Here is a 70468-nt window from a genome sequence, read left to right as displayed (position 1 = left end):
GTGTGTAGCATTGTGAGCTTCGAGTCTAAAATCCACTTGAACTTGGCACTTGTTGCCCACCCCACGCGGGAGGCCCTTGGGACCGTCCTTCTCAACAGTGTCTGGTAGATGCGTCAGGACCTTTAGGAGAACGCAGGCCGTTTCCACTCCGCTCACCCCGGTCCCAATGCTCGGATCCATCCAGCCGACAGTGCAGCCCCGATGAGCTCCCGTGAAGTCTGGAGTGATCTCCTCGGAACATCCGGCCCCCGGGGGCCCGCTAGGCCTGCAGGGAGGTCTCGTCAGTGCTGCTGTACACGCCGTGTAAAGTAAAAGGAATTTAAAGCATTTTAACAAATCTTAGCCCAAATGGCTCTCTCTTTCTATCGGGTGTCAGCAGCTCTGGATCCAACTAATGAGACCTATGCTTTCCCACAGACAGTCTAGGCTGCAAAACACACGGTTTGTACTTTTTGGGGGGGGGGTGGGAGGGGAGGGAAGAAGAAATAATAAAAATAAGACACTGTGTGAGCTTTGAAGTGCCCGGGGCACCAGGGCGGGCGCCTTTGTTGAACGGTGGATTTTCCTCCGGCCACTCGGCCAGATCCTTATCAGACACCTCGGAGCGGGGGACAATGCCCATGCCCCAGCGGCCACAGAAGAGCAGATGACGAATGTGCTGTGAGAGGATCGTGGGTCCTCATGGAAAACAAACGGCCGAGGCAGCGAGCGAGCGAGGCCTGCTTTATCTTCTATCTCCGGCCCCCTCCCCGTTCAGAGCCGGACCGGAGCTGTTTTCCCTGGAAAATGAATGGAGTGCCGCGGAGGCCGCCTGGCCCTCGGCTCCCGCCCCTCCCTCACGCCCCGATGCCCTGCCGGGCAGGTCACCATCAATATCCCCGGGTGAGAGGCAGGGCCGGGAGGTGAGGCAGTCCTGGGCCTTGACTCTGGGGAGTCACGTGGCTGCAGATGGGGAGCAGCTGTCCTCAGGGTCTCTCCTGAGTTCAGAGGCAAAGGTGTGAGCAGAACTTGAGCACGGAGGGAGGGGTACTGAGTGGCGGAAAGAAGTTCCGGTCCAGGGGGTGGTGTTTCCCTGGACCCCATGAAGCGTTCTGAGGGCAGGAATCCTGGTTGCATGGCATCTATTAGATAGACGTGTGCCCAGGAAAATCAATGTTCAGTTGCTTGATGGATGAATAGTATAGACAGCTCCCGAGGTAGGCTGGCATCTTCCAACCAAGGCCAGGGACCCGTGGATCTTGGCCGACTTGACCTACCAAGAAGGAGGGACCAAGGGACTCTGTACAGTCATTATTGTTGGGGGGATTCCACAATTGACTCCTGATAGCGGTTCTGTTCAAGTCAATGAACACCCAGTCAAGTCAACCCTTCTGCATCACCTATGACGTGGAAGGCCATGGACAAGGCCTTGGTGGGCTGCAGACATGAGTTAGCCATGGCTTCTGTCCTCACAAGCAAACAATAGGATGGGAGAGAAAGAGATGCACGTGACTTCTTACAGCCCAGGTGTTTGTGAATACGAGAGGGGTCGCCTTAGAAATCCAGTCCAAGACCCGAGGCCACGGACAAGGGAGTGATGGATTCCAGTTTGGGAGTTGGGGGTGGGCTGATGAGAATGTTGATAATAATACAAACTAATGCCACTATGTGCCACGGGAGTGGTAAGTGCTTTACTTGGACTGTGTTAGTCTCGTACTAACTGTATACAATAAGCGCTAATGCTGTTGTCATTTGACTCATGACAAGACAGAAGCGGAGCCGGAATCAGAGCTGGCAGCTGCTGTAACGTGGGCGGAGTCTGGGAGAAAATGCACACGTTCAGTACACGCAGTATAACCCAGTCTCCGGGCAAGGTGTTTCGCACAGATAATTCATTTGCTGCTCACAGTAACTCTGAACAGTGTATCGTCAGCCCCGTTTTACAAATCCGGGACTCAGAGGGTTTAAATGACTGGGCAGAGTGACAGGCTAATCAATGATCAAAAAGGGCATTCAAAACCGGGCAAGTGTGGTCTCCAAACATGTCGTTCCCCCCACTACCCACAATGCTGCCTGGAGAAGCAAGAGGCCAGGGGCTCCTCGGGGCCTCAGAAACCCCAGGAAGGGCAGTCACGCCCAGCTGAAGGCCACCGGGGGGTCTCAGTCACGGACCCTGAAAAATATTCCAGCCCACGGCGGGCCTGCCCCACTGAGCAGCTCTCACCTGCGGTGGGCCTGCATCAGTCGCAGGCTTCAGAGAGAGCTCCTGGCATTTCAGAGCTGGTCAGGCAGTCCACCGGGCAGCGGCCCTACCATCTAACGCCGTGTAACCAACCACACATTCCGTGGCTTGAAACAAGACCCGTTGCCGTCTCACAGTCTCCGCTGTCAGGGGTTCGGGCACGGCCTAGCTGGGTCCCCTGCTCAGGGTCTCCCAGGCTGCCGTCCGAGGCTGGCCTGTTGGGGTCCCACCAGGAGCTCTCAGGCTTCGCTTCCAAGCTCACCCCCGTTGTTGGCAGAATTCGCTCGGTTCCTCGCAGGTGTCAAACCTCTCGACTCCGAGATGCTGCCCCTCTCCAGAGGTGGCTCACGCCACGGATGTTTGCTTCTTTGAGGCCGATAGGAGAGTATCTCTTTCCTGGGCAAGGGCCTAGTCTTCCTTGTGAGGTCTCTTCTACTTGATTAAGTAAGATCCACTCAAGATCACCTCCCTTTGGGTTAACTCAGAATTAACTGATTTGGAACCCTGGCTGGCGTAGCTCAGTGGATTGAGTGCCGGCTGCGAACTAAAGCATCGCAGGTTCGATTCCCAGTCAGGGCACATGCCTGGGTTGCAGGCCACGGCCCCCAGCAACCGCACATTGATGTTTCTCTCTCTCTTTCTCCCTCCTTTCCCTCTCTAAAAATAAATAAATAAAATCTTAAAAAGAAAGAATTAACTGATTTGGGATCTCAGTTACACCGGCCAAACCCCTTCATCTTTGCTGTAGAAGGTCCCCCAGTCACGAGGGATGTCCTGCCCTGTTTACAGGCTCTGTCCGTACTCAGGGGGTGGGGATGGCATAGGGCACGTGCACCCGAGGAGTGGGACTTGGAACTAGGATTCTGCCTGCCACGGGGAACTCATTCCTGATGCCTGTGGAGGTGTTGGCTACCTTCGGGTTCAAACAGGACCCCATCATGTAGGCCAGGCCCCGGGGCAGACGGTGTGTGTGAGCTGCGTGCACTTGGAATTGTACGTCTCCATTTCCTCTTTTGCCAGGCCCGTCCACCACCCACTGGTCACTTCTGGCCATGGGCCAGCATTTCCGAGGAAAGATTTCATGGGAGAAAGATGACAAGCATGTCTAAAGTTGATACGGTGATTATTAGCTTTTAATGATCTCTGCTTCCCCTCTCCCCCATCGTCGTGGGCAGTCAAGACTTAGCTGTTCACATTATTTATTGAAACAGCTACAGAGGAAAAGGCCAAGGTCAACGCCAAATAACGGGAAGGAAGCAACACGCCTGAGGACATCCAAATGTTAGTGGATGGAACGGGCTTCTAGGCCTGAAGATTTTTATCTCCAAACCGCCTTGGGAACCTTCATTTCACTTCAGCCCAGCAACCCTTAGAAGTGCAATTGGATGGCTTTAGGCCTGAAGATTTTTATCTCCAAACCGCCTTGGGAACCTTCATTTCACTTCAGCCCAGCAACCCTTAGAAGTGCAATTGGATGGCTTGTTCGAGGGTTGTCTCTGGGCATTCCACCTTCGCGTTTGTTTGGCTTGGTCTGGTTCACTTTACCGTTGCCACGTGTAGACACTTAGCCCAGTATCTGATTGCACAATGACAGACGGCTGAGCCTGCGACACTCGGCAGGTTTGTAAGAAAGCAATTTAGGGATTTCAGTCTCCTTTAAAAATGTCCAACCTTTCCATACCCTTAGGCAGTTTATGCAGCAGTACTGCCAAAGTAGAGACAACGTTGATGGCGAACCAGCTTTTATTCAAGAAAAACCGGAACAAAAAACAAACAAAACAACCCAGCATTCTGATCAAACGCTGATCTTTACGACGTCCACAAGACTGAAGAGAAGTTTATTCCCATCATCCTCCACTGCCCTGACTGGTGAGGCTCAGTCGGTGGGGAGTCGTCCTGCAAACCAAAAAGTTGCCAGTTCGATTCCCAGTCAGGGCCCGTTCCTAGGTTGTGGGTTCAGTTCCTGGTTGGGGCAACAGATGTTTCTCCCTCCTTCTCTTTCTTCCTAAAAAGAAATTAAAATAAAATCTTTAAAAAAGAGCACAACGCACTCACGACGCCTCGGTTCCCACAGCTGCGCGAGAAGGGATTTAACTAGATCAGCAGGGCAGAGAAATTCTGTATACTTGACATCTGGGCCCAGACCGGGACTGGAGTGAGCCTGGAATGTTCTCTCAGATCCCCTCCTCGACAGCCAGCCAGCCCAAAGAGCCTCGGCCTTGAAGACGGCGGCGATTTTAAATATCTTCTTGTAATGAAGATGCTTATAAATATTACAAGAGATTTATCACTTCAGTGTGAAATTCTCTGATACCAACAGGGAGTTTTCAAACACAACTGGTAATAAGAAGCATATGGTCAGAGATTCAAGTTACTGCTTTTTTTTTTTTCTTTTAATTGTTGTCTGCCAAGGACAATATATTTTTCCCCCTTCTTCAAAATAAACATTGTGGAGGAATGTGCCTCAGCAAATGGCTGGGGTTCTATTATATTTCATGCAGCTTTCTAAACAATTTCCAACCCTGGGCTGGCCCGGTGCCAAACAGAAGGCAACCAACAATAGCAAAATCCCATTAAAGTCGAGAAGGTTCCTTCCTGAGGTGAGCCAGGCCAGAAATAGTCATCTTGGCTTATTCTCCAGTTTGGCACCAGGGACTAATAATGCACAGTCTCTTAATGGAAATTATCTAATTTCATCCAAGAGCTCCTCCAGAGACAGCCGGGCTGACGCACTAACAGTCAATATAACAACATTCTTCTTGAAGTGCCGGACAATGGGCCTTTGGAGAGACTGATGGACCACGTCAGACGCCGGACAAACACGAGAGTAAAAATAGGCAGAGAGGCATTGACCCGACCACCGAATTTCTCAGGAGCCAGGCCCGCGGAGGAGGGCTGGTCCTGAGCGCTTGCTGGGAATCACTTCATCAGACCCGCGGGGAGAAGGGTTGTGGAGAGAACATGGAAGGGGAGTGGGGGAGAGAGAAGGAAAAGGCGGGACGACGAGAGGGAGAATGGCGGGAAGATGGAGAAAGTGGTTAAGGAAAGAGAGAAGAGTCCAGGCTCCCTCTGGGATACACAGAAGCATTCGGCAGCTGTACGTGGCCGCTCAGTGTGAACCCTGAGCTGGGTGCAGTTCCCATGACCACCACGGGGTGTTTTCCAAGTGCTCTTTGCAAGGGACGGTCAGCGGGAAAGAACGCCCCATTTAGAGATACAAAGGCCCCATTTAAAAATAGCAATTCTACTTAAAATATGAAGTGCTAATCCCATCACTTAAATGTTCTTTGTTAAAATAACTTTATGCTTTCCAGGTATCAGTGAATACTGAAATATATATAGGACAAAGGAAATCTGAATAATATACATAAAAATAAGTCCTATGAAATTTATGTGTGTATACATATACACATGTGAGTTCTATAATACTATATAGTATATAGAATATTTCTGTAACTATATTCTATCTATCTAACCTATAAACTATCCCAATAGTACTTTTTTTTTAAAGATTTTATTTATTTATTTTTAGAGAGGGAAGGGAGGGAGAAAGAGAGGGAGAGAGAGAAACATTAATGTGCAGTTGCTGGGGGCCGTGGCCTGCAACCCAGGCATGTGCCCTGACTGGGAATCGAACCTGCGATGCTGTGGTTTGCAGCCTGTGCTCAATCCATTGAGTACACCAGCCAGGGCTCCAATAGTACTTTTCTAAGACCAACAAGATCACCCTGAAATATACACCCGATTTTATGCTTTTCATGTTGTTCCTTGTTTCATAAATATTTTAACTGCATCTAAATTTTAGGCTCCCCAAGGGTAGGAGCTGGCTTGTGTCTATAACGATTATCCACACTAAGATAGTATGAGTGAAAACTGGCAGTTGATTGATTGATGAATTCATTGATTGAGTCCTGGCATCTTGAAATGTTGGAAAGTCTCATGTGTGGACATTGCCAGGACTGGCCCCTGCAAACCTCTCCAGGATGGGTTACGTCAAGGCTCAAACCTATGTCGACACGTGCACACCCACCACTTCCTCCCCTCCTACCAACAGGCCAGAAGACAGTGGTCCTCGGATACAAAGGGGCTTCCCTAGACCATGAAGCCGAGGTGAGCAGATCATAAGAAACCCTCTTCGGGTCAAAGGTGAGGACGTGCATCCCCAGACTGTGTTCACAGTGCAGGAGCCCACAGAGACGGACTCGGATGGCAGTCTGAGCGTGGGAGCCAGCCCCGCTGCCCCTGCCCAGATGCAGGGATGTATTTAATCCTCTGGCAGCACTGGCATCCGGGAGGGCAGCTCCGGGGCTGGGGAGAACCAGATCGAAAGGCAACTCCTCTGATATGCCTGTGACTTTGTTCAAGGTTGAAATATGGGAATAGGGCACTCTTCACCTTTCTAAAATTTAATTTAAATAAGCTAGTATTCATATAAGATACAATGGAATGTAGGGTCAAAAGGCACTAAAAGGAGAAGGGGACAGATTCCTATTGATTAAAAGTCGAGAAAAGTTAGCCTTCGCATCGAATGACAACTTCAAAACGTACAAAATAAAACTAATAGAAATGCAAGGAGAAACTGGTAAAGATAACAGTGGGATTAATTATACAAAACTGAGTAGCAATATAATAGCATAATTATTCATTATAATTATATGACTAAAATAGTATAAGAAGAATATATATAGCTAAAAGGTATGTATAAAACTCGACACTCAACAGATGCAATACATTATTTTTCAAAACATGCAAAAAATTAGACCATATGTTGCTGGATTATTCTGCTGGTATTTTGTGGAGAATTTTTGCATCTATGTTCAAAGGGCTATTGTTCTGTGCTTTCTTGTGATGTCTTTGTCTGAATTTGATGTTAAGGTAATAGTGGCCTCATAAAAAGTGGGGAAGTGTGACCTATTCTTTTATTTTTTGGAAGAATTTTTAAAACACATGCTAATTCTTCTTTGAAGGGTTGATAAGAATTCACCAAAGAGGCCATCTGGGCCTTGGAGATAAGATTTTTTTTGGTGGGACTTCCGGTTTTTTTTTATTACTAATTCAATCTTTTTATTCATCCTGCATCTATTCATGTTTTCTCTTCCTCCCTGAATCAGTGTCGGTGGTTGTGTCTTTCTAGAACCCTGACCATTTCATCTAATTTGTTGGCACACACTTGTTCACAATATTCCCTTATGATTATTTTTATTCTTTACGGTCAGTAGTGATATCACCTCTCTGTTTCCTGATTTTAGTAATTTGAGACTTTCATTTTCTTGGTCAGGCCAGCTAAAGGTTTGTCAGTGTTTCCTGATCTCTCAAATACCCAGCTTTTGGTTTTATTTGATTTTTTTCTATGTTTTAATTTTCTATTTTATTTATTTCTGCTCTAATCTTATTTCCTTTCTTCTGCTAGCTTTGGGTTTAGTTTTGCCGACTTTTGCCAAAGTCTTAGGGTGAAAGGTTAGGTTATTGATTTGAGGTCTTCCTTTTTCAAAAAAACCCCAGAACTTCCACAGCTACGCATTTTCCTATAAGCACCATATTTGCTGTATTTCATAAGTTTCTGTATGTTGTATTTTCATATTCATTTGCCTCAAAATATTCTCTATTTTCCCTTGTGATTTCTTTCTTTTTAAAAAACCCATTGGTTATTTAGGAGTAAACTTTCCTAAATTGCTAGGAAAGTTATTGCTTAACTTTCATATATTAATGTATTTCCCCAGTTTTTTTTTTCCTGTTATTGATTTCTAGCTTCATGTGGTTAGAGAACAGACTTTTTATGACTTAAATCCTTTTAAATTTACGAGACTTGTTTTATGGTCTAACGTGGTGTATCCTGGAGAGTATCCCACGATGCACTTGGGGGGGATGTATATTCTTCTACTGTTGGGCTGAGTGTTTTATGGATATCTGTTAGGTCTGGCTGATTTATAGTGCTCTTCAAGCCTTTGTTTTTCACATTTATTTTCTAATTCTATCCATTGTTAAAATTGGGGGTTTGAAGGCTTCAACTGTTACTGTTGATTTATTTACTTCTTCTTTCAAATTCTGCCACTTTTTGCTACATGTGTTTTGGGACTCTGTTTTTAAGTGCATATGTGATTATAATTTTGAGGCATTGACCCTTTTTTTATCAATACAATTATTTACTTCTTCTTCCAAATTCTGCCACTTTTTGCTACATGTGTTTTGGGACTCTGTTTTTAAGTGCATATGTGATTATAATTTTGAGGCATTGACCCTTTTTTTAATCAATACAAAACATCTTTCTTTAGTATACCAACTCGGAAAAGATACATCTTTTTCACCTTTTTTACTTTCCATCTGTTCATGTCTTTGAACCTCACGTATGCTTTTTATAGATAGTATAATTAGAATATGGTTTTAAACATTTTCTGCTAATTTTTATTTTTATTGGAGGGTCTAATCCATTTCCACTTAATGTAATTACTAATAAGGTAAGATTTACATCTCGCACTTTTTTTGTTTTTATAGTCTCGTGTTCACTTTGTCCCTCTTCGTTGCCTCCTTATTTTGTATTAGACATTTGCTAGCACACTTTTGTTCTCTTGTCATTCATATATACAGTTATATATATACATATATATATATGTGGTTAGTTTTATTTATTTAGAAGTGCCTTGATTTCGACTTCATTTCTGAAGTATAGAAAGAATAAGCACACAGGTAGACTGGAGAAGAGAGGAACAAGGGCCCTAGCTGCCAAAGAAGCAGGTTCGAATCCAGGGTGCATCACTTGCTAGCTATGACCTCAGGCATGTTATTGAATCATTTAAAACTCTGTTTCCCCAAGTAAAATGGAAATGAGTTCCTTCCTGGGCTTCCTTGGAGGGTCACATGGGACATTGACAGTGAGTGCTGAGCTGGATGCTGGGCCCAGGACTCCCCATTTTGTTTATCTGGGCATGAAGCAAGAAGATTGACCCTGGGAGGTGAAAAATTCTAAGAGAAATTTCCAATGATTCTCCGTGACCTCGGTGGCTAAATTGTATCTGCTGTCGGGGAGGGAAAGCAGGGAAAGGGCAGCTAAAACTTTGTTCTTCCCCAGCAGATCGGGGTGACAGGCCGAGTCTGTGTGGAGCTTCCTGCTGTCCAGGACACCTGCCTCAGGGAACCTGCGAAAAAGCCTCTTACAATCCACCCGCGGGCTCCTTGAGCTCCAGAGTCTTGAGAACCTGAGACGCCACCCTTCCTGTGGAATTCTCTGTCACACACAGCTGGGGTGGCAAGGAGGGTGTGGCGGGGAAATAAGGAAACATCTGAAGCTGATAGGCGTTTTCAGAGCTCCAGTGAGTCATGGCGCCTGAGTGGGGCTCTGCCTGCCACCAAAATAGGTGCCCCTCTCAGGTTGCAATGGGAAAAGGTGACCTGGATGCTATGACTCAGGGCAAGAGTGGAAGGTGGGACCGTTTGAATCAGTGCCTCCCTAGGCCCGTTTCCAAACGACACCTGTTGCTGGAATATCATAATTATTCAGACTGATTCACTTTTAATGATGCAGACACCTGAATATCACCTGAGGGATGTCTGGTCATTCGCACATGTGAATTGGTCATAGTCGCATGCCACTGGCTGAAGTCCGGTCATGGCCAGCCTGACAGCCAAGGTGGCCTGTGCACCCCACAGAATGCTGGAGAGAGGTTGCAGGCTGGTGTGGAATTCGGGATTCCTCCTGACTTGAGCATTCGGAAAGGGGGGGGACATTTGAAAAGTTATCTGTGTTTTTACCAGTCAGGGCAGCAAAAATCAGTGACTATGACCATCTGCTGTGTCAGAGAGAAGGCAAGTGGGGTGGCAGAAGTCAGGGAAATGCAAATTGAGATAACATTGGATCTCAAGCTGGTAAAAGTTAAAAGGGCCAGTAACATCTATTGCTGGCGGGGATGTGGCGAAGTAATGTTATAATTGACAGTGGAAATGTGATTTGTTACAGCACTGTTAAAGCTAACCACTCAATGAAACATAAGATAACCCCCTTGAAGATTAAAGGTACCCTAACTGTGTTGTATTTTCTACAAAGTGAGGATGTGGAAGTAGTACTGTTATGTTCCAGACTTTGCCTTCTTCGACAGGCTGATGGGCATTCCAAATCAGCCGTAAATATCCCATTTTGAGCTAACAGCTTATTTTGGGGCTCCGTTGTTAAGAGCATATGTGATTACAATTATGTCTTCTTGATGGATTGGTGCTTTTATCATTATAAAATGTCTTTCTCTGGCTCTACTAATAAGTTTTGTCATAATATCTGCTTTGTCTGATTCCATGTTGCAACTTGAAAAGGATATATCTTTTTCAACTTTTTTACTTTCAATCTGTTTATGTCTTTGCATCATAACAGCTTATTTATGTATGTCCATTTGTAACAGGGTGCAGCCAAGAGGGGAGCCCCAAATAGGGATCTGTAATAGGGCCTAGAAGAGCTTGGAGATGATTGGCTCCACACCACAGGGCACACCTGCCCAGAATGCGGGCAGCTGTGGCCAATTGTGGGAGGAGCCGGAAATGGGGCTGCAGAGGAAGATTGGCACTGGGATTTAAACGGAGGCACGGCAGCCGTTGGATGTCTCTCTTTTTGGGACCACGCGTCTGTTTAGGACCATGCGGCTTGGGTGAGAGTCCGGACCACGAGGCTTTGGAAGTGCTCCCTTTTGCCATGTGGAGGGTGCCGGGAGGACTGTGTGCATTTGTGGGGAACTTTAGTTTGTGTTATTTCAAATGAATAATAATTTCCTTTCCTTTTCACGAATCTCGGGCATTGAGAGATATCTTTCCTCTGGTGGCAGACATAACAAACCTGGGGGGTCCCTTTCAGGTAATAGTATATTGCCCCGGCTGCCCTTGGCGCCCCCTTTTGTACTGTAACACAATTACAAGTAGACACAGTAATTAGCCAGCCCTGAGTTCAAAAGTCTAAACTCACACTCAACTGACCACTTTGAAGGACCATGCACCTTGTGTCGGCCTACCCCGGGGAAGGAAGCAGCTGCACAGGAGAAAAACTAACCAGGAAGATGGGTGTTCACCCATCCCCAGAGACTCCGCCTGCAAATCTGTGACTGAGTACAGTTGGACGCGTGTTCAAAGACGATTTTCTCTGATGGGGACTGTTTAAAGATGGAGTCGCTGAGTGTTCTGTCCATTGTACCACCTGCACAGCCTCCGTTCTTGCCTTTGTCTCCATCTACAACCCCCACCCCCACCCCCCGCTTCAGTCCAGGAAACAGAGTTTCTCTGAGCAGGCTGAATTGGCGGACACTGCTTAGCGGGATCCCAGTCCCTCCGCCCTGAAGTCCCTGGTGACCCCAGACTGGCCTTTCTGCTTCTCCACAATTCCAATGCTTCTTCAAGGCCCACGAAAACCAGTATTATGGGCATTTTTATACCTAAACTCAGACAAAAGAGCCATGGACCATGAAACACCTGCATCTACACGAAATAGCTGCAGTACAGTTATCCTGGTGCATGGCTATGAACTTCAAAAGTGAGCTACTTATCTGTGGTCCACCAGGGCCCTGAAACCCTATGACCGATTTGGCGCTGGTGGGGGGAATGAATGTCAGAGCGCCAGGGTGTGGGGCACCCATCCTTTCTCCTTTCTCGCCATCTACGGCCCTTGCGGACAGACCCTAGAAGAACTCGAAAATGCCCTCCTCCAGTTTCCCTCATTGGCACCCTGGCTGCTCCCTCTGTGACCCCCGGTCACCGGTGTCCTTGGCTGCATCTCCTTCTCAGAACCCCCTCCGTGTCATCCCTGCCCGAATGGCTGCTGAGAGGAAAGGCAGAGAAACCTGGGAAGACCCCATGAGGGTCTTTTTAATACTTGGAGACACGAAGCAATGATGTGGTCCCCAATCTGCCCTTGTTCCCGCGACACTCTCTGGGTTAGAATTCCCTTCTCCAGCCCCTGTGCCCGACACCAGTGCCCTTACTGACCCGGGGCAGAGAGCTCTTCCTCGGAGTAAACCGCCCACCCTACAGAAACCGGCTGAGCGGCAGCGTTCTGGCGGATGAGTCAGAAAACGCAGCCTCTGCTTGCTGGGACACCGTTTCCTAACTGTGTAACCTGGGGCAGACCGCTTAACCTCCCTGAGGATCGACTTCCTCAACTCCATCGGGGGTGATAACCCCACCGCTGCACCCTCAGGCCTGGCTGCGTTACAGCATACGTGAGCCCGTGCATGCGAACTGGCCTCCGGATCTGCCAAGTGGGAGGTGGGATCGCCGAAGGGCGAGAGCTTCCCTCATCCTGTCTGGTGGTTTTCAACGCCTAATACGAGATCTTTCCATATTGTCAGCCGTATGGAAGGAAACAGCTGCTGGTCCAAGCCAATTTTAGAAACCCGCGTTTTCTCCAAAGGAAGAGCTGGCCTTCATCACAACAAGGTTGCAGGCACAGGCCAGGCACGGCCAGACAGCAATGCAGAGGTGGTCCAGCAGGTGTCAGCAGAGAACCAACTTTTGGTGCTAGGCTCCATCCTCAGGGTTATCCAGGAGACACTGGGGCCCGGTGGGCTGAGTGGCTGGCAGGATTCTGCCATTAAATCTGGAGATGTCCCGGTTTGGGGGTGGGGGGGGGACAACCCTCTAGCTCGATCTACAACGTCCCTTTCTTTGGCTTTAGGATCCTCCACCTTCAGAGGGTCCCCTCCATTTCTGCCTCTCAGTCTGGTTCTGAGTCCCTACTCTGTCCTCAACTCTACCTTGGGAAACTTGTCCCAAAGGAAAGAAAGGCTTAGTTTAGGTCAGTATTACTTGGGGAATGACTTTCCTCTCTCCCTCTCAACACCGGACTTGTTTTGAACACTCGATTGCCTACATCTCTGTCTCCTACCTGAACATTCAGCTCACTCACTACAAGCAAACCCTCAGCTCTCCAGATTCAGTAATCATCCAGGCAACAAATGCAGCTTCCACAGGGTCATGAGCTAATGTATTTGGAGTGGGGGAGTGCTGTTTCCAGCTGCCAAATGGAAGCCTGTCCGACGAAGTACTAAATCTCTTCTGCATGAAAGATGGTCTCTCGTAGTTTAGTCTTGTGGGGACATGATTTCACTGCACACATATGTGAGTCATGTTGAAATAGGTCCTACCGTTAAGTTTTATGAGGTCTGAGGTCTTTCTTGGCTGGGCGTGGGGAAGGTGACTCGGGGAGAGAGAGAGGGAAGTAGATGTTTGCAACAGGAGAAACCCTGCCCTTTTCTGGTGAGTGAGTGTGTGTGTGTGAGAGAGAGAGAGAGAGAGACAGAGAGAGAGGTGGCACCCACGTGCGAACTGGTGTACCCCAGTAATGGGGAGAAGGAGAGCAAATGGGACCAGGCCCAAAGGGTATCTGAGGCTCTGAAGCCAGATCCGTGGGCAAGAGGTCAAAGGCAGGGCTGTGGCCACACAAAGAGACGGGCACCTGTGAGTCGGCCACACCTGGGAAATCAGAAAAGGGAAAAGGAATAAATCAAGTGACTCTGGACCTCTCAGTGGTCTCATCACATTGTCATTCGAGTTTCTTACCACACATCAAAGCCTGTCTTCAAAAACCTCAGGAACTCTGTGGAGTGCTGAGAATACTGAAGTCTCCAGCAAAAGGGAGTTGTGGCCCTACTTAGAATAACGCGGGGGGGGGGGGGGAATGTGTGTGGTGGGGTGTGTGGGGGGAGAGACCTCTGGAGCCCTAAACTCTAGTATCCACAGGCAACAGGAGTCCCACACCCACTGCTAAGGTCGAGCACTGGGCCCAGCAATTTGTAGTCCTTCTGCTGGCAGAATGAAGGCAACGTGCATGCAGATTCCAGCGTGGCTGCAAAGCTCTCAGAGCCTCACATGGCAGGGTAAGCTTCCTGTCCTCCTCTCTCTCTCTCTCTCTCTCTCTCTGTGAAGATTTCATTGTTTCCATCTCTTTCTTGGAAATGAGGATGTTCCAGATCTGAAAGAATATTTAAAATGAAGGGGGCATCTACAGAGCACATTATTTTGCCCAGAGTCTATTAAAAAAAAAAAAAAAAAAAGCAGATAGCAGATCTGGACAGCCTCAGCCGTGATTGTGATAAGCAAATCTTCGTGGTCACTCTCATTGAACTTTTATGCTCAGAGGGTGTGTCATCTGTTATCTGTGTCCCCAGGCTTAGGACGAGAATTTGCGCTGGTGATTGAAATATGGAGGCTCTGAGGTCCCCCGGACAATCAAAGTGTGATGGGGTGCATCCACCTCTGGCTTCAATCAATACATAACCCCCTGATTTAGGCCCCGTCTTGCAATCCCAAATCCCTGTAGTCCTCCCTGTGACATCATAAAAGGGACCTTCCACGGCCCTGTGCATTCCCAGGATAGCGAGGTGGTTTGGCTGTGTCTGCCCAGCAATATAGAGGGGGGAGTCATGTGCGTTCAAGACAGTCATCAGAATGGATCAGAGACCCCTGCTGTGGTGGCATCTCCCCCCCCCCAAAAAAATCTTGTTTAACTTTTGAGTATAAAGAACGCCCTCCATTGCTCTAATTGTCCACTGTCATGTGTTCCTGCAGCTCTTCCGTCTCAGGCGAAACCATCTTTACAAACGAGCTTCCTCCAAAGACAGCGCGGCCACATTTAAGCCCAAGGTCATTTGGTTGGCCCCGGCCCTCAGCTCACTCGTGCTGGAGCTTGGAGCTGTGCGGCCACCAGGCCCGGGGAGCCCTCGCCTCTGCCCGGAGCCTCCTCTGCGCCAGGCCCAGTTGCTCTTGGGCCAGCTCATTTCGCCACAGTTCGGGAAGCAAAGATTAAAGGGGAGAGTCGCAGCTGTATATTTACATTTTCATCGCTAGAAGGGAATTGATTTCCGCGCATTTATTTTGGTAGTTGTAATACACAAGGGCGGATTTGCGTCACCCGAGCAACTTGTCGGTGGAGATAAAGTTGCACAAATATTAAAAGGGGAAGTGCTAGGAGTCATTATAGAGTTTTTCTCCGGAAGAAATAAGGATTTCTGCAGTATCCTAAAATACTGAGGCCGCTTCTATTTTGAGACCAATCTCGCAGGCACATCCGCTCATTTGGTCGGAGTTTGAGCCCATCAAAAAAACAGGAGATGACCTGAACTCCGGCGAGCTCCGGGTTTCCTGCTGCTTTCTGGGCTCGGAGGGGTGGGGAGTACGGAGGAGGGGAGTCTGCGGGCTCCGGAGAGGGCTGGGGGCCTGCGGAGACCAGGCCTGGGCCTGGGGAAGGACTGTGTGTGTGTGTGTGTGTGTGTGTGTGTTGAGGGGGCAGTCGGGGGCACAGGGTCGTTTCAAAGGTTCCCCTTTTCGCGGTTCCCCCGCCCCGGGGGAGCTCCGGATAGGCTAGGGTGGCGCTGATGCGATTGCAAGGAAGTCCAGGGCCTGGGAGGGCCGAGGGGCGCGTGGGCCAAGGTGCACTTTACAGTTGAGCCTGGGACCTTGCGCGCAAAGAGGGGAGTCCGTGGGGAAACCCGACTTCCCGGTCTCGCCTGGGCCCAGCCTCCCCTGCGCACCTGGCCTTTAAGTGCTGCGGGTGCGGGTCGTGGGCGCCGCGGGAAACCCGGAGGGCCCACTTTTCTCCCCAGTCTGCCCCGCGCGACCACCCCCGAGGGTAGCGTCTCATTTGGGGGTAGGCGGCCCGGGGTGGGTCCTACGCGCATCTCTTGGAACGGCAGGTTTAGGCTCAGGCCGCGGCTGGAATGTTGGCTGTCACGTCGGAATGGAAACCGAACTGGACGTGACCCCAGAGGAGAGCGACACGCACTGGTTCTAGTGGCTTCCCCGAGGTCTAGGGAGCTGCAGAGGCCGCGCCCTCCTGCGGGACCCCAGTCAGCATCCTCAGCCTTTGCTGGCCACGCCTTTACTGTTGCCTTCCCAGGAGGGTCTAACGGTCTCGAGTGGCCTGTGCTTGTCACTCCTGCTCCCGGAGCTAGAAGCTGACGGGCTGGTCTTCCGGCGTCTCCCGCCCCAGGTGCCCGTGCTCTCGGCCCATCCCGTCCCTCCATCCCATTGCTGGAAACACCAGCTCGTGCTGACTGCCCGAGCCGGGCCAGGGAACCGTTCAGGAGAAGAGAGACCGCGGACGTGGGCGGAGGAGGTGGGGGAGGAGGGACGGTTCTCAGTTGGCTGGTCGGAGATGGTCGATTAGCGATTGATTACATTTCAGGAGAAAGTCAAAGCTTAACATCTGCAAACAAAGGGCTAGAAACCATTAGAAATCAATTCAATCAGGCCAAATCCTAAACTCGAGGTCGGCCTGGCGAATTCAGTTGCCTTCCTGGGTGTTGGGGTAAGAAGCGTTAGTGAGTGCTGAAGTTAAATTAAAAATGCCAGAGTTTATTGCAACTATATGGAGAGACTTTTGGGGGGAGGGAGGGGAATGCCACAGGAGCACAGCTGCTCTGTTCAGAGATGCTTCTTAGGACAATCGAAAACAAAAGATTTTGTGGTTTCATTATTGTTATTATTTTATTTTCTTCCTGAAAATGTGCAAGAAGGGCCCATCTGGGTGGCCTATGGTTGGTTTGGGAGAGGGGTGGGGAAATCCATTCTTACTATAATTTAAAAGAGAACGAATTCTTAAAATAGAGATGTTGATGTTGCAGAAAACCCCCCCACTGCACCCACCCTGCGCCCCCAAAAACCCAAAGTGCGAAAGGGTCGCGCCGGCGGCCCCTGCCGCTTCTGCGGAGACCAGGCCCCAGGGGCTCCTAGGGAAGCAGTCGATGAGTTGAAAGTAATATTTAACCCCAAGGAAATCTGCTCTTGTGGGCACTTGCAAAACAACGGAGCCCACGTGACCCGGGGATGTGGCGGAGGAGGGGGGGTGCGGGTTCCTACAAGGTGCCGCCGCCGCGGAGGCGAGGCGCGCGCGCGTGCGGCCCTCCCGGGTTTCGGTCGGAGGTCTGTTTTGCTGTCCCGGGGCTGGAGGGAAAGTCTGGCTGCGTCCGAGGCAGACGTTTGCAGCCATCCATCTTACTTTGTTTGAAAAGTTACTCGTTCGAGTTGTCACCGTGTGACAGCTCAAAATAAGGCTAATTTGCGACCGCTGCTCCTCTCTTCCCCCGAGGACCTCAGAGGCGGCAAAGAGGACGCGGTGCTAAATCGGGTGGGGGGCCCAGGGCCGCAGCCTTCGCGCGCGCGCACGCGAGCTCGGGGCTGGGCAGCGTGGGGCGCGAAAGATGGAGCCTTGCGGAAGGCACCGATTTGCGGGATAAAGGTCCTATTTGAAGACAAATCGGGCCGAGGGATGTAAACAGAGAGACACTTCGGAGGCCTCCAGCGCGTTCTGGGGGGCGGGCTTTGTACCCGCCAAAATTATGCGGCATCCTCCGTTTCCCCAGGAGAGTGCTCCAGGGCTTCTGTGACCAACTGTCCACTCCCGGTGCCGGCTCGACGCTGCAGAAGTGCCTGGAAGGTCAGAATTCCCTGGCGCCTCCGGGAGGGACGCCCTGGACCCTGCTCGGCCCACGCGGCAGCGGCAAACACTTTGGCGTGGCCGGGGCGTGGCCGAGCGGGGAGCCACGCCCCTCTTTGCCAATTCCCCTCCACTCCGCGCTCCCATTGGCCTCGGGGCTGGCCAATGAGAGCTCAGATCGAGGCCCTACCCTGAGTCTGACTCGAAAGCTCCTGCCAAAACTTTGGGAGTTTTTAGAGAGGAGTTTTTTTTTTTTCTCTTATTCCTTTTTTTTTTTTTTAAACTAACGGATTATTATTGTTGTTGTTTTAAATTTAGCTCTTAGGGCTTAGCTGTTTGGGTTTTTCCTTCGGTGCGCGGCCCCTGTCTCTCCGGCTTCCCGGGCGTGAGCGGAGCCCCAGCGGCCGGCCCGAGAGCCGCTCCAGCGCCCTCGCTCGCCTCCAGCCCGCGGGGAACGCGCCGCCTTCAAAGTGAGGTCAGGGCGAGCTGTGATCGGCGGGGACCCGGCCCTCGCCTCCTTCCTCGCCGGCGCTAGGGCTCCCTGGCCTCTTTTCAGAGCGGACGGAGAAGCGAAAGAGGATCATCCTCGGCTGGGCGGCCGCCTCCTCCCGGACTCGGGGCACCGCTACCCGCGCCCCTACGCACCCATCCACCCGGCCCGGCCGGGCTAGGCCGCGGCGGCCGCTAGGCGCACCCGGCCAGGAGGCCAGGATGTTCGCCGCCGGGCTGGCTCCCTTCTACGCCTCCAACTTCAGCCTCTGGTCGGCCGCTTACTGCTCTTCTGCCGGCCCGGGAGGCTGCTCCTTCCCCCTAGACCCTGCTTCGGTCAAGAAACCCTCTTTCTGCATCGCAGACATCCTGCACGCCGGTGTGGGGGAACCGGGGGCGGCCCCGGAGGGCCTGGCGGGGGCCTCGGCCGCCGCCCTCACCGCGCACTTGGGCTCCGCTCACCCGCACGCCTCTTTCCAAGCTGCTGCCAGGTCCCCGCTTCGACCCACCCCGGTGGTGGCGCCCTCCGAAGTCCCGGCTGGCTTCCCGCAGCGGCTGTCTCCGCTCTCAGCCGCCTACCACCACCATCACCCACAGCAGCCGCAGCAGCAGCAACCACCGCAACAGCAACAGCCTCCGCCGCGGGCCGGCGCCTTGCAGCCCCCGGTGTCCGGAACACGGGTGGTCCCGAACCCCCACCATAGCGGCTCGGCCCCAGCCCCCTCCAGCAAGGACCTCAAATTTGGAATTGACCGTATTTTGTCTGCAGAGTTTGACCCAAAAGTCAAGGAAGGCAACACCCTGAGAGGTAGGTCTTGCGCGAGAGACCGCAGGCCTCTGGTGGGGCCCTGGGGCAGTTCGGGTTACGTTTGAGTGTTTTTACAATTAAGGACAAACTGGTGATAAAAGGAGGGAGAGGAAAATCAATTGTGAGGAGATTATGAAACACTAGGTTTAAAACTGACCTGATCCATGTTTAAACAACAACAACAACAACAACAACCCAGGAATGCTTTAAAAACCGCACTTCACAGAATCCATACTCATGAAAATGGTTGGCGTAAACGTTTGCTAAAATGACTATCACCTGCCTGTCTTTAGTCACATATCTGGAGAGAGAACTGTATTATTTGTCAGGGAAAACCCTTTTGGGGGACACTTTCCGTTCATTGATCTGAACCTAAGGAATGTGGAGACACAAATGAACTCTGAACTCCCAAGAGGAGAGGGCAGCGTGGGGCTCCTTCCGTGGGAGGGTTGAGGTCTGTGGAATTCTTAAAAGGCACCTGAAAGGGACTTGGTTTTAGGCAGAGCCCCTCCCTGCCATCACAGCCTGGCCGTGGCCGTGGGATATGTTGGGTATCACCCCTTGGCGGCAACGGGGGAGAGGGGTTTTGGGTGGAGACAGGGGTCTGTCTCGACTTTGCTCCAGGAAAACCAAATGGAGGGCGCGGGGGAGTGGGGGGGAACAACTCAGCCCAAAGAGTGTGGGTTTGCTCTGAAGTGTAACCAACTCTTTTTTATTTTTTGCTTTGTCCCCAGATCTCACGTCCCTGCTCACGGGCGGGCGGCCCGCGGGGCTGCACCTCCCCAGCCTGCAGCCCTCCGCCGGCCAGCTGTTCGCGTCTTTAGACCCTATCAACGAGGCTTCTGCCATCCTCAGTCCCTTAAACTCGAACCCGAGAAATTCGGTTCAGCATCAGTTTCAAGACACGTTTCCAGGTACGGAGCAGGCCGGTCCGCAGACAGAAAACTCCGGGGCCGACGCCTCACGTGGCGACAGGGGTGTAGCGATGCGGGAGTTGGTGCGGGAGGCCACCCAGGTCGGGAGAGGCAAACCGAAAGATTTCTCCGCGAGCTGGCTCACTCTCTGGCCGGCTCCCGAAGGAAAGGCGTGGGGACCCGGGGAGCCAAGAACCTGTGTGGGTGGCCGTGGCTGAGTGGGATGGGGTGGAGGGGCTTCTCCTCGTCTTTTCTCGGGTGAGGGTGCTTTGACAGTGCGGCCGCAAGAGGTGTTGCTTATTATTGTGCACACATTTTGAAATGACCTCAAAGCCTTTGACTCAAGAGATTGTATCTGTGCTGCTCGCATGGGGAGAGAGAGAGAGAGAGAGAGACAGAGAGAGAGAGAGACAGAGAGAGAGAGGGGGGGGGGGGAGACAGGCGGAATCCAGGCTGGCATCTCTAGATCCGTTAGGCCCAAGGGGACATTTTCGCCTGCTCTTAGCATGCCGGATAGCCCCAAGCATCAGGTTTACATTTTTTTTCCTTTGGAGTTAATGGACTAGCCGCAGGGCTGCTCGACTCTCCACACAATCGCTTTAAGCTGTTTCATCCCCTGCTCAAAAGCTGTAAAATTCGTCCTTGGAGGACGGCTTTGTGAATGCCGCGTAGGGCTGACTGTTAAGCAAACCGATTCTGAGCCGCATGTGAGCCCCAGGCGGCAGGCTGCGGACAGGGCACTAACCGGGTCCTCGGGTGTCTCTCTCTTGCTCCCACTAACCGCTCCCCCCCCCCTCAGGCCCCTATGCTGTGCTCACGAAGGACACTATGCCCCAGACGTACAAGAGGAAGCGCTCTTGGTCGCGGGCGGTCTTCTCCAACCTGCAGAGGAAAGGCCTGGAGAAAAGGTTTGAGATTCAGAAGTATGTGACCAAGCCGGATCGGAAGCAGCTGGCAGCGATGCTGGGCCTCACCGATGCACAGGTAAGCCGGCTTCCGCGCCAACGCACAGCCCCTCCGCGGGCAGCCTGCGCACCTCAGTCCCAAGGAACCCTCCGCCCTGACCCACTCGCCTGCGGGGGAAACACAAGGTGTTGAATTTCAGCAGACTTTGTGGTCTTCCCAACTTAAGGCAGGAGAGAGGAGGGTGGAGGAGAAGGACGGAAGGGAGGCGAAGCCCATCCCCAAAGATGTGTGTCAACAAGCAGTGTCTGTTTATTTTGGCCAACAGGCAAAAGACCCGCTGAGAAAGCAAATAGGCTGTGGGAGGTAATAATTATGTACTCGACTCGAGTGCAATTCGCTGTAGGAAGCAGTTTGTCTCACAAGAGATAAAAACCCAAAGTCAAGAGATTGTTATTGACTTTTTTTTTTTCCCTCCCATCCTCCCTCCCCTCCTCCTCCTCCTCCTCCTCCTGCTGCTGCGGGATTGTGAAATCCCCAGTTGTGAGGAAGTGAAAACATCATTTCAAACGGAATTACTTAGCCCGGGGAGGGCAACGAATCCGCTTGGAGCGGCCACAGTCTGATTTTCTAACGGTATAAGCTCTAGAGAAAAAAAAAAAAAATCTCAGGTGGGGTGTGGGGAGCGAGGGAGAGAAAGGAAAAAGATTTCTTAGAACGCCCAAGAGCATTTAGCAGGTCCCGGCTTCTGCATCCTTGAATACTTTTCAAGAAAATAGCAAATCTGTCATGCCCGCCTTCCACGTCTGAATTCATTTTTTTTTTCTTTTCTCAAATCTCAAATTCAAGAACTGGACTGTTTTGTTTTTTTTTTTTTTAATTTTTTCCTTTTTGAGTTTTGAAACTAGAAGAGTCACCCTTCTACCACACCCCACCACAGTGGCCCTTGCTCTCTGGGTGCTGAATGTTCCCAGCAGCACAGAAACCAAAGGCTTTTAAAGGGCACCCCCCTTCCCTTAGCTGCACCCCCCCCCCAATCTCTGTGTCTCTCTGTCCTCCATCGCACAACTCCCCTCCCCAGCACACACGCTGGAAGAGCCCAGCCGTTTTCCACCAGCTGTGGATGTTATTTTTAAAAGGGAAGCTGGAACTTGTGTGAATGCATCGGGTCCCCCAGGGGATGGTATATATTTATATAGATTCCTCGCCCTGCCTCTGCCCCCACCCTCCACTGTGCACAGGTTTAATTCCAGTGTTTTCTGGGCCCATAGTAGGATTAGTTTATCCTGATCCGCTTCTGAGAGCGTGCATGCCAAGGAGCTGCCTTGCACTGAAGGTCCCGCAGTGCCCCCGCTCCACTGGGACCCACTCTTTGAACCCCTTTCCCCTCTGTGCTTCCCATGGTTCCTCCCTAAAATGAGTTGCTTTTGTAGGGGCTTGCCTGGGATCCTGGCCTTCGAGGAGGAGGGGCGGTTTAGCGGGAATTCTTAACATGGGTTCCCCAAGCCCTTGAAACTGTGTGCGAAATTTCGGGAATGTGTGCGTTTTTGGGGGTGAGGCGTCGGTCAGATTCGTGGGAGGGTCCTGACTCAAGTGAGGTTAAGGAAGCATCCGTTTAGAGTAGAGATCCCCCCGCGTTTGCAGTTTGCAGGCGAGGTGCAGGAATCTGTCTTTCCAACAAGCACTCTGGCCCTTCCAGGCTGGAGGTCCGGAGAGCTAGGCTTAGAGAAACAGGCCTAGTGCGTCCCTCACGCGGGGCTCCCTAGCGCTCTCCTTGTTTCCTCGGGCAGCCTCCGGGCCCCTGGGCCTAGCACCGTGCCTGGCCCCGTCCTAGAGGGGCTGGGGACAATTAGCGCTGCTTTCCCGCCTTCTCCCGGGGCACGCCCCCGCGCACCTCAGTGAGACTGGGTCTCATCTCTGCGTCCCTTCTTGTCCCCTGGCTGCACAGGTGAAGGTGTGGTTCCAGAACCGGCGGATGAAGTGGCGGCACTCCAAGGAGGCCCAGGCCCAGAAGGACAAAGACAAGGAGGCGGACGAGAAGCCGGCAGGCGGAGCCCCGACTGCAGACGGCGAGCAGGAGGAGCGGAGCCCTAGCCGCTCCGAGGGGGAGGCGGAGAGCGACAGCAGCGACTCCGAGTCCCTGGATATGGCCCCCAGCGACACTGAGCGGACTGAAGGGGCCGAGCGGTCTCCACACCAAACCACGGTCATCAAGACCTCGGTGGCCGGTGCAGTCCTCTCCGCCAGCAGCGGTGGGAGTGGTGGCAGCGGCGGAGGCAGCGGCAGCGGCAGTTTCAGCTTCAGCGGCCTTGGAGGCAGCAGTACCAGCGCAGGCAGCCTCGGCGGCGGCGGCGTGGCCCTGGAGCTGCTCCCTGCACCCCAGCCCACCCTCAGCAGCGCCCCCAAAAGCCCCGAGCCCGCTCAGCCACCGCTGGGAGGCCTATAGAGTGGCGGAGGGCGGAGGGGACCGGGTCTTGCGTGCAGACGCGTAGCCTTCAAGCGTCGTAGCTGGATCTCGTGCCTACTTTATAGTGGCGGCCCGGACACGGCCAGAGACGCAGCGGCGGAGCCTCCGTCCCCACGTTCGCATCTCGCCCCTCGCTGGCCGCCTGGTACAGCCCACACTTCAGTGGCTTGGGGAGACGCAGTGCCCCAGCCGGACGGACACTCCTCCTGGATACAAGCAGCTCACACTGTGATGAGTGACTTCGCAGTTCCTCCCTGTTCTAGGGGTCGCAACGACATGCTGCACTTAGGATGCCACAAACTTGTAAATAAAATGTTTACTACGGTTTGTAAAGAAAGGCTGGCTGGTTGGCTGGATGGGGCCCTGTGGTCAGGGGTCTCCGTGCAGGACTTTGGCCCCTGGCCACTTGCAGGTCGCAGCAGCTGGAGGTGGGGACTGGAGGTTTTGGGGTAAGTGCTGCGGCCTCAGAGCCACCTCGTCGCAGAGACCGGTGTTGGGGCTGAACTGTTCCACCAGTTCAGAGCTATCTTTGCCTGCAGCCCACCAGTCGCCAGTGAACTTGTGCTAGGTGACCCTGAGCGTGGTCTGAGAGCGGAGTTGGCCAGAAAGTCTGCCCCTGTTAGGGGCAGAGGGCTTCCCCGTGGAGAGCCAGGCCCCCCTGAGGGGGCTTGCAGGCTTTCTGCAGATGCACAGTTGGGATGGAGAAGACGGCGGTGCCCAGAAGGGTTAATGGGGCCACGGCCTACACTCCCGGGGTGGCCGCTCAGTGCCGGGCCTGGAGCCGTGAGGCAATTCCAGTGCAATGGGCCCCTCCCGCCCATCTGGTCTGTAGTGTCCTGGAGGAGAGGACAGGTAGGCCACCGTGGTTAGGGCTGGAAAGACGGGCCTGGGATGGCTTTAAAGAAGCCCATGCAATTACAAGGCAGGGACGTGCCTTGTTCAAGGTCATACTGAGGCCGGGCTGCAGACCGGAATTTGGATGGTCCTGGCGTCTGTTTGACTAGCGATGGATCTGTGAAACTGCACCTGCACCCCAATCCACACTCGCCCATCTTCCTTCAGAACTGGGCTACTGGGGGCGCCGGGTTGATTAAGCCCTTCCCCCACACTCCCAATGCTGCCACGATTTGGGAGGGAGTTGCCCCATCCCACTGCAGCTGGAATGTAGCAAACCCATTACACCTCCATGCTGCTACCGGAACGGGCCGGTCGAGACCATTTTTTGAAAGCTTGAAGGGTCAAAGCCCTCTGCAAGACCGGTCCTTCCCTGGCTCACTGTCCCTCGAAACTACACCATGGCTGGAGTTTGTAAAAACATTCTTTTGGGAGATTTTAAAACAAACAGACGTTGCTTACGGACTTGATCGCCGGGCCTGTTTGGCGCAGAGCTGTGAGAAGGGCGGGAGGCATCTGATAGGCCGACCGTCCGCTGGGGGAGCTGGTTCTCATGGACAGCAGTGCCGCACCCGGCACGCTGAGGCCGGGGAGCCCAGGACCGACCACCCTCGCCCCCTGGCCGGAGTGGGAAGCCTCCCTGGCCTGGCTTGGCTTCTTCTCCACTTTGACCTATTAGCTTGAGCACATTAAAAAAAAAAATCTTCCTTGCAGATTTATGGACCCAAGGGCAGAGTAGGTGCCCCAGGTTTATTCTTCTCTGGTCGGGTGCATCAGGCACCTGGGCAAGTCCCAGGGCACAGCGCAGGGATGCGAGGCTGACCACTTCCTACCCCAGCCCCCCCCCACCCCCCCACACAACCCATCAAGCTGAATGTACACAGTGGGGAGGGGAGAGGGAAGACCAGGGTGGTCCAAGGGAGGAAAGGGAAAAGAAAGGTGGAGGCCCCAGGAGGGGCTGAGAGTTAGAGGGGAACGTGAGCCAGCTGTTGCCCCTGAATGCGCCACGGAGGAGGGGTGGGCAGCCTCCCCACCTGCCCCGAGTGCCCGCCCTGGGCTGGGGAGTGGGGCTCGCGGGGTGGGTGGCGGTCACCTCACTCCTTGAATCTACCGGCCCTGCCGCACGAGCTACTGGACTCTCTCCGTGCCCCAACTTTGCCTTTGTCACCGAAATCAGCTCCCCAAATGTTGAGATTCTGGAGCCAGCACTTCCCAGGAACATGGAATCACAGGCGCTTGGATCCGGTTCTGGATCCGGTTCTGGCCGTATGGAGAGGGACGGGTCACACATGCACCTGGTGCAGGAGCCGGGCAGGGGAGGGGCATGGGAGAAGTTAGGGCTGCAACTACCCCGACCTTGTGTGTGACCGCTGCCCCCCCAAACCCCCCACCCTCACCGCATTTCTCTGCCTGGGCCCAGTTTTCAGAGGTGAAGGCAGTCATGGCCCCGGGGACTGGACTGTAATGATGTGGTTTCAGGTAAAATTGGACCTTAGCTCAGCCAGGATCAGCCAGACCAGAGGGCGAGGTGAGCTGGGGGGGGGGGTCCCTGGGGGTGGGGGTCAGGGTGCTCCTGGACAGTTCCTAGGAGGCACCCCTTCCTCCATCCCCTCTCCCACTTTCGTTCCTGAACCCTTTCCCAGTGAGACTCCAGCGGGCTTTCCCCTGGGCAGCGCAGTTCTCCCGCATTTTCTCCGGGCCTGAGTATCACAAGACCCAGAGAAGTTTCGAGTTCAGTTGGAAGAAGCGCAGTCACAGGGCGGCGGGGAGGGAAGCGGCATTTCCGCGCAGGCCGCCCCAGCCCCTGGCTGCCCAAATCTTCCCAACCGCGCTCCACGCTAGTAGGAGCAGCCGGGAAAGCTAAATATTCCGGAGCTAAGAACCAGATCTCTCCGGCACGGCACGGCACAGCACGGCAGAGAAGGCTGGGTGCCGAGGGTCGGCGGATGCCAGGCCTGCCGAATCGCCAAGGGCCTGGGGCTTGGGGGCCTCGGGTGCGAGCGGGCCTCCAGGCAGGGCAAAGAGGAGGCCCCAGCTCGCGTCCCCGCTGCCCCGGGCCTCGCCCTTTCCTGAAAGCAGTAAGAGCGGTTTGCGTGGGGCAGAGCTCTGCCCCACCAGCCGCCGCAGCCTTCGCGGCGCCAAGTCCTCCGAGCAAGGTAGCGGGACGCAGCTGGAGGGACGGCCACCCGTGCGCGCCTCGCTGGGAAGGGCGAGGAAGGGGGCCTAATACTTACCACCCCGGATTGCGTGCACATGCGCACGCGGGTACACACACAAACATCACAATTACACACCCACCCACAGAGGCACACAGAACCCAGACTCAGTCATATTTCAGCTCCTTGTGGATAAAACCCACCGCCTCACTCTGCCAGCGTGCGTGAGCGGGGCGCTCGTCTCCCGCAGTTTGCTCGCGCCCGCCAAGTCTCTCGGACCAAACCACTGAAGCCGGAGCCGCATCCCCCGCCATGGGCCCGCCGCAGCCGACGGTGCAGGGATCTGGATCCCTGGACTGAGGAGGAGCGGGTGGAAGTGGCCGCACTGTCCCCACCAGAAGCCAGAGCTGCTGGCCCTTCAGCTCTTCAGGGAGAGGTGTTGCCTCCTAAGAGAGGCTGTGACCCCCATAACAACTTAGGACAATGCCCGGGTCTCCCCCCACCCCACCTGTAAGTCCTCATGTGTATGGGGGGGGGTAGTTACTCAGGCTCCAGTGGTCGCAAACCCCTCTGAGTCCCTTGGCCCCTCAGAGGGGACTAAGGGTACGGGAAGTGCCAAGCTGGCTAGGGCTCTATTCCACTTTGGGTGCGAACGGAGCAAGGGAGTTGTGAGTGCCTGGCCTGTTGGTCCCTCCTGCTCTGGGTACCTGAAGCCATTGTCACTGGAAAGTGACCCCGGGTTCCCCTCCTCAAGCTCCATGGCACAGTCTTAGCTCCGGAAGCCTTGGGGTCCCCAGGGCCTGGCCGGAACCAGGACCTGCAGCACGGGGGTTTCTGGGGGCGTTTTAGACTTGGCATCAACCTGTTCCCCGATGCGATCCCACCTCCCCTCCAGCCCTTGTCTGCAGGAGCGACTGTAGCAAGAAATGGGGAAGGGGGCCAGAAGCTGAGGTCAAGGCTCCCTCCTCCCATCTGTGCCCCGCTACCCCTCCTAGGAGCGTCCTTCAAGGGGCCCCGCCTCCTTTAAGGAGCTTTGTTCTCTTTTTAAGGAGGAAGAGATGGCTGGGGGACTTCGGGCCAAGAGCTCCCCGCACAACCCCGTCACACTAATTTAAAGATGGCCCAGAAGACCCTAAACATACGGGGTCCTCTCATCCCCCTTTTTTAGCCTCTGAGGAAGGGTTTCTTGCAGGTGTTGGGGCTGGGGAGATGCCCCCTGATTTAACTGCTCACGCTCACCTCTGGCTCACAGGCACACCTTCGAGGTTGTGGAGGGATTGGTGGGCATCCCAAAGGCAAATGAGTGGCCTTCCTTGCACCTCCCTCCCACACACAAGAGCACTGAAACCTGCTGTGTGCACCCCCTGCAGTGGCTTCCCGAATCCTGACTGCTGGCACAGTGGGGGTGCGCTTTCTAAGAAATTCCCTGCCCCTCACCCCCAAGTTCTAACGGAACAAGGCTCTGCCTGAACAGGCAAGCTTGAAGAATTGCTGGTCCTTGGGTCCCTTAGCTGCCCTGCCCTCTGTCACTTTAGGAAGGGAAGCTAGGTGTCCCAGAAGGTGCAATTGCTTCCTCCTTTATTTCTGGGTCAAGGCAACCCAGGCGAGGCTGGAAGTCGTGACACTTGCTCAGTGCCCCACCCCACCCCCCTGCCCTCCACCACCCCCGTGAGTGAGAGCCGGGGAGTTAGCATGTATGGAGATTCAAAGGGGAGGCATTCCTCCGGGGCCCATTTGACCAACCGAATTCTGATCTGAATCATCAAAGCCATACGGCTTTTTAAAAAGATCCTGCCTCCTTTTCCCCCAGGGGGGTCCTGAGGAGTGTCCCTGGGGCAGTCACAGCCACTGGGTCTTCCTCTGGTTGTCACCCAGCCTTCAGGCTGTGCTGCCTCTGTGGCAGGTTTAGCTTTGCTAGTGTGTGCGGGCAATGCGGCTCGTAGCACTCGCTCTCCGTGCCTTTCCGCTCTCCGCAGCGGTCGCTGACACCAGGGATTCAGGTGCAAGGCCTGACGGGGCCTGTGGGCAGCAGCTGCGCTGGCTCCTTCTCTCTCCCCCTGCCCTTGGACCTCGCCCCCCCCCCCCACCTCAGCCTTGATGGACTGAGCCTCCCTCTTTTTCCAAGTGCACCCCGTTCAGTAGAGGAGGAACAGACCACCTGCTGCACCCTGAGAGCTTGGGCTTCGGTGACCCCAAAGACTCTCTGGGGGCTGGATATGGGAAGAGGTCCACAGATCACTGAATGGCGTGTGCCAGAAGGCGCTGCTGGTTAGGGGAACCCAAACTAGCCCAGAGAGCATTCGTTTGTTCACCGATTACTCACCCCCTCCGTCCCCTGAGACCTTGGGAAATGGGTCTAACCACGTGGCTTCAGTTTCCTCACCTGTACGATAGAGCTAAACAAAGTTACCTAACCTATAAATTACTGTGAGGATTAATTGCGTTTACAAAGGTGACCCGAGAACCACTGGTCACGTGCAGTCAGCGCCACAGGCTTCGATGCCACTGCACTCCTTCATCCATCCGTTTGGTCGTTGCCGTATGTTCGAGGTCCTTGCCGGCGTATGCGCAGTTGGGGAAATGAGAGAAACAGAATGCAAGGCAGTCTGTACTCTCCAGGAAATCAAATCCTTAAATGGAGGCTCCTGAATGCGATGCTCTAGCAGTGTCCCCAGGGGAAACCCTTTGAAGAGTGTCCGGGTTGTGATGACAGGGGTTACCCCGTGGTCCCACGGACTCCTGAGACACCCATTGGCACATCTGCCTCTTGGTCCTACTGACACTGAGCACAGCACCACACACACACACACACACACACACACACACAGCGGGCACTCAATACAACGCTAGCAGAAGCCGTTGGGAGTTTTCCCTGGGGGATGGGAGGTGAAGAGTCCTGAGTTTTGGGGGCACTTCGGGTTTGAGGAAAGTTTCAGCCAGTGTCTCGGGTCCAAGAAGGGGAAAAATATGTGACCCCAGTTGAGATCATCTCAGGACAAATGGCCCTTCGGGAGTTCTATTAAGTTCTCAGCGAATCTCACAGAAGGAGGATCTCACAAAACGGAAACAGGACACCACCGTGCCTTTGCCGGGGAGAGGTACCGTCTGTCTCTTGAGCACAGGGCTGGGATCAGCCGGGGCCTGCAGACGCCCTGGCACCTGCCACGGAGCGTGGCCTGCAGAAGGTGCCTCCACAGGTGTTTGTTGAATAAACGGATAACACGGTTATGGTGGCCGTTGTGGTTATTTACAGTCTCAGGGAATCCTCGGGAACAATCTGGTCCCTTGGTCAGCATGGTAAACACAGGAGGATGCCGAGCCACAAGGCTCGGAGCCATCGGGGGTGATGCTGGGAGGAGTGGGCTCAGAAGCCCCAAACCGTCTGGCTGAGGGTACACAAGGGTCTGCGATCCTAAGAACACCACAGGGCAGCAAGACAAGGGGTTCACAAGCAAAGCACAACACAGATGGCAAGAACGCTCTTGCTCCTTCTCACACCATCCTCTGCCTCTTCTTGCAGGTTGAATGACGCGTCCCCAGTCATCCAGCCAGCAGCAGGTCAACATAGGAACCAGGACCGAAGCCTTTCTGTGTGTCCTTCTGTCCCCATCCCAGGGTCCAGCCTTGCAGGGGCACTGGGAGGGCCATGCGGAGCCGGAGAATCTACAGGGCGTTGTCCTCAGCCAGTCCGCACCTGGCCATCTCCCTCTGCTGTGCACAAGAGTCGTTTTATTTCAAGCAGTTCCGGAGCTGCCTGGACCCCCCACTCACCTCAGGTGATTCCCGGGTCAGCAAATCTCAGCCTTGCTTTGATTTTCAGGGCTGTTTATTTTTGTTGCTGGGGATGGGGGGGAGTAGGGGAACGCACCCCAAGCACTTCCCGAAACGTGGCGGCAACTCAAGAAAGGAGCAAATGGATGGGTGGACTGTCGAATGCACTAATTAATAGTGAATAGGATTCTTTATCTCCCCAACCGCGAGAGCCGCACAGGTTTCGGTCCCTGCGTCTGGAGGCGCCCTGGATCCCTCCAGGCCCACCACTGCGGGCAGCGTGCACTCCTTATAAAGGAGGTTCAGCGAGGCTGTCTCTCCCGGCCCCAGACTCTGGCCCCTCTGGCTGGAACCCTCAGCCACCGGCGGTCGCTGGCTCCGCCCCGTTGTTCACCTGGTGTTTGCAAGGTTTGGGTGCTCTGTATTCTTGAATCCCCAACTGTCGGCTGAGTCCCCAGTCCAAAAGGTCTTTGCTGGCACTCAGGCCTTGACCTTGCGCGGATGGTCCTGCGCGGGCGGGCAGTGCCGAGAGATCGTCTCCATACGGCTGCCGCGGGTCCTCCGCAGCCAACTAAGCCAGATCCCTGTGTCCCCGCTCTCGGCTGGGGCCAGGCCCCCATCTGGACTTCTGTCCCGAACTGAGAGTGCAGTTTTGTGGTTGAACAAACAGGACAGATATCAAACTAACGACTCGCTTTGGGCATCTCTACTTTTTCCCGCTTTTCATGTTTCCTCAGGATTTTAGGAGGAGCTGGACCAGCCGACTTGGGTCAGGGATGAGGAGGGGGCAGGGTGTGTGACTTGGAAGGAGTAGCCCAAAGCCAGGTTGCTCCAGGGGTGGTGGACTCCAGACCCGTCCAGGAACCAACGTGTAAAGAAAGGCAGTGATTTATTTTCATTATAAAAACCGAATTGCCCGCATAATTAAAAAAAAGAAAAAAAGACCCACAAAGGCACCCCTGGCCCCAGGCATTGCTAAGAACCAAGGCTGATGTGCTTGTGACACTCGGGTCACCTGAGCCCAGGGTCATCCATCCACCCAGGCACACCCCAAGCTTCAGGGCAGATTCTGAGTCGGGGCCCGCCAGCATCGTGGGCTGCAGCGATGCAAAGGCACCCGGAAACGCAGTCTCCAAATCAAAAGCTGTGGCAATGGGAACGTTCCTGTCCCACCTTTCCCCCGCTTTGCTTTGCTTTGGTTTTCCTGTCGCAGGAGAATGGTCCTCAGGGGACGCGACCCGCCTCCAGAGCCTTCCCCAGCTCTCCCACGGAGCCTTCCCGTTTTCTTCCCGTCAGTGTGCTGGCACTCTGGGGGGCAGGTCGGTGCCCCCTCCTCATCGGTGAGGGGGCCCACCTGATGTCACAGGCGCAGGCAGTGGGGGCTAACCTGCCAAACAGGGGAGCTCGACGGTGGGAGTTGGCACTGAACCATCAACACTGCTACCGCCCAGACAGGCTAATTTTTCTCCGAGACACCGCTAATTTTTCTCTGGCTGGAGACGGTCTGGATCGCTGTTTAAAATCACCCAAGGTGGCTGTGTGCAGGTGAAAATGCTTTCCCACCTTAAAGCAAGAACGGAAAGTCTTGTGTGTCCTTTAGCCCAGACGACAACGCTGACCGGGAAGGGACTGTTCTTCCACTCTTGCAGACACCCACTTGGAGCAGCCGAGGTTGGATAGTTTCATCCAGGTCCGTGTCTGGCAGGGGTGTGGCCGAGCCCCTGACTCAGAAACCCCGGAAAGTTCTTGCTGCAGTTCCTCATCTGGTGGGCTTCTGTGACTGTCTCTTCAAAGACAAAAGAAATTTAAAGTTCAGAAAAAAGCTTTGCGCGCTCTCTCTCTTTATTTTTTTTGAGAATTATTCGGAGCATTGTTTCAAATATTCACCTTACTTTGCCAGTAGAGGCGACCACAGACAAATCTTAAGAATCGTCCTACTGTGCGTCCAGGGAAAGCGCACACCTCCAGTACGCCCTGTAGGGTCTACCACGAGGATGACAAGCGCAGGAGAGAGGGCCTGCTACAAAAAAAAATGTCTTTAGCGAAAGGTTGCCCCGAGCACTTACTGTCCCCCTCCGCGCTGGGACGTGAAGAGGGGAGATCCGCGTGGTCCAGGAGCCACAGACCTTGCCCCTCCGCGCCCCTCTCTCTTTTCCGCGCTCCCCTGCCGTCCCCCAGGCCTGGCCTCTCTCCCAGGCCGGTCCCTCCCCGCACAGCAGCCTTCCGAGCAGCGGCGGAGGGAGTTTCCTGCAGCCCGTGACCGGGGTCCTAACGCTGCTCTGGTGCCCGGCAGCAGGGACCGCGATGCGCCGGGGGCCGGCTGCTGCTGCTGCGGGCACCAGCAGCCCTTTGCTGCCGGCTGCAGGTACTGGGGCCGGAGCACGGAGCCGGGTGTGAGCTGGCGGGCGGACCTTGGCCTCCGAGCACCGCGCGTGGCGGGGCAGGCTGGAAATTTATGGTCTGTATACACTTTCTGGTTCCAGAGTCCTGCGCACGAGAACGACTGGGGCCCCCCCACGCCCCGGGCTGCATGGCGGGGCGGCAGGCGCGCGGCCATGTACGGCGCCCATGTATGGTCTCTCCTTTTTCTGCGCTAAGGCCAGAAACTCCCTGGGAGGGCACGGCTGAAAACGAAAGTTCGGCAAGCCGGGGCGAGACTAGGAAACCCGCATGTGTATACTGACGGTTGGTTTGGAATCGCGCGCCTCGGGCGCCGGGTGCGATTCCAGGACCAGGGTTCGGCTGCGTGGCGGGAAGTGCAGGCAGATCCCCAGCTGGGTGTCCCCTCTGCGTCGCTTCTCCCGCATCCTGCCCAAGACCTCGGGGCCCAGACTTCAATCCGTTTGTAGCGTTTGCAGCGTGGGCCTGGGGCAGGTAAAAGGACCCATCAAAAAGCCAGGCTAGACAGGAGAATTGCTTGGGCCTTGGGAGCCAGAGGAGGAGCAAGACGGTTCAGGCATCGGTGGGGAGCAGGTAACCCGATGCCGTGCAAAACCAGAGAGGTCCGCTGAGGGCGGCCAGAGCAGGGCCAGGGCAGATCCCTCACCTCCTGCCGTCACCGGGGCTGCTGTCCTGGGGTGTGACCGCACCTGTAAGGACGGTTGAGCCTAAGACAGTTTCACGAACAGTACCGGGCCCTACTTCTCAAGGTGCACGCGGAATGTTGCAGTGTGGCTGTGTGCCCGGCACTCTTCTAAACACTTCATACATGTCGACTCACTCGCCAAATTCCCGTGAGGCAATTCCTTGCACTGCCCCCATTTTACAGATGAGTAAACTGTGGCCAAGAAAGTTTCACTTGCCGAAGGACACTTGCAGTTAGCAAATGGGGGCTGGAATAGGTTACATCTCTCCCTCCAGGCCTACATTATCGCAATCATCTGTAGTACTGGTGAAATGAGTACTGATTTCGGGCGTTAAGAGTCCTGCGGGTGAGGATGGGTGAGAGCGGGCTGAATTCCTGCACAAAGCCTAGGTGGTTTACCTATTGAGACTCTCTCCTAAGAAGCAGGGCACTTGCTGGGTGCAGGGAGCAGCGACCATGGGGTCAGGCAAGCAGGGCGGCCATGTCTGTAAGTACCAGCCATGGAGCAATCGCTCCCAACGTAGTGGCAACTGTGAGTCTCTCAGACACCGGGCTTCTCACCCTCCGCTTTCTTTAGACTGGCTGTTGGGGCTGAGTCTCCGCTCCTAGAAGCTCTCCCGGCCCCCACGCTTGGTTAGGACGCATGCTCCCCGCTCCCAGATGTCCGGCAAGGTGTCTTGGGCAGGGGGCACAGTGCTTGCACTGGGGCATCTAATTATTCTCATGTCTTTACTGTTCCTGGGGAGGCGGGAAGTCACACCTCAAGAGCTTGAGAACTTCTCATGAGGTGCGTCCTGGGGGAAGGTGGGGGGGGGGGACAAGGCAGAGACAGCCGTGGGGGTTTATTTGAAAACAGGGGGAGGACAGCAATGAAGAAGGAGCAGGGTGAATCACGAAAGAATGGAGGGTGAAGAGAGGCACAAGAAACAGGAGAGGGGAGATGGAAGCCATGGAGATAAGTGGCATTTTGAAGCATTTCTCACGTTTCTGAAGGGGGTTGGGGCTGGGCCATAAATTAATAGATGTGTTCGTCAATCAGGAAAAAGCCATTAAGATATTTTTGGCTTGGTCTGTGGGAAAATCATTTCTTTGATTGAGTTGCCCCAGAAGACCTTCCGAAGCCCTCAGCATTCTGCCTCTGGTGGCCGCTGCCTCTGTCCAGCCTGCAGGGAGGAGGGGCGACCCGGGAGGCGCCAGGGGCAGCTCCGGCCCCTGGGAGAAGAGGCCTTTCCATTTCTTCCAGCATCTTGAATTTCACTTTGCACATTTCTTCTACTTCTTGATTTGATCCCTGCTGCCTTGGAGACTTGGCACCTCGGATGGAAAATTCTGTTGCTGCAAGCTGTGCCACCGTCTCTGGTCCTCTCCTTAGGTCGTCTGCCTTGACCTTGGCTGGGCTCTTGGCCTCTCCCCTGCCCCAGCGCAAGGAAGTAAGAGAAACCGAGCTACAGGGCGGGGTGGGGTGGGACAAAGTCCCCCCAGATGGAAGGAAGGAGGCCCAGAGCAGGGTGAATGAAGAATTGTTCCTCCGGGGGCACTAGGACACCGAGGAGCTCAGTGCTTCTTGTCAGACCCTTAACACTCAACGTGGGGTCCTGAGACCCTCACGGGCCTCCTAGACCCTTACAGAGGATCTCAAAGGTCAAAGCTATTTTCACAATAAACTGCTATTGACTTTTCCACAAGTGTTCAATGGTGTTTCCCAAACGCCACATTACGCATGGTGACGCCACGGCTCTGCTGGCCTATGGAAGAATGGAGTGTGCAGATTCTAGTGTTTGATTAATGCTTTGGTTTATAGTTCAACACAAGAAACATGCATTTTAAAAATATGTTTCGGTTTTCTGTCTGTACCTGTGCTCTGTGGTTATTCACATTTACATTAATTAAAAATAAATACCACGGGCCACATTCCCATTGTTCGACAGCTGCAAGTGGCCAGTGGCTGTCACATAGGATGACAGTGCAGATAAAAAACATTTCCACTTTCATGGGAAGTGCTGTTGGACTCTGCACTTGCCATGTCCTTAAGTTGGACTGTTTTCTCAACTCTGAGCATCCATTCCTGCTTCTGTAAAACGGGGTAATAGCTCCTAACAATAAACTAAGGAGAGGCAGCTGGTCACAGAGACCATAAACTCTGGGGCGAAATCGGGAAAAACCTCAGTTCAGCCCACATGACTTGGGGTTAGTTTCAAAATTTCTCCATGGTTCAGGTTCCTTGCCCATAAATAGGAATCATAATAATAGTAATATAAGCAAGTAAGTAATATAAGTAAATAGGAATATAAGTAAATAAGAATAGGAATAAATAGGAAAGTAGGAGTAAATAGGGATAAGTAAATAAGTAATATAAGTAAATAGGAATCATAAGTAGTAATGGAAACAATACCTTTTTTTATGGGTTGTTGTGAATATTTTAAATGAGAAAAGAAGTGAAACCACCTAAGAAGCAGTAAGTGATGGACTGCAAACATTTGCCGCATGTGGGCTAGAGACCATGGTTCTCACAGGTACACAGTGCAGACCTCACTGGGTGACAATACAGTTAAATTTCCCTCCATGCATATACATACGTATATGGATAAACATACGCCGTGTTTTATATAGTGTTGTAAAATACACATAACACAAAATTTTCCATCTTAAGCATTTTAAGTATCCAGTTCAGTGGTGTTAACACGCCCACCTCCAGAACTTTCTCATCTTGCCAAACTGAAATTCCAAGTCCATTAAACAACCCCTGTTCCCGCATTAGGGGTATTTTTAGGTTGATGTGAATTGGTCTCCAGGCTTTAGAATTTCAGTTAATACTTTTGACTAGGTGTTCATCATTCCAGTCAAGTAATCAATTAGCCAGTTGTTCAAAAGAGCTACAAGGGCCGGGAGAGGACAGCCAGAGTCCCAAAGTTGTCATCGGTGCCAGTGGATACACCATTTCTATGTCTCTAACCCCCTGAACCCTACCAGCTGGGCCTCCCGGCTGTTCTCTGAATATATCCTGGGGTGCAGGATGGCGTGGTGTCCCCAGATGATGGCTCATCCTGGGTTTGGGTGTAGGGAGTTCCTATTGGCTGGCGCGTTAGGTCACTGAATTAATTCTTAAAGTGATATTTTCCAGGAAGTGCCCAAAAGGTTGATGTTACAATATAGCAGGTAAAGAACAATCCGCTCAAAGTTAATCTCTGGTCGCATCTAAAGGTCTGAGGATAGTTGGCAATCATGAGGTGGGCAAAACCCAGAATATTTACCGATCCCTTTGGTACAGTGGGCAGAAGGGGAGAAAAACATCTTCCTAAAATAATGGCAGTCACCAAAAAGAAATGCATGCTTTCTTTTGGTAGCGTTCACGCTCTCCAAGGTTTTCTGTAATGTTTTTATTTTTAAAAAATATCTTATTTATTTATTTTTAGAGAGAGGGGAAGGGAAGGAGAAAGAGAGGGAGAGAAACATCAATGTGTGGTCACCTCATGGCCCACAACCCACAACCCAGGCATGTGCCCCGACTGGGAATCTAACCGGTGACCCCTTGGTTCGATGGCCCGTGCTCAATCCACTGAGCAACACCAGCCAGGGCTATAATGTTTTTATTGAAAAAATTAAGAATGTTATTGTGAGTTTTCTTTTTTTTAAAGATTGTATTTATTTATTTTTAGAGAGGGAAGGGAGGGAGATAGAGAGAGAGAGAGAGAAACATCAATGTGCGGTTGTTGGGGGTCATGGCCTGCAACCCAGGCATGTGCCCTGACTGGGAATCGAACCTGTGACACTTTGGTTCGCAGCCCACACTCAATCCACTGAGCTATGCCAGCTAGGTTAATGTGAGTTTTCAATGGAGAATATTCGATAAATACTCGAGGTATATTGCGCAGGGTGTTTCCAGAGGCAAGGAGAAGACCACTCAACAGGGCACGCCCACTGAGGGAGTTTATCGCTTGGCAGGCAGGGCCGCAAACGTGCAGGGGAGGAGAGACTTGTACACGTGACTTGCCCAGGGCTCTGGCTGTGTTTCCTGGGGGTTTCCTGCCTTTGCACATCTTCTATCCCCTTCGTGCTCATCCTGGCCTCTTCGCTGCTGTCAAAGCCTCCCCCACATCTGTACATACCATCCCATCTAGAATAGGAAACTGCTGGTTACCTAGAACTCCCCCAAAAGGCCCGATGGGGGGATTGCTTAGTTCACGTACCCCTCCCTGCTCCGGTCATTCTGGTCAGGACACTGGAACACGCTACTGCACGTGCCTGGGCTGTCTGCATTTCCGAGCACGGGCATCCCCAGAAGGACGCTGGGGCTTCATTTGGAAAGGGGATCAGAGCATGAAAACTCAAGAGGCAACAGAGGAATCCACTCGAGTGTGTGTCTTCATCCAGGGCACAGTTCAGTTGTAACCTTGTTTTTCACGATTAAGAATCTCTTCTTTTGTCAGATAGCTGTGTGCTTTCTGGGCACAGAAGACAGAGCTTGACCGTGGCTGGAAGGGCCATATGCAACTGGAGACACTGTCCTAATCTGGAGATGATGGCTATCCCCACATCTTTAACACTGTTCCCCTTGTCAGCATCTCCTAGGCGGTGTCCTTACCTCGTAGATGCTGCGACGTGTCTCGGTCATCTCAGATACTTGTTAAACTCTGGATTCTTACTTCTCTGCTGGGTTCTAGTTTGGTAGGCCTTGGACGAAGTGTGTTAGCTGGGCATTTGGATGTTTAAGAAAGCATCCAGGGGACTCCTGACATCGGGCTAGGTTAAGAAGGAGTAAACTAAAATTGGTGATGCTTTTTCTCTGCATCGGCTGCTGGCGAGCTCAGCAGGCTAATTCCTGAGGAGTGTCTGGGGCCGTCTGGCCTGGGTTTGGGGTAATGGTCTAGGCTTCGTATTTTTTTGTCCTTCTATTCTTTTTCTCATTAAACAAAATCTTCTTGTACCATATATTTTCTTGATACATTCTAGTAAGTTCTTTTTTTAAAAAAAATATTTTATTTATTTTTAGAGAGGGGAAGGGAGAGAGAAAGAAAGGGAGAGAAGCAGCAATGTGAGGTTGCCTCTTGCATGCCCCACACTGGTAACCTGGCCTGCAACTCAGGCATGTGCCCTGACTGGGAATCGAACCAGTGACTCTTTGGTTTACAGCCTGGCACTCAATCCACTGAGCCACAGACCCCAGGGCTCTATTAAGTTCTTTTTGGGAAATACAGACGGGAGCCTGACAGAAAACAGAAGACACACTCGGCAACAGTTGGGAGATAATTACCACCCCAGGTCTGAGGGGCTGGGAACCGTGTTCGGTTCTCAGGGCAACTGACGCAAATCGCCACACACACAGTGACTTAAACAGCAGCACTGTATTCGCTTACAGCTCTGGAGGCCAAGAGTCCAAAATGAGCTTTTTTGGGCCAAAGTCAAGGTGTCTTCAGGGCTGGTTCCTTCTGGAGGCTCCAAGGAGGAAAAACCCCTTGCTGGACGCTTTTAGCTGCTGGTTACTGCTGGCATTCCTTGGCTTGCACCCAAGTCACCACAATCTCTGCTTTTTGGTCACGTACCTTCTTCTTCTGGGTCCAATTCCCCTCCTATAAGCAACCTGTGGTAGTACTTAGTGCCCACCCACATAATCCAGGATAATCGTCCATCTCAGGGTCCACCACTTAATCAGATCTGCAACGTCCCTGTGGCCAGATACGGTATCACTCCCAGGTTCCAGGGATTAGAAACTGGTTATCTTTGGAGGCCATTATTCTGTTTCCCACGTGGAAAACCGTGCTGCTGGAGCCTGGAGCTGGGGAAGAGAAGGCTCCCAGCTGTGACTGTCGCTGTGGTGGCCCCAGTCCCTGTGGGGAGGGAGCAGGAGGAAGAACTAGCCTGGCCTCCTCTTTCTCCTCCCTCCACCCCTTGCCCTGATCTCCTGCCGGCATGTCCCACCAGCCAAGGGAGGAGAGGAAATCTAGGGACATCAGCCTCCTGGGTACAGAGCAGGGCAGGGCAGGGCAGAGCAGAGAACAATCTGGAAGGTGCCCAGCGAGTGTGCAGGTGCCCAGGCAGGCCAGACCGCTGCTGACCGTGGGCAGGACTGCAGTCCTGGTCCCTGGCGGTGTCCCCCAGAGGAGGGCCTAATGCTGGAGTTTGTCACTCAGCGTGCATGCGTGCGCACACACACACACACACACACACACACACGTGCACACACTCTCCAGTGTTTTCAGGGAGGCTTGGCTCTGAGCCCCTCCAGGTAGGCGGGGACAGTCTGAAAGGCGTGCGGCCGAGTTTCGGTGCACGTTTTGGATTTCTCTTTGTGATCCCCATGCCCTAGCCAAAGGCAGAAAGGGCTGTTCGGTGCGCCTAGAACAGGAGAAGCGGTAACAGGACCCCGGGCATTCAGGAGCCACACTCTGAAACCAGCACCAGTCCCCTCTCTGTATCAGAAGCTCCCGGGCCCAGGGAACTATGCTGCGGCTCTTGTCTTCAAGGGCCCCCTGCTGCCCTGCAGACTTGCATGGAAACAGTGATACCTCGCATCGCACGGCTGCCCTCTCCACGTAGAAATATAAAACCGAGCTTGGGCCAGCAAGGGACGGGAGCCCAGGGGGCTGCGGGTCCAGCCGTCTGCACCGCAGTCACCAGCCCACGCCGCGCACAGCTTCCCTTTCCCTTTGCCACTTCCCAGCAGGTGCCCCTTCCCCTCTTCTGCTGAGGGCCACCTGCCAGCCATACCCGCAGCCCTGCAGCCCTCGGCTCAGGCCTCTGCCTCCTCCTCCCCGCCCTCGCCCTTCCTGGCAACCCCCCTGGGATGGACATCAGGTGTTTGGGGAAGATCCCATGGACGCATTCCTGCCCTCTAATGATGGCCCGGATTTTTTAAATAGACATTTGAAACTAAAGACAAAACCAGCTGTTTCTTGAAGGGGAAAAAAAGCAAAACATGAAAAGAATCTCCCCTATAACACACCATCCCCACACCCCAAGCCCAAACCAATAAAATGAGTCTGACCAGTGTTTCAAACTCCCTGCCTTGTTCGCTGTGACTAAAACTAGTGGAGGAAGCACAATGGGGAGTCCCTATTGACGAGAGATTTATCAGTGTTCATTTAATTAGGTTTAGTGCCGCTAACAGGGGCTGGCTGCTGGCAGGTTCAGTATTAAAGGATTTCCCGCTGCCCCCCCCCCCCCACAAAAGGACACATGTTCTGTAGTACAGGCATTTGATTGTCTTTGTAAGTATCCTTGGTGGAAGGACAATATTTTCAAAATGCCATCACCGGGAAAGGACTGCACAGCTTGGAATTTATCCAAATGTGCCGCTCGTATCTTTCTTTTAAAAATGTCTCAGGGCTTAGATGCATATCTACCATAACTATTGCAGTAATCCTCTAAAGGGGACTTCTATCTGTCATGGTAGAAAGCGATTTCTTTTTAGTGGGAACGCTTTAACATGTCTTGTTTGGACAGAAACGGCCATCCATTAGTTGGTAATTTAAGCAAGTTCCCTAAAGTCGGGCAATTAGTTTAATGAGACAGTTGGCCTTTTGAAGTTGAATGGGACCAGGGATGAGCTCACCACTCCTCCAGGGGACACAAATCAATTTGGTGTAAAAGGCTGAGAGACACAGCTCCCTCCTCCAGTTTCACGGGGAGATCATGCACGCACGGATTTAGCTCTAAAGCGTGGAAATTCGATGGTGGGCCCCCGGGCTTTCTGGTCGCCGCCATACTGGGGAGGAAGAACCCACACACCTGCTCCACCTGTCACGGGGAGGGATGACAGGCCCGGATCAGGCCTTGTGTGGGGGCCAGACACTCTCGGGGGAGCAGCAGCCCTCGGCCCTGACACAAGGGAACCCAGGGTGCACGGGATGCCTGCACCCAAGCGGACGGAAGTGCTGCTGAATGAGTGGGGATGGTAGAGGCCGCTCCGTGAGAGCCGGCTGCACTGGCCAAGAGGGGCTCCATACAGGGGCCTTTGCAGGGGGGGCTGGGCCACCTTCAGATGTTAATCAGAGGCACCCCCATGTCCTGTCTTCACCCTTCAAAGGAAGGTGTCAAATGTCTTGATGAACTACCCCTCCACTTACTCAGACAGGGGACTCAGCCACCCTGTGTATAAATGACTCAGGGCGAATCCACAGAGAAGGGTCAGGCTTGGCCAGGGCCGTGGTCCCAGGGCAGGAGTCATTACGTCATGATCGGTCCACGGGGCAGAGCCCGACCAAGGCCACGGTCCACGTTTGAAGGCAACAGCTGGACCTGGGGGGTTGGGGATTGGAAGAGATGTGGGTATGGGGTGAGGAACACCAGAGGACGGCACTCCGTGACGGCAGCCAGCTCTTGCCAAATCTGCCTATTGCAATAGCGCGGCAGACACCGCGTGCAGCTGTTTGGGTGCAAGAAACAGCGGAATTGCACAATGATATCACGGAGCTTGAAGGGATGAGTGATCTACCCGTTTGGGAGGTCTCCAGTGGAAGTGGACCACCTAGGTAAACGGTATGCTGTGTGGAGAGAAAAAACATTGGTGCCTTTATGCAGAAACAAGGTTGATTTTGAACTCTACCACTGGGAGGGGCCGCTATTCTGAGACCAGCTTCTCTGCTACACCGCCCCCCCCCCACCCCACCTGCCCTCCAGCTTGTAACCTTTTATACACCGTAAAATAGCAGAACGGGTTTTGCCTTCTGGGCATTGGCATCATGAACCCCCTAGATCTGGGGAGATAAAACTCTTCACGATGCTGATAGGAGGGAGAAGAGGGTGGAGACATAGGAAAACCCCCACATTCGGGTGTTTCTGGGGCACCGGACTTTCCCACTCGGGGATCCCTTTACGCTGCAGCCACAGTGAAGACAAAGGCAGCCGTCTTGGGGCGGGAGCCAGAACAGTCCGGGGCCACGTTCAAGTCATGGGCTCATGCTTCCTGCCTCTGTGCTTGGTTACCCACCTCTCCCTGCCTTCTACCGTCCACCCCAGGACTACCCAGGTGTTCCCTTTAATGTGGAACCTCCCGGAACTTATGGACGTGCCTATTATGAGTGTGTGGGCCTCAGGGCTCTGGGTCCTCCTAGGGTTAGTCTTTCCCGCCTGAGCCCTTCGAGGTTGGTCTAGTTTTTGTTGGAGTTAGAGAGTCAGGGTGAGTGCTCCCCTCATTTCAAAAAACTGAGTCTAGGAGTGGCCTTGGATTGGAGCTCCAAGCCCAGCTCAGTGGCCAAGGCCGTTCGACACGTGGCAGTGTGCTGAGAACACGGCGCAGGATGTGGGGCTGGGCAACTTGCAGTCCCGAAAGCCTAGGTGAATCCGCCCAGTGAACGTTATTTGCCACCCCGAGACCTCCCCCCGAGCTCTGCACAAGACATTCTTCTTCCTTCTTTTTAATTGGCCCACATCCTTTTTTCCCCTTACGTGTCAAAATAAGGTATACCTCTTCCAGGAAGTTCACCTTGATTCATTCTACCCAGTGTCCTGGCACCTCTAGTGGCCTCTACCCCACATCTGATTGATGTCTTTTAAACACGGGGTTTTCAGTCGTTTTTGAACTCTGGTTCGGCGGTTTCCGGAGCTGAGGTGGTATTTTCACCTTTGCTGCTGCGTATGCAGTTTTGAGACCCGTACACCAGGTGGTGGTAGTTTCCACGGGCTCTGACTGTACGCTCTGAGTAATTTGCAGAGAAGGGAAATGGTAGGGCAGGACTTTTTAATCGAGTACCTACTATGTGCCAGGCCTCTGTACCATCGATAATGTCATCATAAGAAATGATATTCACGAGGTAGGTATTACTGTTCTCACTTTCCAGCTAAGGAAACTGATTTGTGGGAGAGGTGAAGTGACTTCCCCAAACACTCAGCCTCCTTTATGGAGTCGGTACCTGGGTCTGAGCTCTTCGGCTTTGTGTTTCAGGTAAAACAGGCCGATTTTGTCTGTTTAATTATGCAAACAATAGTGAAATCAACCACTATTTCAAAGTAGCTGTTTTATCAACACCCCTGGGATAACGGTATCTTCCTCACTAATTTTTATATTGTAATAATCCAGAATATTCGTAGGTGGGCAAAAAACTGTTTTGGATATTTTTTTTCTTTTTTAGCATTGGCCATTCCCCTCCCCCTCTCTTTCATTGTTGCCAACTCAGGTGTTTGGATGATTTTCCAGGATTTCTAGGAAGACCTTTATTTGCTCCTGAGCCTCGGAGGGGACTGCGAGGTTTAATCAGGGCCTTAACTCAGGAGCTGAGGTGACGTGAGTCCCTGGGCCAGAGACAGTGGGAAGCCTGGGGCTGAAGGGTGTGAAGGGGGTTGAATTCCAAGTCTTTGGCGGGGAAACCTAGGGTTTCAGATCCACGTTCAAATCAGGGGAAACAGATCACTTAGTCCCTCAGATCAAAGCTGATGGGCACAGCGAAGGGTGACACAGGCCCACCTTTGCTCCCAGAGTTGGAGCAGAGTCGTTTGACTTCTGGCCCGGAGCCCAGCAGCTTGTGAACGGGCGCCCTCGCTCTCCGGAGGGAGTCCACTCCAGCGGCAGGTGTGCTGGGTGCTGGGCCTGGGGGAGGAGGCGGGATCTAGGGCTGGTGCGGGGAGAGCAGGGGAGGCTGTGTGCTGCTTTCTTCTCTGTTGCTCTTTCTCCCTTCACTATACAGGCCAGGTAAACCACCATAGCAGCAGGAATTTTTAAAAAGATTTTATTTATTTATTTTTAGAGAGAGAAAGGAGGGAGATAGAGAGAGAGGGAGAGAGAGAGAGGGAGAGAGAAACGTCAATGTGCGGTTGCTGGGGGTCATGGCCTGCAACCCAGACATGTACCCTGGCTGGGAATCGAACCTGCAACACTTTGGTTCGCAGCCCGCGCTCAATCCACTGAGCTATGCCAGCCGGGGCTAGGAATTTTTTTTAAAGAAGCTTTTTAAGCATCTAATATCCCAAAGTGTGCATTCCCCACAACCAAGTTAGCTGAAATTTCTTTTTCTTTTTTTTTTTTTTTTGTGTGTGTGTGGCTAACCTGCCATATTGCTTTACCTTTAAGGGAGGAATCCTCTGTTCAGTGACTTGAGAGCTGGGAGATGGGTTCTAGACCCACAGCTCCAGGAATCTGGAAATATTTCTTGAAGTACGTTTCTTCTTCCCTCTGGGTTTCACATCTCGCATGTGTGCCCTAAGGGGGTTGGAATGAAGGGTGTTTCACCCTTCTCTGTGGTCTGGGTGTTCAGTCGGCTGTGGCACAGCCTCCATTCATTCATTCCTTCAGCCACCCGGCACTGCCTTTTTCTGCACAGGCTCGGGAAGGGCTTCCGTAATTGAAATAATCCAGCAGCTTCTAGGGCAGGGGTGTCAAGCTCATTTTCACCAGGGGCCACATCAACCTCCCAGTTGCCTTCAAAGGGCTGAATGTGATTTTAGGACTGTGTACATGTAACTTACTCCTTAACAGTTAAGAGCTCTGCACTGCCACTGGGTAGAAACAAGGTGCCTGGTGGGATAAAACAAGGTGGAGGGCCGGATTCAGCTTGCGGGGCCTTGTGTTGGCCACCTGTGTTCTAGGGGACCTGGCTTCACAGTTAAAGATAATTTTCTGGATTTCCTGCCTGGATCTTCTCGCTTACCCCTACCCAGTTCTTGCACCTTATTTCCAGGAACAAATTGCGTCCTTTCTCTAGCAAACACCTTCCTCCTGTCCCTGGTCCTTCCCAGACCAGGGAGCGTAAGTATAGGTGGGCAAGCGGTACCCCTTGTCCGTGGTTTCCCTTACCTCCCGTGTCAGATACCTGCGGTCGACCCTGATCTGAAAATACTAAATGGAAAATTCCATAACTAAACAATCCATAAGTGTTTTAACTAACTACCTGCCAATCTCAGTAGCGAGACAAAAACTCCTCCCACTGGCCCCGCCCCCTGACGTCATCATCACGCACTCCAGAGTCCGGACGCTGCAGACGGGTGTTAGTCACTTTAGTAGGTTGTTGTTACAGTTTTGCAGGGCCGATGTTCGGGTCACCTTTATTTTACTTATTTTAGGTCCCCAAGCACAACAGAAGCGATGCTAGCGATTCGGGTGTGCCAGAGAAAAGACACGCAGGGCTTCCTCTAAGTGAAAATATATGACGTATAGAAAAAACACACTGTAGGTAGTTTTCTGTACTGTCTGCAGGTTCAGGCATGCTCTGCTCTCATCTTCTGCATTTAAGGGGGGACTAGTCCATGCGTGTACGTGTGATGTAGGTATGTATGCATGTATTCGCGCATTCATTCATGGCAGTTATGGCCGCCATCTCCAAGCAGGTGATTCTCGTTCCATCCGGCTCATCGGGCTGTGAGTTCTTATTTGCTGGCTTGTCGTAGGGATTCCTGGAGGAACCATCGTGGAGGGACAGCCGTCTCACCTGAGTTTTGCACTGACCGAATACCGGCCTCTGCCCAGGTGCCCCGGGAATGATATAAGTCAGACGTGGTGCTCAGAGCCGGGTGGAGACAGCGGAAGAGCAGACAGAGGATCACAACACAGTTGGTAAGCGCCCCCGGGGGAATGTGTTGTGAACCCACGTCCCGGACACGTGGATAGGGAGCCCTGAAACCGGTGGGCTCGGGGGGAGCAGGTGAGACAGTGATGGCGCCAGGGCTGCAGCATTGCCTGTGGGCTTCGGAGGGTGCCGGGCAGACTGCTGCGTGGATAACGTGGGGAAAGGTGTCCGGTTCGCCCGGGGAAATGTGCTCAAGGCCTGCCATGACAATAGGCTGGACAAAACTAGATCCGTGTTGTGAGTCTTTTGTTTTCTGAGAAAAGGGGTTCCTGAGGTCCTCCCGTGATGAAACATCAGGCAGAGAAGAAATGTTTATTGAGGTGGGGCAGCTGTGTCCCCAGGCCCCGTTGCTGGGCGCTGCCATACTGTTAGGGAGAAGGGCTCCTAGGTGTTGAAACCCCGTGAGAGCAGTTGGGCTGCTCTGGCTGAGATACACCCTCCCGCTTGACTTGGCTCCTGAGTAAGGCTTTGTGTCTCAGTCTCAGCCCTGCCCCAGATGGATGCTCTGGGTGGAAGCTGCTCAGAGGGTACCCCCTTCTGCAAACAGGAACGGGCACCAGAGCGCCACCCTTCTGCAGCTGCAGAGCAGAGGCAGACAGAATGTGGGCGAATCCTTCCCGGCTCCAGCAGTGCTAGCAGTTGAGGGCCACCCAGGGTTTTCGGCCTCTGGTCCACAGGGTCACAGGGCCATGCAGTCAGCAGGACTCACAACGGTGACACCCTTCATACACAGTTCTGCGTTCAGGGGGCCAAAGTGTGCAGGGAAGCCAGGTAAGCAGCAGTTACAATTTCCTCCCCTGCACAAACTGCTGGGACACTCAGAGCCTCAGTGTGCATGTCTCTCCCTCAGAGGGTTCTTATATGGTCATGTGTCTGTGTACAGGGTTGCTGATGTGGAAATTTGCCACTTTTATTAATGAATTCATTCAACAAAGCTTATTATTGAGGCATATTAATTTTTTTGTTAGCGCTCTATCTTTCTTTGGTGTGTATGTGACAATATTGTAAAGTGACTAGAAATTAGCGTGTTATGACTTGAAATATCCCCGGGCTAGTGGTAATGGGACCAGAGAGGGTATGATTACTTTTTCCTAAGTAAGACTGGCTCTTTTTGATTATGAAACAATGCATGCAATTCACAGAAACATTTAGAAACTTCAGAACAGACAAAAAGAATTCTACGGTGCCATGATTTTACGGCCAGCTTCTGTTTTCTAAGATGCTTCTCCTATTTCATGACTCGGTTGCTTGCTTGTTCCATTTGCCATGACGTGGGGCATGTTTCCCTGTAACAAGATTTGCTCTGTAACAACGCTGAACAGATAGGCTCTCGTTTCACGGGCAGTTGGGTTTATGACAATTTTAATTCTTATACATAATGCTGTAATGCATTATGTAGAGGCATGCTGATGGAAAGATCTTTGCTTTCATCTTAGAAGCATTTTATTAGGGTAAGTTTGTAAGATAATATTACAGCTCAAAGGTTTACTTTTTTTTCTGTGTATTTTTATTTTTTCTGGTACCAATAGGAGCTTACAGGGAGCACAATTTTCTAACTTCTTCCAAACACATGTTATTATCATGAGGAGCATCTTTGCCAATAAACATGATATGCAAAAATGACAAAGGTGAATCTCATTTCAATTTGAATATCTTTTGTTACCAGTGAGGATTTATATAGTTATGTTTATTGATTGTTGCTCTTTTTTCCTTAGGCAATTCTGAGTTAATGTCATCTGCACATTTTTTAAAAAGATTTTATTTATTTGTTTATTTAGAGAGGGAAGGGAGGGAGAGAGAGAGAGAGAGAGAAACATCAAGGTGCAGTTGCTGGGGGTCATGGCCTGCAACCCAGACATGTGCCCTGACTGGGAATCAAACCTATGACACTTTGGTTCACAGCCTGCACTCAGTCCACTGAGCTACACCAGCCAGGGCTTCATCTGTGCATTATTTATTGTTTTTTTTTTTTTTATGATCACTTGTAAGATTCCTACATAGATTAAAGCATTAGCTATTTGTATGAAACTTTTTCCCCAGCATTATTTTTTTTCTTAATTTTGTTTATAGTGTTTTTTTATATGCAGAAAAGATGAATTTTTATGTAGTCAAGCATTTCACTTTTCTTTATCATTTTTGCCTTACGAAGTTCTTCCAAAGCTGACATTATATAAACATTCATCGGTATGTTCTCTAGATATTTTTATGGATCAATGATTGGTTACCTGGGCACATAGAGGGCTGTCATTCCTCTGGAATTTATATTACTGTGTTATACCAGGAACCTTATTTATTTTTTAAAAAATACCTATTAAAATTTCCCATCCTTTACTGAATAATTAATTCTCTTTCCCTCCCCTGACTTGAAATATCACCATTGTAAATGATTTTATTTTTAATAGAAAAAAATACCATCATTGCAGGAATGCATTACGAACTTGTTGAATTTTATGAAAAACGTGTTTTTAGTTGTCAGGGTGTATGGAAAGTAGTGAGAACGGTCCTGGGAAAGGAGGTAAAGATAATAGTAGTAGCAATAGAGATGTTAGAACAAGTGGTCGCCCGTGGGTACAAGGTTCAAAGGTTTACTTCCTGGGCTGTGTTGAGTGTGTGGCATCAAGGTGTATCTGTTAGGAGCACACTCTTTTCTTCTTTCTTTTCTTCATTCTGGCAAACATTTGTTAAGTGAGGATTCCAGCACTAACTTGCAAAGGGGATTCAAATGTGAACATGGTCTCTGGCCTTGCGCTTCTCCTCCTTTGCTCAGGGAGCACGTTTGCCGGGAAGGTTTGTGGTTGTGGCAAACTACTCAGCCCTCAAAATGGTTTACACTAGGAGTGTGCTGTGTGCAGTTACTGAGGCCAGTCTCGTAGCTTAAGGTTGTCAAGGCTCTGAGTTATCAGCTTTTTCATGCTCTTGGCCTTCTTCCTCATTGTTGCAAAAAGGCTGCCAATGCTCTAATCATTTAGCCCTCCCCTCTGTGTTCAAAAGCAGGGGAAATGGGCAGTGGGAGGCAAGAGAGCTCCTTATCATGGTGCCTCCCTCTGATCACGGAGGAAAATCTTCCCAGAAGCCCTCTAGCAGACTTCTTGCACCTGCTGTGTCCAAAAATGGGTCACGTGCCCATTCTGGGTTGAGGCCACTTCTAGAGACAAATGCATTTGTGGCCACCGTGGAACAAAACTCTGGTTCTGTAAATAAGGAAAGAGGGGACAATGACTTTTAAGGAGGCAAGTAATGGTGTTTGCCACAAAGAGATATTCACTTGTAGAAGTATATGTAATATATAAACATATATACTAAAATATATACTATGGTATATATATTTATATTTTATACAGTATATATTCTATACGAGTCCTTTGTAAGCTGTAAATCAGTATATACATCAAGGGTATGTATACTATATATATATATATATATACACACACACACTATAGTATATATCTTAATATATACTTATTTATATTTACATTTACAAAGTATATATACACTTGACCCCTGAACATGGGTGTGGACTGCATGGTTCCACTTATATGTGGATTTATTTTCAATAAATACTGTAAATGTATTTCCTCTTTCTTATGATTTTCTTAATAGGCTTTTTTGTTTCTAGGTTTATTGTAAAAATACAGTATATAATACATATACAAAGTGTGTATTAATTGACTGTTATTGGTAAGGCTTCTGGTCAATAGTAGGCTATTAGCAGTTAAGTTTGGGGGGACTGAAAATTACACATGAATTATACACTATACAGGGAGTCAGCGCCTCTAACCTGCGTGTTGTTCAAGGGTTAACTGTATACTACGGTATATATTTTATACAAAAAATATACTAAAGTAAAGTGAGTGCTAGGAGAAGTATTCTAATGTTGTCCTGCTTCTTGCTACCTTGGGAAACCCAACCCCTGTGAGTGTGGGTTTTCTCGCCGGTAAAGAGGAGAAATAAATACCGGCCTTGCTCATGTACACAGTTGCACGAGGGCCATATTAGAATAGGTGAGTGCTTTGCGCACCATTAGGCATCAAACACCTATCGGTTTCTCAATGCCAACGTTGTCCTTGTTTGGGACAACCTGTGTGATTCTGCTGTAGTTTGGCTTGGCCAACTTGGGCATGGAGTGGGGGCAAAGGTCAGGGCTTCCACAAGGTGGGATCAGGGACAGTCTAATCACAGAGCTGGGACATCAAGAAGAGCCTGGAAGCTCATCACTGCATTTCTGGGTGGGAACCCTGAGCCAGACCAGGAGCCGGGAAAGAGAAGGCTTTCCTCTCTTGCGGTGGTCGGTGCTTGGGGGCACCCCTTCTCAGTTCTGGGGTTTCTCAGGTGTGGATGTGGGAGGGCAGAGACTGAGGAAACGTCCCCCAGTGGGGACCTATGGTGGATGCTGAGCAAGAGAAATCCCACCTCTTTCCCTGGTGCCGTCTCTCCTGGGAGTCGGCTGCTGAGCAGAGAGCGGCTCCCAGGCCGTCTGGTAGGTGCCCTGTCCACAGGCGGGGAAGACAATGGCGGTCACTCAACCTTTGCAAACACCCTGGACGGGGGGAAAGTTTCAGTTAGTCAGAACGGGAGGTCGGTCCAGGGAGGACTTGGAGGGGACCTGGGTGGAGAAGTTCACCCGCTTCCTTTCTGCGGGTGTGGGAGAGAAATAATTCTGAATTTGCCCTGACCTTTTCAACTTTAGCCTGCTTGTGAAGCTGGTCGAAGCCCAAGTTCCCCTTCTAACCACAGAAGTCCTCTGCCTGCTCGCTGGAAACGTGGAGCCTTGCCATTAGCCACATCTGCCAGGAACTCCCCTCTGTAAACCCCGCTTGAACCTCGGTCCACGTTTCACCAACCCACTTCCATTTATCGAGGCAGCTTGGTAAACAGACGGCCCCGGGCGCAGTTAATAATCTTGTCATTTGTACCTTGTGGTCTTTTATATCTACCTCACCCATCCAGTTCACTTAAATTACCATCCGTCTCTTCCCCACCAGGGTGAAGATTAATGGGCCTTCAGCTGTCCGCTTAGAACACAGGCAGTCGTCACGTCCTGGAGAGAGAGGCAGTGGCTAATAAATTACAGGCTGTCAGAGCACGGGGTGGGCAACTCTGGAGTTCTTCTCAGTTCACAGGGGTTTGAGCTGGGCATGGGCAGGGTGGGGGATGGGCGGCTTGTCACAGCATCCGTCAGTGGGGATGCTTCTGAGAGGTGCAGGGCGGGCTGGGGTGTTGGGACCACGGAAAGTGCATGGCCCATGAGCAGTTTCTGCTGTTGAGGCTCTGGGTGTGTTGGAGCTGGTGGGTCCTTTGCAGTGGGTCTCTGCCTAGAAGGCAGAAATGGTGCCTTCTAGCTGGTTTCTGGGAGGCAGCTGCGCATTGCTAACCCACATCCCTCCATGCCCAGGAAAATACCGTGTCAGGTATCCCAAGGATGTGTGTTCTGGTTCCTCAGAAGGCTTGTGCCTCCTTCCTACTGAATGGGGCTATTAGGGCATAGCAAGTGATTGTAACCTGAGTCTGTCCTTAGAACTCATGGGGCTCTCAGGAGTGTCCCGAAAAATCACTATACCATGAGCTCCAGTGGGGCTTGCAAGATGTGTGGGGCCCCCTTGGAAATGTCCCCCCGACATTCGGGTATGCCCACCTCTCCTGTGAGCCAGTTGTTGGGAGAGCTGGCAGAGTCATCAGTGGAAATCAACCCAAAGCTATTGCAACCGAATGGAGTCACTTTGCAGTTGCTCATTCTTCTGTTAATGTGTTGAGTTCTAAAAAGACATAAAATGTTTTTTTTTTATTTTTTATTTTTTAAAAGATTTTATTTATTTATTTTTAGAGTGGGAAGGGAGGGAGAAAGAGAGAGAGAGAGAGAAACATCAATGTACGATTGCTGGGGGTCATGGCCTGCAACCCAGGCATGTGCCCTGGCTGGGAATCGAACCTGCGACACTTTGGTTCTCAGCCCGCGCTCAATCCACTGAGCTATGCCAGCCAGGAAGACATAAAATACTTTAAAATAGAAATCTTATTGGGACTAAACATCCTTGTCTGATGTTCCCTAGAAGTAAAACCATGATCACAGTTAGTAAAATGATTCTCTTGCTCTAGTCTCTCCGTGCAATTAAGTGCTTTTCCTCATTTGCTTCCTTGACTGTGAAATCTCAGGAAAACACTCCCCTTGCTCATGACCTTCGCTCGGTTCCAGAAACCTCTTCCTCTGCTGCTGGGGTCCCTCTGAAGGGGAAACTGGTCCCTGAAGGGAAGCGGGCGTCATGGACCCGAGGAACCATGAGCTGTGGTGACCCCCTGCACCCATCGAGGAACCAGGGATGCGATGACACCACAGCATTTTAATGAGAATGGTTACATTTTCTGAAGAGCTCTTCGACCTTTAGTAAATCATTTCTTTTTTTTTTTTTGCCCTTTCATTTCTCCATATGTAAAATGAAGACACAAATGATCTGCCACATTGCTTCACAGCTAGGTTAAAAACAAAGTTATGGAAATCTGCCTACTCCCAGTGTTCTGTACTAGTGATATCGGTGGGGGTCTGGAGGGGGCGTGCTGCACTCAGTGGGTGAATGGCGTTTGTACGGCATGGTACATGGGACAAGGTACTTAACATGCATCATCTATTTTTAGCTCCTACCTTGTATATTTGTTGCGGGTGTAATTATTTTACCCCCTTTACAGACGATTGTAACAATAACTAACATTTGTGGTTTTCCATATGCCAAGCATTATTTTAAGCAACCTACATGCTCCAACTGGTTTGGTCTTCACTTCCGCCTTGTGGGAGCCAGGCCTCATGACGATCCCATTTCACAGACAGTGAGCCCGGACAGGTTGTCTTGCTCACAATACCCCTGTGAGCAGGTGGGGGAGCTGGGAATGCCATGCCAGCACGTTGGCTCCGGAGTTCTCCCTTGTGAGGTGTGAAACTATTTAATGAGGGGAGCCCAGCCAGCGAAGGGCTCAGGTCCCGTCTCAGATCCCCAGCTGCTCCTCTGCCCACGTTACCTCTTGCTCACCTCACATCCAGGCCTTTCACAAATAGTTAAAAAATCGTTATGGAAACCCTGTGCACATACGGAATATAAGCGCACACTTATCTCCGTGTATTTAGACAACGTCCCTCAAATATGTTTGTGTGGAGAACCCAGCAGGCGCTCCCCATTCAGATTAGAACGGGGAAAGGGTGATAAACGGCCTCCGACTGGAGCCTTCGCCGCCTGGACAGTCACCGTTTCTGCTGAAATGTGCACTGTTTTCAGCAAGAAGTATGATCCCGGTTTTCGAAGGTCAAATAAATCACCTTTAAAGTCGCGAAAAGGTAAACAGCCTGATGCCTGGGCGGCTTTCCTGAGTTTATGAGGTCTTCTGGCAACAGGGGTGTACAGAAAGCCCCATCAATCACTCCTGCCCCCGCCCCGCTCCTCCCAAAGCCTTTATTCCTAGGGGGGATTGCTCTACCATCCAGGGTAGTCTCCCCTGAACTGTTATTAGGAAATATTAAATCAAATGAAAATAGAAAGCCCCAGAGTAAACATGCCTTTCCAGAAAAGCATCTCCCCTCTGGCCCAATTCTAAAAACTGTAGCTGTGATCGGAGGCGGCTGAGACGGTGGAAGGGGTGCTGGGGTGGGTAGGAGGAGGGGTACGGGGGGGGGGATGGCAGGGGAAGCCGTGGGGGGACATCTGCAGCAAGGCGGAGTGACATGACATGAACAAAGTCGTTGTCACCGGTGGGAAATGATCCCACAGCGCACTGCAGCGCCCCTGGGACTGCACTCAGTCTCCCCTTGGCGGGTGTCATCTTTTAGGGGCTCCACAAGCACCCTACCCACCTTCCTGTAGCACGTTCTTAAGTTATACACAAGTATAGAAGGCTCGCTGTAAATCTGTAAGTCATCCCGGGAACGGCTATAACGTACCAGAGAATAAATGCCTTTTAAAGACCTTCTCATCAGAGCACGTCCATTCTCTGCTGCAACTTCACTGTCACGTAACAGGAGCCTGCCAGGAGGAACCAAAACCCCGTAAAGGAGTGACTACATTCGCGCCTCGTGAGCTGCCGTGTCCGGCTACAGGGAAATCCGTGCCCAGACCCGTCTGTGATTCCGTTGTTTCCCCAGTTTCCTTCCAGGGGCTGCGAGAGCCCCAGCCGTCCCTTCCCCCTGGAGAAGCTCGATGTGGGCTCACCTGTCCAGAGACAGGGTCGCTGTGTAAGGACCTGATCTCAGAACTTTGTTTATTGGTTGGTTGATTGATTTTTGAGATGGGAAGAAGGGGGTCAGGAGGGAAGATGAAAAGTCATTAAAAAAAAAACCCAACTCTTGCTCTTTTAGAAATCAAATGGTGTCCTATTCGATCAAGCAGCTCTACAGAATGGTGTTCTATAGATCTAATTAGATCTGTTAGATCCAATAAATACATTATGAAATCAATTCTGTCGATCACTAAATAACGATTAAATTTGATTTTTAGCTCCTTTTTCTTTTGGCCTGGGATTTGTCCAAGCCAGGCTGGTGGGACCACCAAGCGTTGTCCTCAACCAGAGCCCTAATTGTGGTCATTTATTATAGTCACTTATCTGATAGTGGCTTCATTATCTGTGATAGTTTTACAGGGACGAAATCCACCAGGCACCCAGCGGAGTATATACACGTTACGTTGTGACAGGGTGTCTGTTACTTACTGTCAACACTTAACGGGCTCTCGCCACATCTCTGCCGCTTATATGAAGTAACAATGAGTTTAATAAGCTCCAGTGAAAGCTGTAATGTAAACACCGCATCAGGAGTGTTTGCCTTGTCAGGCCTCTTAAACAAATAAAGGTGATGGAGGAGCGCACGGAGTGGGGGTTGGAGCCCCAGGAGAGGGCGGGGGGCGGCAGGGGGCGATTCCACTGGTGCTCCCCCCCCCCCAGGCCAGGTCATCGCGATGCACCGAGAATTTGTGCTCAGGGCACGTCAGAAGGGATGCCACCCAGAAGATCTCTTTGAGTGACGTTCTGATTTGAGGACTTGGGTGAATTTGCCATCCATCCGGGAGCACATGGGTGCTGAAAATGGGTACCAATTTCTCAGGGTTATTACCGTATTGTGTCATATAGGATGTGCACTTTTGCCCAAATTTTTGAGGGAGAAAGAAGGATGTGTATCATACATGGCTAGTATTAGTTCCATATCTACATAAATGTTTTAAATTCTTTTATTGATGCCTATGCATTAACAGTGTAACTCTAGAAAGCAATAACAATACCCATAGGCAAAATATTACCCTGGAATACAATAATCAGTTTTGTCTCTAAATATAAATAAATAAAAAATTGAATTAGAAAGTTAACACAAAAGAAAGTTTTTTCCCCCCTGAAAGTTGGGACCACAGATGTGGTGCGCACTATACACTGGAGCGCGTTGAACACGATAAAATACGGTATCTTCAGCAACCGTCTGGTAGATCCCTTGGTTTCGAAAGGCACCATGCTGGGCATTGCACAAGTAGCATTACCTGGACCTATTCCCTCCGTTGAGAAAATCACATATGTGATGGACAGTAGGTTTCAGTTCGTTCCCAATGGAGTAAAACCACGAGCCACATTATTAATAGACGGCAGTGTATGGGGGCCACGCAGATCAGAATATCCAGAGTTATTTTTATGTGGCCCCACTCTGTGGCCGTGCCTACATATAAACGTGTGACTGTTTCCATATCTTTATACCCGGAGCTGGGAGGAGGGACCGGAGTGCCCTTGCCCAATAGGCAGAGGTTTCCTGGCGCCCATGGGGATGGGGGGACTGGCCTCCCCCATTGCCCTCTTCTGTGGCTTCCCCCATGATTCCTGCTAGTTGGGATTCATTTCATTCTTCTGGGATTAAAGCATTCTTTCTCTTTGACTTTAAAATGTAAACAGCTCTGGAAAGTGAGTATATTAACCCCCTATGGACTGAGGGGCTAGAATAAAACAAGTTATTAGAAGACCAGCCCTGACTGGCATAGCTCAGTGGATTGAGTGTGGGCTACGAACCAAAATGTCACAGGTTTGATTCCCAGTCAGGGTAATATGCCTGGGTTGCAGGCCATGACCCCCAGCAACCGCACATTGATGTTTTTTTTTTTTTCTCTCTATCTCCCTCCCTTCCCTCTCTAAAAAAAAAAAAAAGACCCAAGTTCAGCTCCCACCTTGACACCTCCTGCTGGGGTAAGACATCAGAAAGTTCCCTGCCTTCTTTAAGTCTCAGCTTATTTATCTGTAACATAAGGATGGTCTGCCTTTTTTTTCCCACTGTTTTCTGGGGAGGAGGAACTAGTAAGTACCACAGAGCATGCTGTTATAATGGGCTCAACAGTTATCTAACCGTATCTTGACAGAATGACACACCAAATAGGGGGACTCGATGGGCAAGGGCGGGGGGGTGGGGTCAGAGGAGACAATGGGTTTGCAGGTGAGTTTCTCAGAGTGCATTCCGTGGAGTAGCGCTTCCTTCTGCCCTTGTCAGGTGTTAGTGCCAGGGGCCCTGTGGCCACATGCACTTGGGAGAGTGATGTAGACAAGTTGCTCTAATACAGGACTTCTCAGAGCCTTTAACAGGGTGCCTTCTGAATGTCTAAGAAGAGAATTTAATATGTGCACTTATTTGACTAGGAGCCTTCCTCTCTTTCTCTTTAAGGAGTTACTGAGGGTAAGTATTCCTTAGAGTTGCCAACTGCAGATCCTGGCCCAGAGCCTCATGTTTTGTTTGGGAAGTGTAGCGCCTGGTGGTCCTCTGTGCGGGAGGGGGTCGTGAGGTCTCTCCTGAGTCTAAGGGAGCGATAAAGGGAGGGGAAGGCTGCCACACGGTGAATGCCAAAGGCCAGGAGAATGTCCAGGAAGGTGAGCAGAGAGGGAGCTGAGGCAGGCACACTGTCGTCTTTCGAGTTATAATTAGGGCAGCTTAGTGAGTTGGCGCAAATCTTTGGACACCGGTTGGCAACCCTCAGAAGCCACCCTCAGGCCTCTGCACCGTCTGAGGAAAGAAATGCATTTGGGAAATGTGGAGTTAAATAAGTTCTTTTTGCAAGATTTGTCACTGATGTGCATTGTGAATTTCCAAGACAGTCACACAGGCCCTTTGGGGGGGCAGAGTCAAACAAGAGCTAAAGAGAGCAGGGGGGAGGAAGCAGGAGAGGAAGGGAAGGGGGGTCAGGTGAACAGCCTGGAAAGGGTGGGGGGCCCCACAGGCTCTTCAGAGACAGCAGCACCCTCGTTTTCTCTGGTTGATTTCTCTACGGGCACGTGTACTCCGCCCCATTCCTACCCCAGACCTAGGTGGCCCAGAGAGTCTTGGGTGCACTGGTCCGGTCCCGTGATGGGCCTGCCACCACCCCAAGATGCACAGATGATGCGGCAGAGAGAAGGGAAGACCTGCTCACGTAGCAAATGACCAGCTCCCCTCAACCTCTGCTTTCCCGGCGCCTGGAATCATCTTGGGCCTGAAGTAGCTGCTGAATAAATAAGTTTTGGTGGAATCGAATAGGAAGTCCATGGAACTGGAGGCGGACACACCCGGGCCTCTTCACCTCCGTAGCTGTGGAGCATGCTCTTCCTTTAAACGAGCAAAACGGAGCCGGACAAGGTGGCAGTGGGGAGACGCTTGGTGGGGAGGAGGATTGTGCCTCGTTTTGTAATGAACATTCCAGAAACATTGGGTGCCGTTCCAGGCCCCTCTACTGTGGTCTTGTTAGGATGTGAATCCTTCCTTATCTCCAGCTCTGACAACTTCCCATTGCCCTTCCCGCCCCAATACTACTGCATCCCCTAACAATTCATAAAACACGTGTTACGAGAGGAGTCCTCGGATGGAGTGCCTGTTCTTTTCAAATGGAAATTTGCATATTGTTAAAGGACAGGGCGTACCTGTGACCGCAGGGTAGTGTAGGGCTTGAGTTGAAGACTTCTAGTGAGCCAGAGGCCCCTGGGTCCCCGAGTCTTGAAGTATGCAATGTGTGTTAAGGGTGACTACCTTGGACTATGGTAAGGGGCCAGCTTGCAAGCTTTTTGTCATGGTGTGGAATTAATTGCACCCCCTCCCCCCATTCCTATGTTGAAGCCCTATCCCCCCAGTTAGACTATTTTTGGAGATTGGACCAATAGGAGGTAATTGAGGTCAAATGAACACCTAGGGCTCAAGCCCTGGCTGGTGTAGCTCAGTGGATAGAGCGTGGGCTGCGAACCAAAGTGTCGCAGGTTCGATTCCCAGCCAGGGCACATGCCTGGGTTGCAGGCCATAACCCCCAGCAACCACACATTGATGTTTTTTTCTCTCTCTCTATCTCCCTCCCTTCCCTCTCTAAAAATGAATAAATAAGATCTAAAATAAAAAAAAGACCTAGGGCTCAGACCCCATAGGGTTCATGTTCCAGCGAGAAGAGAGCAGAGTTCCATTTCCCCCCGGCCACGTGAGAATACAACGAGAAGGTGGGCCCTTCGCAAGCCAGGGAAAGGGAGTTCCCACCAGAACCAAATAGGCTGGCACCTGGATCTTGGACTTCTGGCCCCTGGCACAGTGAGAAGATAAATAAAATGCCATTCCTGATGTTTAAGCCACACCATCCGGGCTGTTGTGTTATGGCAGCCTGAGCTGACCCACACAATCAGCAAATCTACACTTCGCTTCTGAAGTTTGTCACGAAATTAATGATCAATTCCAGAGAACCTTTTTACGAATGCCGGTCTTGGACACCCTGGGCGCAACGGGCTCCTCTTTGCTTGGCCCGTCCCCACATTCTTCCCTCTACTTCCCTCCTTTATGAAGACCACAGTCCCATAGACCCGGGCCCTCCGGGGCTGCGAGGGGGGTGCTTCCTCTCTGCATCTGTTTCCCTTCCCTCCCTATACCATGTCCCCACCACGCCCAATGACATGCCGCCACCTTGTATTAAGCACATAGGAGAGGATGTGCCCAGGGCCCGCCGATGCCTTGATGTATGGGTAACATGCCACGTTTTCAGAATGGCAGTGAGAAGGTACATCCTGAGGCTCCTCCCCAGCGAGTGGCAAACTCCCCATACTTCCTAGCAGGAAGTCCAGGCTGACGCGTGGTTTAAAATTCAGGAAGGGCATCTGTGATGACAAAGCTCAAAAAAAAAAAAAACCCCAAAACCCAGATGGGGTTTTGAGTTGCTGGGAGACTGAGTGGATTATTTGTTTGGAAAAAAAATAGAGCATATTTTTGTGGATGTAGAAACACTCAGTTTCTTTCAAAAAGAGTCGGTTAATTCATTGCAGTGGGTATGCACCATGCTCTGCCGTTGAATAAATAATCGGGCTTGACATTTTCTTGAGATCCCTTGTCTCTTCCCAGGCCCTCTGGTCCCCTCGTGCATGGTTGGGGGCTAGTCTGGTCACAGCAAAAGATCTGAATCCTGAGAGAAATGTCAGAATCCCCACAAGTTTTTTTTTCCTTTTTATGGTGGTGGACATCAAGAAGTCAAAGATGGCACTGAGTGTCTTGTTTCCTCATAAATGTCAGGTCAGGGTCCAAATGACTTATTTTTAACAGCACAAACTGCTGACCCGTCTCCAGAGAATCAGAAGTTTTCTTTGGAATTCTCAGGAGTAGGGCTGCGGGCAGAGGGGAGGAGAGAGGAAAACCTGATACCCTTGGCCGCCCGGCTACCACACCGATTTAGCCGTTGGAAGCCTTGGGGCAATTAGCCGGTCACCAAGCCATCTGCAGGCCTCACTGGACCAGCCCGGCCACCTGCTGCGGAGGGTCTGTGTATTTGACAAGGGGCACCTGAGAGCAGAAGGTCAGACGGCCGTGAGGGCAGTGACGGGCCCCCATTCACTGCGTGTCTACAGCACGCTGGCCATTGGGCACTCGTTTTGTCTGAGCTTTGCAACAAGATGTGGCACTGTCACCATTGCAGTGTATGGCACTGTGGGCATCATGATGTCACCCGTTGTTAGGTGGGAAAACTGAGGCTCTGAAAGTGACTCGTGCAAGCCTCTGTATGGCTTGTAAGGAGCACAGCCGGAACAAGTGCCTCCGGTGCCCTCTGCCCACCCCACGTGACTCTGTGTGGGTCTCCCGCTGGCTCTCCAGGCCCCTCCAGGGCACTTCACTGGCATGAGTGACTTACTGCCGGGCACAGTCGCCCAGCTGCTGCTGTAGACAAGCCGAATGGCCTGTGCTTTAAGGGAGGTCACAACTGATGGAAAGCCCGTTTTTCTTGTTCTCTGGAGTGGAGCTGATAGAGACAAGACTTTTGTAAGTATAAAAATATTTAGAGATAATCTCCATAATTGCCAAGTGGCAGAGGATAAGGACAAAGGTTCCGGCAGAAGGGACACAGAGGACAGTCATAATGCAAACCACTGCAAACCTAGGGCAATAGAACCTTTGGGTCTTGGGGACTAAAGGCCATGTGGTCATCACACCCACTGGATTCAAACTCCCTGAGGGCAGGGCCCGTGTCCTGTTCACTACTGTAAAATGGGGCCAGAGCATAGCCGGTGTTCACACATCAATGATGACATGAATGAGTGTGTGAATATATAGGGGTCTCTGGGCTGGTTCTCGAGTCCCCTGTACGGCACTTTATTTGCACGAGGAGCTCACTGCCATGTGCGGAAGTACGGCAGTACTCAGCCGTTCCATGTTTGAGGTCCATTTTGACATACTAGAGTATCTGGCTGCACACTTAAGGGATTACATGTTTTAAAGCCACACTCAACAAGCTAATGGTAATACACAATCCCTACTATAGTGCAAGAAAAACTCAAAATGTTTAAGCATCTGGAGTTTCTGGATAATTCACTTATTCACGGGGCAGACATTACTGATCACATACTTTTCTGGTGCAGCTCTCTCCCACTCCAGAGGCTACAAATGCCAGTCACCTGCTTTCCCAGACTGTTGCGGGCCAGGCATTACCATGTGATTAAGTATTGCCGAATGTAATGGGAGAGACATGTGACTTTAAAAAAAGAGACCCATGGGAAATTCTTTGTTGAACATCATTATGTCGACCTGTGATGACTGGAACAATGGCAGCCATTGTGCGTTCATGAGGTAGATGCTTAAAGACTAAGGCAATGCGCGTAGGTTTGAAGATTGGAATGATGGAATGCGTCTTGGATTTACTAATGTAATTGAGCTGCTAGACCAACCTTTGAACCGCATTCCTTTTTGTTAAGCAAGATAATAAATGTTCTGCCCTGGCTGGTGTGGCTCAGTGGGTTGGGTGTTGTTCTGCAAACCAAAAGGTCTCCAGTTGGATTCCTGGTCAGGGCACATGCCTGAGTTGTGGGCCAGGTCCCTGGTTGGGGGCATGAGAGAGGCAACCAAATGATGTTTCTCTGCCTCTCTTTCTCCCTCTGTCTCTCTAAAAACAAATAAATAAAATCTCATAAAAATAACTGTTTTTATACTTTATCCATTTTAGTTGGGTGTTCTGTGAAGGGCAGGCAGAAATACCCTCAGTACTTTTGCTCTTTGAATAGAACTACTGGCGCCCCAGTAGCACTTTCTCACACACTTACAGAATAAGTTTCTTGCAGTTTCTGGAAATGTGTAATTTGTCTTTGGTGCAAGCTTGGCACTGTTCCTTGCTGTAGACAACACTGCCTATCCACTCAGTTCAGTGGCTTAGCTGTGAGAGTGCCTATTCCCCGCTGTGCACTGTTCACAGCGGCTGGAGTATGTACACTTGGTACAGCAAACATTCCCTTCCTTCCCAGCTCCCAGTCTAGCCGTGCGCCCCTGGGGAGCTAGTGAGCTGCCTGGTCAAGAAACACCACTGAGTTGAAATGCCCCACCTCACTGCCTTCTCTTCCATAGATTGTGATTTCCCGGTGGGCTGGAGGCTCACTAGCTGATTGTTATAGCCCCAGGCTCACTCGGGTTCCCACTGTATAATCACAGCAATGATTTATGCACACAGAGTGCTTATTTTGTGTCGGGCACGGTCTTAACGATTTTGGATGTCCTCGCTGATCCAGCTTCGAACTATGCGGAGAGCCGGTGACTCAGAACGGGCATCGGGCAGGATGACTCAGCTCATTCTTGAATCCACGGTACCCGCCTCTCACGAATAAAAGCCTCCAAATAAACGTTAGCTGGATCGGCTCCTTGACACCGTGCCCTGCAAGTATTAGGCACTCGGTAAATATTTGTTGAGTGCGGTCCAGTCCCTGCTCGGTTACTCAGGATAAGCCCAGGAAGAGTCTCTGGAGAGGCCATGCTCTGAGCCGGGCTCCCGAGGAGACAGCTGCTCCTGGGCACATGAGAGCCCCTTCCCGCCCGGCCACCTGCTCAGGTTCAGCCCAGGCCCTGACTCAGCAGCCAGCAGTATCTGTGCCGCGGGCCAGGGGGACTGAGTGGCGACTTTAGCTGAATGCCCACTGGAAAACAATCTCTTGGGCGAATCCAAATTGTCTGCTGGTAGCCCAAGGGCAGAAGAGCTGGATGGTTCACCCTGTGGCTGAGGCTTGGGATTTCCCTGAGGTTTGCTCTCTCCCTTTCTGCCCATGACTGAAGGCTGGCGAGAGCTGTGGGTCAGGGAGGGGCAGAGGAGAAGCCCCCTCCCCCTTTATTGTCCGCCACTCGTAACATCAGTGGGGAAGGTGACCAGGTGTGTGTTCAGGGTTTAGCAATGTGACAGTGTGGCTAGGGACAGGAAACCCGAAGACTTCTTTCATCTAGCTCATGGCACTACATTTTATGTGACTTTTATCAAGTGTCAGATATAAATGCTGCATTTTCAGAGTTCATCAATGGGACATACAATGACATAAGGAGGCTATGTATTTCAAAACGCCTATAGGAAAGAGCTCATAGAAGAGGCACATTTTATAGATATTTAGTTGAGGACTTCTCAGATACAGAAGCGGAGCCCTGCGTTGCCAAGTGACTGAGCTGGAGCAAGGCTGTGGTCGCTGTAACAACATCCGTGACTGCCTTCCCCATTGCCCAGGCCTGACAGGTAGAAGCTGCCTTGCAAAACCTCATTTTTCGTCCTCGGAGGGTGGGTGCATACCAGCTGTCACCCTGGGCAAGCCGGTGAGATGCCTCTTGCGCAGTTTGAACGTGGACGTGACCAAGCCCTCGAGGGGTGCCCTCGCTCCCGCTCATTCATCACGACCTTCTTAGTCCGAAATAGCTGTGATCGCGCTCCATTCCATACATTTCTGGGATGGTTTAGTAACACCTCTGAAATTTGTGACAGTGGATTTCGCCTGGGCAACAACCATCCGAGCCAGTAAGCGATTGTACCCGTAGCCCCTGAGTGGGTGGAGCTGTCCCCCCAAGACCCAAGGGACCTTTCTCTTTCCAACGCTCAGCCCGGCCCACCTGCCCACGGGGACTGTGTGGGCACAGGTGATTCCAGGTGCTGACCGGCAGCCCTCCTTGCGGCCTTCCCCACTGGGCTATTGTTTCCCGGCCCTGTGACCACAGCCTCTTGCTGCCTAGAGCTGATAACAGGACCATAAATCTCCCTTCTGGCTGCAGCTTGACACCTGAAACCTCAGCCCAGGCTTGAAGTGAGAAAACAAGATAAGACATCGGGAGGGCCCACGTATTCTCAAGTTATCTGAGGGGGGTCCGGGGCAGTCTTGGTCGGTCCCAGGCAGCGGGAGCCTTCCTTGAGGCCCTGTCAAGTAAGTCTCTGTGAGCCAGATGGATGGCGGTACCTGTTGATAGCATCTACCTGCGTAGGTTTTCTGAACTTGTCAGCAGTTCTGTAGATGCTTGTCTCTGAAATAACACACTAATGGGATTAGGCGGACCCGGGAGAACGTGATTGGGAGTGTGCAGGCCCCGCAGAGAGCTGTGGAATTGATGGATCGCCTCCCCCTTGGAGGCGTGGTCTGAACGTCTTGATCCGGCTTTCAAGGTCCCCTCCAACCTCATCCAGAGGAAGGACGTCTGGCAGGGAGGGCTCCTGTTGACAGTGTTGGCTGCCTCTTATGCCCGAGCTGTTCGGGTAGAGGCAAGCTGGCTCCTTTTCAGGGCATCGTCGGGAATTTGTGCGGAAGACATGGATGTTAACCTTGACAACTTGCAAGAGGCTTTTCATGAGAGTCTCTGACTTACTCCTAAAGCCGTACAAATCTTTAGGCCTTAATAAGCACTTCTCAGCTGGGGGTCAGTAAGAGAATGAAGCCTGAACGTGCAGGACATCCATCATACGACCTGATTTGACTTCTTTCCTATCTCTCTAGAACAGCGCTAATTACGTGCTACCCTTGGGAAAGAGAGGCGAGACCCTCAAACCTGATTCTGCGGTTCAGAGGAGGGACCCTGATGGAGAACGTCATGGTCTTTAAGGGAAAAGGCAAAGCTTTATCTAAAAGAAGGAGTTTTATTACCAAGGACACAGCTGCTTGTAAAGGCCCAGGTACACAGGGTGCGTGGGGAGAGAGGGAGAGAGTAAAATGATCTCAAGGTTGTAGATGGTCCCCTTCTCTGAAGCACAAACACGCGTGCGTGTAGCTGTCTAGCACAATAGGCTTCCGTGATCTTGTTCACGGACACAGTGTGGCCCGTGGATGGACGGCCTCCCCATGAGCTTGGTACCTGATGACGTTGGTCAGATACGACGCGACCAGCAAAGGTCACGCCATCTTCTCCTGCCATTCCTTATTATTTATTTCTTCATCCCCACTGCGGGCCTAGCCCACTGTGGCAAATGGTGCGATGACCTTCGGAGAGGGAAGCCCATGGCGCGTCTCCCGGCAGGACCGCACCTTGAAGTAATTTTGATGTCTTCGTCCCAATTAGGTTAAGCCTGCAGAATCAGCGTGGCCGGGGAGTGTGCTGGGAGATCACGGTAAACACGCCTGATGCTTTGCAGCTGGGCCCGTCGTCTGTGCATTTCACAATAAAATTTTATGACGCATCCAGACAGCCAGCTGCCTGTGTTCCTGGGGACAGCATTTCCCCCGCTACACCGTTCGCATCTGCCCTGCCGGGGGACTTGTTTCCATTTTCCGTCAGCCTCTCTCGGATGACAATGAAACTTCATCATCACATAGCTCCTGGGGTGAACTTTGAGGGATGTCATATCCAGAAAGATACTCTATAGAGGCAACTTCTTTTCACCGGACACAGGGGAGCTGTTCCATGGTGCCCAATAAACGTTCCGGCTATTCTGAAGGCTGGGAAGCATTGTGTAGAAAGGGCCACACATCCCTTTGTTAACTGACAAAACAAACCAAAACAAGATTAAATTATAAACCCAGACTCCAACCTATTTCAAGTGGGCAAAGTCCCTCAATTTCTTGTACAGGATAGCACAGTGGTCAAGAGTTAGCTTTGAAATGAGACTGACCTGGTGTTCTAGAACAGGGCCAAGGGGGGTACGATACACTATCACCTAAAGGACCCCCCACTAGGTTTGCTTGTCCGCCTCCAGAGGAAAGACATCTCTCAATGCCAGAGATTTGTGAAAAGGAAAGGAAATGTTTATTTAAAGCTATACAGACTTAAAGTAGTAATCCAATATCTTCATTAAAATATCAAAGTCCTTTAGGATACCCACGGACACACACACACACACACACACACACACTCCTTCCTTCTCCCTCTGCCCTAATTTGGGGTACTGTTATCTCAGGAAAAGAAGTAGACTCAGGCTCCTGACACCATCAGCTATGTTGTCAGCCAGGATCAAGCTGCGTGGTTCTCCTCTGCAAAGCTGTGGGGGTCTCTACCCTGGCCGAAGCTGCATGGTTCCACTCTACAAAGCTGTGAAGGGGTCTCCACTCTGCCAAGACCACGTGGTTCTCTCTCAGCAAAACTGTGGGGGTCCCCACTCTGGCCAAAGCTTCATGGTTCTCCCCCCACCAAAGCTGCAGGGATCCCCACTCTGCCAAAACTGCCTGGTTCTCCCTCTCACCAAGGCCATGTGGTTCTCTCTCAGCAAAGCTGTGGGAGTCCCCTTGCTGCCAAGACTGCCTGGTTCTTCCCTTAATGGCTGCCGCGTCTGGGTTTAAATCCCCATGCCAATCTTCCTCTGCAACCCCATTTCCGACTCCTCCCACAATTGGCTGCACCTGCCAGCACTCCCATATCCTCCCACATCCTTTACTGGCCTGCCATAGTGGTTCTGGGCAGGTGTGGCCCCATGGTATGGAGTCAATCATCTCCAAGCTCCCCTGCAGGTGCTATAACCAGGGGGCGTTGCCTCCCAGTTACATCTTGGGTGGAAGTCACTCCCTTCTCCCTGGCTCAAAGCATGGCCACAGCTGTTTGGCATATCTGTGCAACCAGTTAAAGGTTGTAGGTATGTGGAATGACCACACCAGAGGTCGGCTGCAGCTCTGCGTGTTCCTGCTCCATGTGTCCCTGTCCCCCGACTCACACCTGTGGGGGAAGGGGCGAGGACATCCTCATATTTCCTGGACACCTGGAGTTCTGGACCCCATTCCAAATCCCTGTTTGGGGCCCCTCTCTTGGTTGCACACTGTTTCAATTCCTCCTTTAAGATCTACAACCACTTTATAATCATATAAAGGACAATGGATGAAGGTCTCATCTTCTTGTAACTACTTCCGGCTAGACACAGACATCATCCTACTTACCCTTGGGTCAGGAGTGCCCTGAAAGGGGGGATGGTGCAGCATGGAGGGAGTCCTTCCTATAAGGGGAAGGACCTTACAAAATCCTGGTCAGTTGGCTGTCACTTGGAGGTAGCAGGCTTGGTGTCCAAAGGCTGGCATTACTGGACCATTGGCATCCTGGTCATATTCTGGAGGTGACAGATTTGGAAAGAGAGTTGGAAGGCACAATTAAATCATAACCACTAAATGATGAAGGCAGGGACTTAGGTAAAGAATGGCTTATCTGGAGGAAGGTGTACAAGGCATGCTACACCTATCCAAAACCCTCGTGACCCACTATACTTCACTCGGGCTGAGCGGAATATATTAGGATTTCCCTCCTTTCAGATTTCTGGGCCCTTTCTGTCCAAGTCATTAGGACAGAAAAGGGAAAATCAGTTCTAAAGTGAAGCCCACAGACCACCCGAACCCTTCATCAACGCAACCACTCAGTTCAGCCAAACCGTTGAGTCTCAGGGGACGACGATGAAGATGGGCTCCTTAAGTGAGGCCTATTGCAACCAACCCCTCAGGTAATGAGGTCATAGGCATATGCCCTATGAAAACAGAAGAACACACAGGTTAAATCACACAACAATCCCCAAATCAGTCTCTGTGCCTGTGAGATTGTCTTTTGGAAAGACAATCAGTTACAAGTTCTTTCTTACAATGACATTTAACAATGGCAATTTGACAGGTCCTCCATACCTGTAAACTGTACATCTTTGGTCATACTACAAACCCAGCTTCACTTTCAAATGAAAACAAACTTTCAATATAGTTAGCTGTGTCATTCTGATATCCAATACTGAGCATTGTGATTTTCCTTGATCCACAATTTGTCTCCTTAAGATCACCCTCATTGTTATTAGAGGGACTACTTTGGGTCCCGCTTTTAATTTTGACTGTTTGTTTGCATAAACACAGCAAGAGCAGCCTGGATCACTTACGATCTTTAAGTCCACTTTGCTGGAACTCACACAGGGAACCTTTAGATTGACTTCTCAGTCAGCCCCTCAGGGCACAGAAGCTGAGCCACACATCCGCCATCTGGCTTCGCCTGTACCAGTTGTTTCACTCAAATCCTTGAGGCTTCCATTGTGACTACAGGTTCCTTTTTGTCCATCTTTCAGGAAAGCAACCTTTGTTCCTTCCCTGGAAAGACTGCTATGAACTGCACAGCCAACCAAAGTACCAGGCTTTCCTCGTAGGCTTACACTAGCTTCACAAGTCAATCCCAGATCCTCAGGGCTTCTGGTGACGACCAGAACCCATGCTCGCCTCCTTTGGGCCTGACATTCCAGTCAAAGTCTTGGTTAACCAAACCACTATTAACGACTGGTCCTACTGGTTTTATGCAAAGAAACCTTATATTACCGCTCATTCCTTCAGAATGCCAAATTCTGGAGGGATCAGGTCGGGAGGAAAATACAAAGCGTGAAGGAAAACCCTTTTCCTTCTGATATCCACCAGGCTTCTCAAAGCTTTCCTACAGAGTGTGAAGTTTCAGCCGTCCCTGGAATCCTCTGTTTCCTTTTCAGAACGAATACAGAGGGAAATCCAAAACATAGAGTTCCAGAATAATACCCAGGTAGAAGCATTCTCTTGCACCGATGCGTCCATTGGTGCCTGGCAGAGGACACGCTCCTTCAGGTCCGGTCTCTTGGCAGAGACATGCCCCCTTTGCCTCTGGCTGAGGCACTCGTCAGCCCCAAATGACCCTTCCTGGGTCCCGCGTGGCAAAGGCATGCTCCCCAACCGCTTTCAGCTGACCTTTCCTAGGTCTTCAAATACAGGTTTCTGAATCAGAACGAAACCAATGTGAGAATTTTGCTCTTTTCCCATGAAGCCGTAAAACAAGTCGTTCAGGCTTCCTCTACTCCAGGTTGGAAACTTCTCGCCTCCTTTACACATAATTTATGCATCCAGATTTAACCATCAATCTTTTAACCCTGGTTCCTTTCCCATACTGGGAAGGACTATACTTAAACTCAGTACTCAGACTCAGCATGTGGCAGCCAAAAGTCCCTAACGCTACAGGCACCTTCCACCTAAAGTCCCTAGATTCGCAGGGACATGCTGCAGCTTTCTGAAGCTTAGACCTTCCAAACACCCTGTGTATCGGATGCTTACCCTTGGACCCCAGTCCCTGACCTTCAGAACCTGAGCCATTCCTATCAGAAGCAGTTACACAGAGAACCTGACCGATGCAATGCCAACACGGGTAGCAGCATACAGCCCATAATGTGAAGAGAGCCTCGGCCCACCACCCGGTCCAGTTCCAAGATGGCGGCGCCCACGCACACTCGGTCCTCCACGGCGGGGCACTCACGGGGCTCATCCCCCCATTTTACCCAAAATGGCCACACACCCACATGCTTTGCTGTCCGATCCCCACCATACGTGCAGGCTCGGCTCCCAGAGCCTAGGGGTTTGCTTCCTCCCCAAACCCGAGGTCAGGTCCTCCTTCCTGCCTTCTGGACTCCCCGAAACTGCAAGGGAGCAGACAGGGCCACCTGGGAGCAGCATGCTACCCAAACCATGATCCACAACCCCATTATTCCGACAGTATTCAGAAACCAGTTTTCAACGAGACCATTTTCACACGTTTCTGCTCCGTCTCCGTTTCATTTCCTTCCACCTTTCCAGGCGTGATAGGCGGCCGATGCCCTCGGGAGGAGTGCGGAGAAAGACTAGGAAACTCCGAAGTCTCACTCTCTCGCACCTGAGGTGTCGGTCTGCCACGGGCAAGTATCGTCCCCGGTGGAGTCGCCAAAACTGTTCCAGAACAAGGGGGTGCGATACACTATCACCTAAAGGACCCCCACTAGGTTTTGCTTGTCTGCCTCCAGAGGAAAGACATCTCTCAATGCCAGAGATTTGTGAAAAGAAAAAGAAATGTTTATTTAAAGCTATACCAGACTTTAAGTAGTGACCTAATGTCTCCATTAAAATATCAAAGTCCTTAGGATACCCACAGATGCACACAGTCCTTCCTTTTCCCTCCACCCTAATTTGGGGGTACCGTTATCTCAGAAAAGAAGTAGATTCAGGCTCCCGACACCATCAGCCATATCATTGGCCAGAATCAAGCTGCGTGGTTTTCCTCTGCAAAGCTGTGGGGGTCTCTACCCTGACCAGACTGTGTGGTTCTCTCTTCAATGGCTGCTGAGTCTGGGTTTAAATCCCCACGCCAATCTTTCCTCTGCAGCCCTTCCGACTCCTCCCACAATCGGCTACACCTGCCAGCACTCCCATATCCTCCCACATCCTTTACTGCCTGCCATAGTGGTTCTGGGCAGGTGTGGCCCCATGGCGTGGAGCCGATCATCTCCCAAACTCTCACACAGGCACTGTAACCAGGGGGCATTGCCTCCCAGTTACAATCTTGGGTGGAAGTCACTCTCTTCTCCCTGGCTCAAAGCATGGCCACAGCTGTTTGGCATATCTGTGCAACCAGTTAAAGGTTGTAGGTGTGTGAACATGGACCATACCAGAGGTCGGCTGCAGCTTGCCTGTTCCTGCTCCATGTGTCCCTGCCCCCAACTCACACCTGTGGGGGAAGGGCGAGGACATCCTCATATTTCCTGGACACCTTGAGTTCTGGATCCCATTCCAATCCCTATTTGGGCCCCCCCCACCCTTGGCTGCACCCTGTTTCACTGGCTTCATATCTCAGCTCACTGCTCATTCTGAGCTTGATTGCCTTGTGCATAGATGAGGGGTGACTATACATACCTGCAAAGGTCATTGCTCATTGAGTGGGAGGCTGCATGGGAATCACTCAGCAGCCTCCCTGGCACATGCCAAGGACTGTGGCTGTCATCATTTCATATTGGATAATAATACTGAATGCCAGGACTATAACAGTAAAGGGGATCTCCATCCACCTTTCTCCCTAAGACATAGCACCCCTTCCAGTGACGAATTTTCAAAGTAAAAGATTTGTACGTTTGCACTGGGAGCATTCATGGTGCCATGAATTCAACCATGTCCACCCTGCCCGTGAAAGGGGACCGTCCAGTCCCAGGTTCACTGCCCCAATTCCGAATCGCTGACGGTTCCACCCAATAGCCGTTTTCCACCTGCAGAGGATGAGAGATGCAGACTGTTCCTTTCTTCCCTTTCCAAATTGAACTTTTGACTCTTGCAAGGTAGACACAAATCTTTCCTCCTTGGAAATGCTGAAATATGACATGAGACTACAGTCCTTCTCGACCAGTGCTCTCCGTCTGCTCTGGTCGCTTCCTCCTCTGCCCTCAGCCCCGGGGGAGCCGCTTGTGAGTGGATGGACC

At 51.6% G+C, this 70468-nt stretch overlaps 1 protein-coding gene and 1 long non-coding RNA gene across 2 annotated transcripts; one reads left to right on the top strand and one right to left on the bottom strand.

The window, feature by feature from the left end:
- The first annotated feature begins 17371 nt into the window (after positions 1-17371).
- On the top strand, positions 17372-23532 carry HLX (H2.0 like homeobox). Its single transcript, XM_028531244.2, has 4 exons — positions 17372-18915; positions 19650-19829; positions 20629-20813; positions 22681-23532. Exons 1-4 carry the CDS (start codon positions 18330-18332, stop codon positions 23176-23178), a joined length of 1449 nt encoding a protein of 482 aa, XP_028387045.1. The 5' UTR covers positions 17372-18329; the 3' UTR covers positions 23179-23532.
- An 18571-nt stretch (positions 23533-42103) lies between these two features.
- On the bottom strand, positions 42104-66306 carry LOC118498290. The gene is made up of 3 exons (XR_004900810.1): positions 66156-66306; positions 53422-53430; positions 42104-42113 (listed from the first exon to the last, which is right to left on the bottom strand). It is a non-coding gene; the product is annotated as an uncharacterized LOC118498290 (long non-coding RNA).
- Between the last annotated feature and the right edge of the window lie 4162 nt (positions 66307-70468).

The sequence above is a fragment of the Phyllostomus discolor genome, chromosome 15 (assembly GCF_004126475.2).
Source record: "Phyllostomus discolor isolate MPI-MPIP mPhyDis1 chromosome 15, mPhyDis1.pri.v3, whole genome shotgun sequence".
Taxonomy (NCBI): Eukaryota; Metazoa; Chordata; class Mammalia; order Chiroptera; family Phyllostomidae; genus Phyllostomus; species Phyllostomus discolor.
Note: the sequence above shows the minus strand (reverse complement) of the source record. Positions and strands in the feature narration are given on the sequence as shown.

What these genes read in the sequence shown, in the direction of transcription:
- HLX (XM_028531244.2), top strand. Translation starts at nt 18,330, where the DNA reads ATGTTCGCCGCCGGGCTGGCTCCCTTCTACGCCTCCAACTTCAGCCTC. An exon ending in GGAAGGCAACACCCTGAGAG is followed by an intron (nt 18,916 to 19,649) that starts GTAGGTCTTGCG and finishes CTTTGTCCCCAG; the next exon opens with ATCTCACGTCCCTGCTCACG. An exon ending in TGGGCCTCACCGATGCACAG is followed by an intron (nt 20,814 to 22,680) that starts GTAAGCCGGCTT and finishes CTGGCTGCACAG; the next exon opens with GTGAAGGTGTGGTTCCAGAA.